The 72089-nt window shown below is 45.2% G+C and overlaps 1 protein-coding gene across 1 annotated transcript; it reads left to right on the top strand.

The window, feature by feature from the left end:
- Positions 1-15308: 15308 nt before the first annotated feature.
- On the top strand, positions 15309-66169 carry ALDH1A3 (aldehyde dehydrogenase 1 family member A3). The gene is made up of 13 exons (XM_077263355.1): positions 15309-15499; positions 17497-17601; positions 28151-28291; positions 28971-29100; positions 38492-38553; positions 40565-40693; positions 40844-40957; positions 43284-43386; positions 45047-45231; positions 50176-50340; positions 52137-52294; positions 61345-61419; positions 63411-66169. The coding sequence occupies exons 1-13, from the start codon at positions 15404-15406 to the stop codon at positions 63481-63483; spliced, it is 1536 nt and encodes a 511-aa protein (XP_077119470.1). The 5' UTR covers positions 15309-15403; the 3' UTR covers positions 63484-66169.
- Positions 66170-72089: the final 5920 nt, after the last annotated feature.

Here is a 72089-nt window from a genome sequence, read left to right as displayed (position 1 = left end):
GAGAGACTGTCAGCCAAATATACAGAGACTTGCAGCAGAGAGGCTGTGTGACTTCCTGCTTTCAGTTTCACTTTGAGAATAGGCTGCAGAGACTTAACCCCGGAGTCTCCAGGAGACAGAGGAGAGACTTCAGGATCTTCAAGCGCTGATGTTGACTGTACCCACGTTGGAATAAGGACCCTCAAGTCAGGACCTCCCTGGATTGATAAGTTACAAGAACATTCGTTAACCGTTGCGATTCCGCTTAACTGTTTACTGTTTTGCTTTATCTCTATTAACCCCCTGTTTATTCCCTGCGAGGAGAATCTTACTCCTCTTAATAAATTCCCCTCAACAGTTGGTCTGTCTGTTCCGTGGTGACATACTCAACCCTGCACCTTATTATCTGTTGTACTCGGTCAGGGGTGGCCGATGCTGCTTAAAGGGGTCCTCTGGGGTGATGTTGTGGCAGCAGGGATGGTATGGTTTCCCACAGGTGAAGCTGGGTCCCCAGGACTTCCTGTGTAGAAGAGACAGGTGGAAGGTAGTGTAGGAATAAACCGAGGACACAGGTTTGCAGTCTCTTTACCTGGTTTACTGATTAATTCAGGCAGCCACAGTCTAGGGTACCAGATCACGGATGCAGATGTGGTCTGGCCGGCTTGGAAGCAGGTTGGGAGTCCCCCTTACCAGGTGGGGTTAGAAGCCTTACATCTAGCGCTGTGGTGTAGTCCCTTGCTGCCTTAGGCCTCTCACAAGGTCCTCATGTTTTCTCTCTGTCCCCCAGGTTGGTAGGACACTACCCGTACAACAGGTAGCTCAAGCCTTTTTTACAGCATCTCTATCACAACCCGGGCTCTATGCGCGACTGTGTCCTCAGGTTTCAATGGTGGACAGGTGACATGCAATCCAGCTGTCCTGCTGGTTTCTGTTGTGAGACGTAGAGTACTTCACAACCCCGGTCTTCCGGCTACCGGTATCTGCGCTCAGTAGGGAGGTAGTTCAGTCGCAGCTAACCCCCAGCTCTTCACTCTCCTACGCTTCTTTCCTCCTTCACACTCTCTACAAACTGTTCCTTTCCTTGCTTTCCAGGAGCTGCAGAACTTGGTCTGCACGGCCCTACACTTTCCTCACAGGAGCTGCAGATCTTCTCGACTGCACGGCCCCTTTCCTCTGTCTCTCACCTCACTCCTCTGTGACAGACTACTTTCCCTCCAGCCAGAATATATATAGGGGAGCCACCCGTAAGCTGGATCAGAGCTCCTCCTTCTGGCCTGGAGTAAGAACATGTTGCATGTTTGTGAATACCCGATAAAGAGATCCCTCATCGCTTCCAAGCATGACATCACTCTCCCCGTGAGGAAAGCAATGCCACTGTAACAAACAGGAACTTGGGATGTTACATATCTATAATATTCATTATGTAAATTAGGGGGAAGGTCACTGAGGGATCAGTGACCTGTCAGAAGCCACACTGGTGAATATCTAATCAGAGCACCACATTAACCCATCCCCCCCCCCAAGCCGCCCCGGAGCACGAGCATATGATTAACTCAAAACTGAAAATAAAGATTAAAAAACAACCACAAGATGGATTTCATCAACCAAAGTATCATTGTAATCAGTATAACGGCGCCAACCTCACACTCTCTGTATGTTACTGAGCACAATCCTGCTGACAGGTTCCGTTTAAACATGGATGTGTGAATAAGGCACCAAGCTGATGGGAGGAGTGCTCTGCTAAAAGCAAAGGAGCATGAGCACAAAAAAACTGACCAGCACCTCTTAACTGAATAAATCAAGGGTGAACAGGTGTAAGCTTCTATGACTGCATTATATTATTCAATGTTTGCATACATCTTAGTGCATACAGAGTGCTGCAGTATTCTTTTGCTTGTAGCTGTTCACTCTTTCTTTATTTTGCTATAAGGTGCTGCTCAGTTTTTTGTAGCATACTTTTGAAGGTGGTGATTGCTACAGTGCTTATGCTTCTTTGGTTTTAGCAATCATTTGGGATTTTAGGATCCAGACTCCAGCAATCAACATTGTGTCACCATTACATATCAGAAGCTTTTTCAAAAGGGGTTGTCATTTCCTTAATTGACTGAACCAGAAAAAAGCACTACAGCAAATAGTCACACCATCCCAAAATAACAATAATGCTGATAGAAATAATAGAAAAAAGTTTTATGGGTACACCTAAACAGATTAAAACACAATTAAAAATAAAAAAAAATGTATCACTCGGGAAACTATTACATAATTTGGTGTACAGAAATATATCACCGAATGCCTAAACTAAACCTATTAACTCATGAGGTAATGTTAATGCCCTGGGTCAAAAAAGACATGGGCAGCCCCATGTAATCAAAAGCAAAACCCCATATGAGGAAAAGAGAGGTAAAATACCCTGCTCAAAGCAACCACCATAGAAAAAAAAGCCCAATCATAAGGTTTAGAGAAAGGAAAGGGTTAAATTACCCGCTATGGCACATGTAAAAGGAGGTACACCTCCTGAATATGGATCCTGGTGAGAAGGACTGTGTCCCACACGTATCGATCCAGCAAGCAGGGCTTCGTCAGGGAAGATCTTCCCTGCTTTTTTCTATGGTGGTTGCTTCGAGCAGGGTATTTTACCCCTTTTTTCTTCATATAGGGTTTTGCTCTTGATTACATTATTAACATTACCTCATGAGCCAATAGGTTTAGTTTAGGCATTCGGTGATATATTTCTGTACACCAAATTATGTAATAGTTTCCTGAGTGATACATGTTTTTTGATTTTTAATTGTGTTTTAATCTTTTTAGGTGTTTTAGGTGAGCCAATGAAGCGATGGCCGGGGGACCACCACGGTGCAGGAAGACTACTGTACACAAGATGAGGTGCAAACAACAAAGGGTAGATTTATTAGAAGGCAAGGAAAGAAGTGAATGAGGAAGATGCAAACGGGTATACAATGCAAAAGACAATTTACAAGAGTTATAAACTTTATCTTTTCCGTAAAATAGCACAGTGCTCCAACTATTACAGACTCAAAATATGTCTAACAAGCCAATGTAAACAATAAACAAGTGATGATGCTACTCTACATATAACCTCCCTGGCCTTTACTAAGTAGGCCACACGGCTCCCGTGTACTGACTGTTGAAGCCTACACTAGGCCCTAACAGGTGCACCAAACAGGAACAAACTCACGGTGATGTTGGAGAATCAACTCCAGTCCCAGGGGGCCCCCAGCAGTCTAATGTGGTGGTGTGCACGGCTTGCTGTCAGCTCTGTGAAATGTGGTCTTCTCCTTGCTTCTGGATCCTAGGGATGCTCCTGGAAACTGTAAATCCCTTTATCTGTATCTTTGTGGCTCTCTTGCAACTATATCAGGACACAGTTCTTCTCTCTTTCAGCTATCAGCACAAAAAGTCTTCTCTGCAGCAGCCTCAGCTCACACATGCTGCTCCAGCTCCACACCTGCACTCTGCACAGACTAGTTCATTACACCGACTATGGCAGGGCAGAAGCAGAACATTCCATCATGCCAGACAAGGGGGTGCAGCCTCTTAAAGTGACAGCGTGTTCCTTACTGTCCATAACAGCACCACCCTCTTACATGCCTCCCTTCTTAATGATGGTCGTCCTCGGCCATCACAGCATCAGGGTCAAAGTGTAATGGAGGAACGTGCAATGCGGAAACAGCACCTATAGAGGAGGCAACAAAGTTGTAAAAACAGACAGAGCACACTGTTCTACATATCGGACTGGTGGAACCCCTTCATTAGACCTCTGGGATCTCCGAAGCTCTTGGCTGTCAGGCAAGGTTTGACAATCTTCCAGAGGAACACTTGTTGCAGGAGACATTGTGAGCTCTTGTCTGGTCTCGTCCTCGCATGGCGGTACTGGTACATCCATGGGATTACCGTCTCTGTGCGGCTGAGGACCTTCTACTGTGTCAGGGACGCTCCACCACTCATCATCGATTTCACCATCAGGAATGACAGATTCAGGAAGTGGAGTAGCGCCTTCAGGTGACAATGGTGTAGAACAGACCTCAGACCGGCAAGGCCGCAGCATATTTCTGTGAAGTACTCTAGAGGCGGATGCCCCAGTCTCAATCTGTACCTTGTAGACAGGGCCGTTAGCATACACTCGCTCGATAACTTTGTACGGCTGTACTTCCCATCTCTCACTTAGTTTTCCCTTGGGGCGTTTCTCTCTGACTAATACTCGGTCTCCAGGTTAGAGCAGTAACTCTTGAGTCGGTTTGCGGCCCGTATGTTCTTTTTCTTGCAGCTGCTGACCCGCCAACCGCCGTATCGTTTGCAATCATTGCCGATGCTCTTTCACCCATGAGGTGACAGTTCGCTCCATCAGCTCCTCTGGCTGTTCCAAATTCAGCTCAATGATCTCTCGTAGAGCTCTTCCAAACAACAGTAGATAGGGGGTATAACCCGTGGTGGAGTGGACCCGATTGTTGTAGGTCCAGACCAATTCCGGCAGATAGTCTGGCCAACACGCCTTCTTATCCTCCTGAAACGTTCTCCGCATTTGAAGTAAGGTTCGGTTGAAGCGTTCACAAGCTCCATTGTCTTGAGGGTGGTAAGGGGTGGTCCAGGACCGCTCGATGCCATACATACGATACAATTCTTCCATCACCTTGCCTTGGAAACACGCGCCTTGGCCGGAGTGGATGCGCTTTGGGCACCCATACACCCGGATGAAGTCTTGACAGATGGCTCGCGCCGCCGATTCCGCAGTCTGATCTCTAGTCGGAGTGACTACTGCGAACTTAGAGAAATGATCAGTCATCACCAAACAGTATTGCAGCCCCCGGGCCGAGTGTCCCATGAGGAGATAGTCGATCATCAAGACTTCTAGCGGTTCCTTAGTTTGTATGGTCTGGATGGGTGCCCTCTGTTCGGTACTCTTAATGAGGTCACATACTCGGCATTGCCGGCAAACCTCTTCCACCACAAACTCCAACCGGGGGCAATACACATACCGCTGTAACCATTGGTAGGTCTTTGTGGGGCCGAAGTGCGCTCCAAATTCGTGGGCTTCTTTAGCTACTTCTTGAGCCATTCTTCCTGGGATGACTGCTTGCCACCTTACTTCCATATCTTTTGGCTGTTGCGTCTTATGATATAGCACTGACTCTCGCACTTCCAGTCTATCCCACTGGTGTAACACACTCCTCATTTCAGAGTCCAGATCATCTCTCTCTTGTTTGCCAGGCTTCCGCTTTTGAGTTACCCACCATTTCATCTGTCTCAGCCCTTCGTCTTCATCCTGAACATGTCCCCATTCCTCGTTGGTTCTCCCCAGGGACCGGGGTAATGCGCAGGCCTCCCTTCTTGACTGGGCCGCAACCATTGGGGTTTAAACTTACGAAAGTCTGGAGTTTCCTCCTCTTCGAGTTGTTCATCAAGATCCCCCACTGGAGTCTCCACAGTCACTCTTGACACCCCATCAGCATTTGCGTTTTCGGTAGCAGAGCGATAGCGGATGGTAAAGTCGAACTTGACTAGGCGAGCCACCCACCGTTGTTCTAAGGCCCCCAATTTAGCATTCTCAAGGTGGGCCAGGGGATTATTGTCTGTTCGAACTTGAATCTTGGTACCTGTCAGGAAGCCTGCAAACTTTTCTGTCATGGCCCACACCAGGGCCAGGAGCTCTAACCGGAAGGAGCTGTAATTGTGAGGGTTTCTTTCACTGACCATCCTGTATCTGAGAAAGTACTGCACCGAGTCCATGAAGGCTACCATCTGTGTACAACAGGAACGGTTGATCGAAGTCTGCGTAGGCCAAAATCGGGGCTGAGGTAAGGGCATTCTTTATAGCCTGTTAGGCCTCGTCTTGTCCCTGTCCCCAGGGGATGCGCTGGGTCTTCGGCACTCCAGCGGTCCCCCTCAGCAACTCATTGAGAGGACCCGCCACCTTCGCGAAGTCCTTAACAAACCGGCGGTAGTACCCAGCGAGTCCCAGGAAGGCCTGGAGTTCTCTCACTGTTCGAGGGACTGGTCACTTCTGGATAGCAGCCACTTTTTCTGGCGAGGGTAGAACTCCATCTTGTGACACTATGTGGCCCCGGTACTCGATCTCTCTCTTGAAGAGGTGGCACTTCTTTGGCTTCACCTTCAGGTTATGAGCCCGCAGTCTTCCGAGTACCTGTCCAAGCCGGGCAAGGTGTTCTTCAAAAGAGGCCGAAAACACAATGATGTCATCCAGATAGATCAGGGTAGCCTCAAAATTTAAGTCTCCCAAACACTTTTCCATCAGCCGTTGAAATGTGCCTGGAGCATTGGAGAGCCTGAAGGGCATCCGGTTAAACTCGAACAGCCCCATAGGGAGGATGAAGGCAGTTTTCTCTTTGTCTTTCTCTGCCACGGCTACTTGCCAGTATCCGCTTGCTAGGTCCAGGGTGGAGAAGTACTTGGCTTTCCCCAACCCTGTCAAGGATTCCTCAATGCGGGGCAACGGATACGAGTCTCGAACAGTGCAGGCATTGAGTTTCCTGTAATCTACACAGAACCGGATGGTCCCATCCTTTTTCCTGACGAGCACTACCGGGGCTGCCCAAGGGCTCTGACTACTCTGCACCACTCCTGAATCCAGCATCTGCCTCAGTAATGTTTTCACCTCTTGATACATCTTGGGCGAGATCTGCCGGTATCGTTCTCGAATTGGACGAGCTTCCCCATTTGGTATCTCATGTGTGATGGCTTCAGTACAGCTGAAATCTTCAGCGTGATGGGCGAATGCGGCCTCATCTTCCCACAGCATAGTTTCTATTACTTGCACATGCTCAGGGCCCAGAGGCTTCACGTCCACTTCCATTTGATCAAGGATGACCCGTCCACTCCACTCCGGGGATGGCGTCTCTTCATCCCCCGCAGCAACTGCTAGGGTCCATCCCGCGCCTTCTTTCAGTGATAAAGACATCTCCTTCTGACTCACCACTTCACCCTTATGTAGGTACACCAGAGCCAGATCTGTCCCTCGTGGCAAGGTGACCTCCCCGGGGCCCACATTCAAAGCTCTTATGGGGACATGTCCTCGCTGGACCACAGCTATCGTACGAGCTATCATGACTTCTTGGTCCACTCCTCCACTTACCACAGACTGAACAACCACTTCCAACCCATCAAGGTTGCGGTGAGTCCCTACTGGAAGGTATACTATAGTTTCTCGCTCGGGAGGTAGGATTACAGGTTCTTTACCAGGAACCCTGATGACCCCTACCATCTGATAAGATGGCACAATCAGTCGTTGAAGGGCTTCTTGAGTAGGCTTATGTGTAGTAGCCTTCTTCCAATATCCAGGTCCCTGTTTGGTAAACATAATCTGATCGAGTTCACGTAGGATGTTCATTCCAAGTACTACAGGCACACCTTCCTTGATAGGCTCAGGGACTAGCAGGATCCCTTTTCTCCCAACTTCTTGCCCACAGATTCAAATATTCATCCACACGACCCCTGTTACCGGGATTGGTTGGCAGCAAACAACCGGATCAATGTCTCTTTTTCTGGCTTGGCCAGGTCCTGGAAATGCTGCTTGAAATACGCTTCTGGCATCGTTGTCACTTGTGACCTGGTATCTATCAGGTAATCCACTAGAACTCCTTCGAATTCAGCACGTAGGATGGGGCTCCCAGCAATCAAGTGTTCGTTATGATATGGAGCGGCCTCTCTCCTCGCCTCCCCCGCAGAGTGCTGCACTACTGCGGGGGTTGGTAGTTTAATGGCGGCTTCCGCTGGCCTTGAGTATAGTTCCGACAGTCTCTGGCAAGGTGCCCCCGTCTTCCACATTCCCAGCATTGAATGCCCCCTCCTCGCCGAGGGGTACCTCGAGCCTGTCCTCGTGCCTCCGATGCCTGATGGGAGGGGGCTTGCTCCCACTGATCCCTTATCGGTCGGGCTGAAGAATGGTTGCATGAATATGGTGGGTCAGACTGTTATAGTTCCCCCACTCTTCGCTCCAGCTGGGTCAGTTTCTCTTGCACGTTGACAAGGGACTGCTGCAAGTCTTGCACCACCTGGACCAGCACCTCCTGATGGTTTGGGTCCCCTCTGGTATTGGCGCCCTGGACACGCCAGACGCATAGCTCTCTTCTTTACTGCGGGCCACTGTTTCCACCAGGATTTGACAAAACGTAAGAGCCGGATCTGCCCGGACCCGTTCTGACAGTGCTCGCCTCAAGGATGTGCTGTGCAGTCCCAGAATGAATTGCTCCCAGAGTATCCGGTCTTTAGAGCCCATTCTGCCAAATCCATCCACCTCCTTTCTCTGCACCTCTGCTAACACTTCTTGCAGTGCTGTTGCATACTGAGAAATTCCTTCTTCTTCCCGCTGTAGCCTAGAGAAACATTTGGCGTGAAGGTGTCCGGCGCTAGCAGTCTCGCCATAGATCTCTTCCAGGAACTTCACTAGCTCCTTTAGGGTACTGCGGGTGAGTTCTGGCTGTAGGCAGACGTTTCTACGGGCTTCTCCCTCTAGGGCAGTTAAAGCAATGTCCGCTTCAAGGTCTGGGCTGATGCTATAAATCTTCAGGGTGCTTTGCAGCCGGGACACCCAGTCGGACAGTGGCATATTGCCGTCAAACTTTGGTAGCACACTAAATATGGTGCCCATAGGGAGTATCCTTGCAGGGGTTCCACCAATGCCCACAGCATCTCCATTAACATTAGCATTCCCGCCATTGCTGTCTGCTGCCTCCATCTTGGTGACAGTACCCTGCTCGCAGCGCCACTTGAAGCGATGGCCGGGGGACCACCACGGTGCAGGAAGACTACTGTACACAAGATGAGGTGCAAACAACAAAGGGTAGATTTATTGGAAGGCAAGGAAAGAAGTGAATGAGGAAGATGCAAAAAGGGGTTTACAATGGCAAAAGACAATTTACAAGAGCAATAAATGTTATCTTTCCCGTAAAATAGCACGGTGCTCCAACTATTACAGACTCAAAATATGTCTAACAAGCAAATGTAAACAATAAACAAGTGATGATGCTACTCTACATATAACCTCCCTGGCCTTTACTAAGTAGGCCACACGGCTCCCGTGTACTGACTATTGAAGCCTACACTAGGCCCTAACAGGTGCACCAAACAGGAACAAACTCACGGTGATGTTGGAGAATCAACTCCATTCCCAGGGGGCCCCCAGCAGTCTAATATGGTGGTGCGCACGGCTTGCTGTCAGCTCTGTGAAACGTGGTCTTCTCCTTGCTTCTGGATCCTAGGGATACTCCTGGAAACTGTAAATCCCTTTCTCTGTATCTTCGTGGCTCTCTTGCAGCTATATCAGGACACAGTTCTTCTCTCTTTCAGCTATCAGCACAAAAAGTATTCTCTACAGCAGCCTCAGCTCACACATGCTGCTCCAGCTCCACACCTGCACTCTGCACAGACTAGTTCATTACACCGACTATGGCAGGGGAGAAGCAGAACATTCCATCACACCAAACAAGGGGGTGCAGCCTCTTAAAGTGACAGCGTGTTCCTTACTGTCCATAACAGCACCACCCTCTTACACCAATAAAACTTTTTTCTATTATTTCTATCAGCATTATTATTATTTTGGAATGGTGTGCATATTTGCGGTAGTGCTTTTTTCTGGTTCAGTCATGATTCTTTACTACTGACATTGCACCCCCAGTTTCTCATATTGGCATTTATAGTGGTGCGCCTGGCTTTTGTTTATCTTAGTCATTTACTTAATTGGCCTAGATTGGTATAAACAAACAAAAGAAACATACTCACCTACTGTACTATTCACCATCACAGGTGTCCACCCCCAAGTGGAGTTCCCTCATGGATTTTTGGTGCTTGACTGATGGCGGATGCCTCGAATACCCGGTGGGATGAGGTGTGGGCCTCAGCTCTTGACTAGCGTCGTCTAGGCTCCTGGTCTTGACCATCAGAGGTCTGGTATCTGGGACTTGACTGGCGTCATCTGAGTTCCGGAGCTTGCCTGGTGCCACCTGGGTTATGCTTCTAGGCGTGCCACAGTCTGTTGGTTCACACTTCCTCTCATGGCCAGACCCTAGCCTCAGTATTTTGCTTGACACACGTCCTGACCACCTCTTCTCTTGGTGCCAAATCCACTTCCATTTTGGCACGCTTACCTTTTATTGCCAGGAACTGCATCATCAAGGTCATCTAACCCGGTGCTCTATCCAAACTTGTCCCTTTTGAAACTCTCCCTTTCCAGTCAGTTCCACATGGCCCCATTTGGACAGTAGATGGCAGTCCTGAAGCACAAATGCCCCACAGCGCTGGGGATTTTTATGCTTTATGTCAGACCCTCTTACAGTAGATGAGCATATCTTTTTTTATTTTACATGATCATATGCCCATTGAGCCACTTACAGCACCCCGCACACCCTACCCCCACTGTAATAGGTAGTCAGGAACCTGGCAAGGGAATGCTGGCAGCGGAGCCAGTCTTGTAGGTGAATATGTTTCTGTAATTAATCCATCGCCCAGGGCCTATTAAAGAGATATTCCAATCTCCAAGATCCTATTCCAATATGTATTAAGTGTAATAATAATAATAATATTAGAAATTACATCCAATTAGAAATGTTATGACCACTCATATAGTGACAATTAGGTAGTTGTTAGTGGTCATAACCATGGATACCTAAGCTACTGCAATGCCCTGCACATGGGGTAAGCGACATAGCGAATCAGATGAACTATACTACATTTCTAATTTTAGATAATTATTATTATTATTATTATTATTACTACACCTACTACATTATGGTATACAATCTTGGAGATGTGAACACCTCTATAAGTTACCTTTTAAATATATAAAGCCACATACCACATTGTTAGCAATACAAAATTCAGTATATGCACTTCCTTAGCTTTCTTATGGCATTTCTATAATAAAAATGATTTAGGAAAAAATTGTTAATCCTGTGAATAGCACTATTTGTATTATTATTTTTTGTTACATTTTTAGCACATTAAAAAATGTAAATGTCTTTCTTTTTAGAGTACATTTATTGCAACACAGTAAGTCTATATGTAAGTTCTTCAGTCTATGCATGACTCAGTGCCCAGCAGGGTTACCATCCATTGGTAAATTCTTGGGCAGTCCACTAAAATTGGAAACTTTTTCTGATCTCAGTCATTGATGTAACCCTGATTTTTTTTCCTTAAAACACTCTAGCACTTTTTTTCTTGCAGTGCTGGAGAGGTGTTTCTAATCTAAGGTCCCTGCACCTAGTCTTAGGCCGGCATCACACTAAGCGTAAGAAAATACGGTCCGTTTTTTACAGACCAAATATGCAGAAATGTTCCCTGAACAGTGATCCATATGTCATCCGTAGGCAGGGTGTGGCTGCGTATTTTGCGCATGTAAAACTCCGTATGTAATCCGTATGGCATCTGTATAGCGAGATTTTCTCGCTTGCAAAATGGACATAGAATGGATCCATGGGTTCAAATATTTGTGAAAACATACAGTCTATATATATATATATATATATATATATATATATATATATATATATATCAGTGAGACATATATATATATTTATATTTAATACAGAGCTAAATAGCTTAAAAGCCGGTAATTCAATTGCCGGCTTTTGCTATCTCCTTACAAAACCCGACAGGATATGAGACATGGTTTACAAACAGTAAACCATCTCATATCCCTTATTTTTTTACATATTCCACATTACTAATGTTAGAAGTGTCCATGTGCGAAATTTGGTGGCTCTAGGTGTTAAAATAAAGGGTTAATTCACAGCAAAAACTGGCGTGGCAGTCATGCTCAGGACAAGGGAGCCACAGCTATGCCGTGCATTGCGGTCTGCGATTGGACCACTTTGTACGGGCATCTGAATGAGCTTTTCGTGAACGAGGGGTGGCGATGCCGCTGGGACTTGCTTTGGACTAGTCAGTCAAGATATAATCTACATCTGGATTTTTAAAGTATATTTTGAAAGAAACACAGCGTTTCCAAGTAAAACATACATGGCTCCAAAAATGCATCTAGTCTTTGATTCACTGCCTCTGATTTGGGTGAAATGAATCTGATGAAAGGCTCCGTTTATGATGCGATAGGACTGTTCCAATGGGTACACCTTAACGTGGTGGGACGGCTTTTATGCTTTTTTCAATCAAAATAGTGTTAACTAAATACCCTGTATTATTTACATGTAATGTTACTATTTACTTGCTGTAGAGTATGTGTTCTTTTTTTTTTTTTTCATTGAGTTTTGTGTATGAAACGGCCACAATATGAATGTGCTCGGGTATGTGCACACGTTGCGGATTTGCCTGCGGATCCGCAGCAGATTGGCCAAATCTGCTGTTCTCGTGGTGCAGAAAATACAGCGCGGAAACGCAGCGTTGTTTTTTCCGCAGCCTGTCAATTCTTTGTGCGGATTCCGCAGCGTTTTACACCTGCTCCTCAATAGGAATCCACAGGTGTAAAACCGCAGGTGGAATCCGCAGTAGATCCGCAGGTAAAACGCACTTCAAAAACGGTGAGGAAAAATCCACACATGAATCCACAACGTGGGCACATAGCCTTACACTTTGCACATATACCAACCAATAGTCCTGCTTAGTTTTTTGGTAATAATTATCTAGGCACAGTATCTTGTCCATATGTGTTATACGCTATCTAATAGTCTCCGAATGTCAATTTCTGGGCTGAGATATGGCACGTAAAATAATTTTTTTCCCAAATGTGAATGACGAAAAACTTTAGATTGGTTGTGTGAAAATGTTGCTATTATAATGACTAATTAACTAGCTAAAGTAAACATATACACACATACAAATACATACATACACACACACATACATACAGTACATAGATACACACATAAATACATACGTAAATATACACATAAAAACATTCAGAAATTTATACACAAATACATACACAAATAAATGCATGCGTACACACAAATAATGCATACACATAAATACATACCTTCCCACATACATACACATACATAATTACATATAAACACATAAATACACACATAATGCTGTATATGTAGACATATCTGGACAAACCCATAAATCTGTACAGATAAATGTCTCCCTGAATAGGTGGCAGATGCTGGTCCTTCTCTGGTGGCTCAGACTTGTCCAGTGATCGCAGCAGCGCACGGAGCAGCACACGGAGCGCACGGAGCAGCGCACAGAGCGCACGGAGCAGCACACAGAGCAGCACGGAGCAGCACACAGAGCAGCACGGAGCAGCACACAGAGCGCATGGAGCAGCGCACAGAGCAGCACACAGAGCGCACAGAGCAGCGCACGGAGCAGCGCACACAGCGCACAGAGCGCACAGATCGCACAGAGCAGCGCACAGAGCACACGGAGCAGCACACAGATCGCACAGAGCAGCACAGAGAGCACGGAGCAGCGCACAGAGCAGCACACAGAGCGCACACAGCAGCACACAGAACGCACACAGCAGTGCACACAGAGCGCACAGAGCAGCGCACAGAGCGCACGGAGCAGCACACAGATCGCACAGAGCAGCACAGAGCGCACGGAGCAGCGCACAGAGCAGCGCACAGAGCGCACGGAGCAGCACACAGAGCAGCACACAGAGCGCACAGAGCAGCACACAGAGCGCACGGAACAGCGCACAGAGCGCACAGATCGCACAGAGCAGCGCACAGAGCACACGGAGCAGCACACAGATCGCACAGAGCAGCACACAGATCGCACAGAGCAGCGCACAGAGCAGCAGAGCGCACACAGCAGCACACAGAACGCACACAGCAGCGCACACAGAGCGCATGGAGCAGCGTACAGAGCGCACGGAGCAGCACACAGATCGCACAGAGCAGCACAGAGCGCACGGAGCAGCGCACAGAGCAGCACAGAGCAGCGCACAGAGCGCACGGAGCAGCACACAGAGCAGCACACAGAGCGCACAGAGCAGCACACAGAGCGCACGGAGCAGCGCACACAGCGCACAGAGCAGCGCACAGAGCACACGGACCAGCACACAGATCGCACTGAGCAGCACAGAGAGCACGGAGCAGCGCACAGAGCAGCACACAGAGCAGCACACAGAGCGCACACAGCAGCGCACAGATTGCACACAGAGCGCACGGAGCAGCACACAGATCGCATGGAGCAGCGCACAGAGAGCACGGAGCAGCACAGAGAGCACGGAGCAGCGCACAGAGCAGCATGGAGCAGCGCACAGAGCGCACACAGCAGCACACAGAACGCACACAGCAGCGCACACAGAGCGCACGGAGCAGCGCACAGAGCGCACGGAGCAGCACACAGATCGCACAGAGCAGCACAGAGCGCACGGAGCAGCGCACAGAGCAGCACAGAGCAGCGCACAGAGCAGCACAGAGCAGCGCACAGAGCGCACGGAGCAGCGCACAGAGCAGCACACAGAGCGCACAGAGCAGCACGGAGCAGCGCACACAGCGCACAGAGCGCACAGAGCAGCGCACAGAGCACACGGACCAGCACACAGATCGCACTGAGCAGCACAGAGAGCACGGAGCAGCGCACAGAGCAGCACACAGAGCAGCACACAGAGCGCACACAGCAGCGCACAGATTGCACACAGAGCGCACGGAGCAGCACACAGATCGCATGGAGCAGCGCACAGAGAGCACGGAGCAGCACAGAGAGCACGGAGCAGCGCACAGAGCAGCATGGAGCAGCGCACAGAGCGCACACAGCAGCACACAGAACGCACACAGCAGCGCACACAGAGCGCACGGAGCAGCGCACAGAGCGCACGGAGCAGCACACAGATCGCACAGAGCAGCACAGAGCGCACGGAGCAGCGCACAGAGCAGCACAGAGCAGCGCACAGAGCAGCACAGAGCAGCGCACAGAGCGCACGGAGCAGCGCACAGAGCAGCACACAGAGCGCACAGAGCAGCACGGAGCAGCGCACAGAGCGCACAGAGCAGCGCACAGAGCACACGGACCAGCACACAGATCGCACTGAGCAGCACAGAGAGCACGGAGCAGCGCACAGAGCAGCACACAGAGCGCACACAGCAGCGCACAGATCGCACACAGAGCGCACGGAGCAGCACACAGATCGCATGGAGCAGCGCACAGAGAGCACGGAGCAGCGCACAGATCGCATGGAGCAGCGCACAGAGAGCACGGAGCAGCGCACAGATCGCATGGAGCAGCGCACAGAGAGCACGGACCAGCGCACAGTCATGTCTCTGCTGTAGGAGTCTTATCACTGTGATAGGAAGCAGTGAGGGGCTGGTGAGGGTGTGGAGGTGCAGCTCCTCCATCCAATCACATCCCTGTCTTCTCCTATGTCAGGATGCCTCTGAACTTGTGTTATTAAAGGGAGAGGAGCCCTGCCACAGTCCGCAGACCAGGAGACCGGCAGCAGCAGCAGCAGCACCAGGGTATAAGGACACCTCCTGCCCTCTCCGCTATCATGACCAGCAATGGCACCATAGAGAATGGACTGTCCGACAAGAAGATCCCAGCGCTGCCCCGACCCATCCCCAACCTGGAGATCCTGCACACCCAGGTAACACCCGGCTCTGCTGCATCAGCACCTGGGGGAAGGAGAGCCGTGCTGCTTGTGCAGTGCAGACAAGGGATTCAGAAACATTTTACTAAACATTTATATTAGTTCCTATCATATGTACATGTATATTTATATCAGTTCAGTGAAACTTGTGACAAATAGGGGACGACAATCTCCTGCTGGTAAACAAAATTTTAGGTTGTTCACCATTGGAAGTCATATATGAAGAAACTCAATCACAAACATAGTGTGTGAGTATATAAATATAAACATATATCATAAACTCTGTTACCTATGTGCTTTTTTACTGTATGAGTACTGAGATGTGACCTGATGTGCTCCTCATAGTATATAGTTGGAGTGTGTGTATATCTGTCTATCTTTCGATCTATCTATATATATATATATATATATATATACACTTTACCAAATGAATAAAAATTATATAATTATATAATAATATATAGCCAGACAGCAAATGGATGGATAGATAGTAGATAGATAATAGATAGATAATAGATAGATAGATAGATAGATAGATAGATAGATAGATAGATAGATAGATCATTTTTCTCAAGCAGACAACACTTGAGGATATGAGGGTCTATATTTTCAATGATAATTGTGACATGTACGAGTATAAGCAAGAAATCAAAATTGCTTTCCAGGATAACTTTCTTCAGATATGATAACCCATGGTAATCATCCTAAAATGTATTTACCAGCACAAGATTGTCTGTCCCCTATTTGTCACTTAAAAGTTTCATTGAATTAATGTAAATGTTTTGTAAAATGTTTCTAAACCCGCACAAATCAGCTTAATCTCAATAACATAAATAAGATGTGGATGGCTCATTATACAATAACAAATAACTGATCATTAGGCTTCGATGTAATGAGAATTGCTGTCAGGACTCTGTATTGCTGATATACTATAAAATATGATGTAAGTGACTATAGCCTGTGTGCAAGATACATCCGGCGATGATACAAAGAACCCAACGTGTTTTTTAATATGTATCTCTAGAGCCGTGCGGATTACCGTATATATATATTTATATTTATGAACTTAGTGTATGTGCTGGTCTGCCTGTCTCTATACGAATAGAGTTATCTGTGTGTGTATATAAATAAATATATATATATATATATAAAATGCAGAATCTTATTGATATAGAACAGGCAGATCAGCACATACACTAATTTCACAATTATACCAATACTCTTAAAACTTGTGTGTGTGCCGATGTGCCTGTTTCTAGATGTATATATATATATATATATATATATATATATATATATATACACACATAATGGAAAATAATGGGCTATAGCGCAGTTCATGGAGCAGACAAGTCACATAGCACAGGATTAGTAGGTAAATGTTACATTGAATACTAAGAGGCAATGGTTTACATATCTGGCAGCTTATTACATGCTCAGCTCTCTATCCAGGCTGTGTCTGCTGCTTCCTATACAGAGTGCTGACTACTGCCGACAACAGCCTACATTATGTTGGTGCTATCACATAATGCTATCGAACATTTTTCGCTTCAGGTAGCGAAACATTTAGGCTCAGACGCGTCATGCGACAGCAATGCTCAGACAAGTCGCGCTAACAAATCACTGTGCAACTTGCTGATGTTAATGTCCTTCACCCGTCAATGTAACGACTGATCGGCATAGACAAGTTTGCCAGTGCAGGTAATTTACAGGTGTTTTCTACTGTCAACTAGATAGCTTGATTTAGAATGATTGCGATATATAGATCTAATCAGGCGGCACTATTTGTCATTGTGCTGTGGGCGATAGGTGACATGCCATCGGCACGATACTGCCTGTGTAATAGGGGTAGAGTATTAGCATTCAGTGCTGTGTGCAGGGCTGCTTCATAGATGTCTGTAGCATATTTATGTATGTGTGACATATTATGTGATTATTACGTCTCTGTGTGCCATATAGTCATATACAGCTGGTATATCTGTTCTTTCATTTAGATATTCCTCAATAATGACTGGCACCAATCAATGAGCGGAACGACATTCCCAGTGTATAACCCGGCCACTGGCAAGAAGATCTGTGATGTGCAGGAGGCAGACAAGGTGAGCGGGGGAACTCAAAACCAGTGTGTTATCATATAAAACCTGCAGGAACCTCCAAAATATGATCTAAAACATCCCCAAGCAAATACAACCCAAACTAAGGCAAAGTTAAGTTACTGCTAGAGTTGCCCAAAAGGACCCAGAAGCCTTACATCTCCTGACAAAGCCCAGTGTTGGTGAAACCCATGCTGATGTTCTTGGGTGCCTGTTATTCCTTCTTTTCATCAGCTTCACCATACTTACATCATGTCATAAAATATAGATGGCCTATCGGGCTATCTGCTTTACATTTCTGTACAATTGCTTTATCAATTTGTATCTGTGACATACTAGGTACCATCTATATACATTGTTTTTATTTCTTCTACCACTTGGACTTATTATACCGTTCCTTGCAATTTGTTACCATCTTTTCAGTTAGCCAATAAAAGGTATCAACCACTGAGGACTCTCGATTCTACATATTTTTTTATACCGTTCCTATATATTACCATCTAATACGGTATATGCTGCATCTTTATTCATGGTCACCAGTATTTTTTCTATCTAGTCCTTATTATTATGTGTTACTTTTGCCCAGAATATTTAACTACCGTATATCATTATTTCTTGAGACACAAATTCCAGTTGTTCATCAATACTACTGTGTAGGCAGGTGCTCTGATTGGTACTATATGGAGACTATACATATTATGACCAGTATTGTTAATGGAGGCCTGATCTTGTCTCTGTATTAGGGGATTTTGCTTACGTGGACCATTATACTATCCCTTCCCCCTATGTATGTCCAATTAGTCTGGTCTCTCTCATAGTATTTATTCTAACCATTTATGGTATTTTGTAATTGTGATATTATGGAATAAATAAATATATATTATATATTGCTGTCCCAGTGTAATATTATGATTACTCATTACTGTTCATGAGGTGCAGTTCTTTATCAGTTCATCTTAAAGGGGTTGTTCGCTTAGGACAATCAAATTTAGACCCTGGCAATCAGACCTGAAAATTAGTATTAAATAATAAGGTAGGATTCAGAACACAATAAAAGTGTTGTCAAATCTACTCAGCAAACCATACCAATACGCATCTGTGACGGGGATAAGCAGCAAAAGAACATCGAAATATTATAAAACCAAATGTTTATTTAAGCCAACATAATAGTAGTGCAATTATAAAATCACAATGGCAATGATGCCTCACAAAAATGTATAGGGGAAGGACTGACATTATAGTCCATGTAAACCAGCCCACCAATGCAGTAACAGTGTACATAGGTAAGATGAGAAAAGGCCCTGAGTTGTCCCACAGCATGTGAGATCCATCCAGGAGGTAAGTATATAGGCTAAGTCCTAACAGAGCATGTTTATAACTACCAGAAGTAAACTCTGGGCTCAATGAAGGGAATGGCTAGGATGTAAAGTGCATTTGCATAGTGGCAGCCAAAGGAGTTTCTCCAGATAAGGTGACAATACTGAAGGAAACAAATAGAAGGGTAAAGAAGATAAAAGTAAAATCACATTACCTAGAAATGTGCAGGGCAATGGTCATGGGCTTGCCATGCATTCCCCAACCCCGACGCGCAATTCGAATCCACTTCCTCAGGGATTTAGATTTATAATATTTCAGTGTTCTTTTGCTGTTTACCCTCCATCATAGATGTGTATCGGTATGGTTTGCTGTGTTGATTTGACTGAAAATTAATATGTTAATTTTCCTGCAAGGGCACCACAGAAGAAACTGCACGTTACACATGTACAATGCTCAATGTCGATAGTTACCTGTGTAATGAAGGATAGGACAAGACCTCTGGAGCAAGACATACTCTTTGCATTCGGATCCTGAAAAGAGGACTGGACCACTCCTCGCTCGTCTCTACTGACTCAGAATTTAGTAATTTGGTAGTAAATAGGGATCCAAGAAGTATCATTTCTCTTTGCAGAGAGTGACATGTTAAGCATGCCGAGATGAGGAGACTTAAAACATATTGGTAATAAATAGGCAAATGTTTGCTTTAAAATTAGACAAATTATATTAATGACATTACAATGCCTAGAATTTAGGCGTCCATCTCAAGCCAAACCTTTCTATGCCTGTTCAGAAATCTATATGTATGACACAATACAGAATAGAACACATTGCATTGTCCATCACATTGATTTCTCTATTCAGATGTGTGTAAAAAGTACTTTATCTACACGTTGGCACTATGTTGTAACACTGCCCTCCAGGGGATCACATACTTCTTTTTAAGTTTCTCCATAGACCAGACCTAACGTATATGTAGAGCAGATGCCTCCAGAGAAGAGGCAATGTATATGGAGACCAGATGTTACCATAGAGGAGATGTGATATACAGATTATGGAAAACCACAGAGCATGCTCTTCTAGCAGCTCAATAGGGCTATACGTAGCTGTGATATACCACTTAAAGGGAAGCTGTCACCAGGTTTTTGCCACTTTATCCAAGAGAAACATAATGTAGGGGCACTGACCCTGATTCTAGCGATTTGTCACTTACTCGGCTGTGTTCTGTAGTTTTTATTAAAATCACTGTTTTATCAACAGGAGAATATCACTGAAGGACTAGTAAACCTGCATGTAATCTTCCATATTCATGAGCTCTGTTTAACACCACCCACACTACTGATTGGCATCTTTCTGCCTATACACAGTGCACACAGAAAGCTGCCAATCAGTGGTGTGAGCGGGGTTATAAATAGCTCAGCATTCAGAGAACTGGTAGTTATGCAGAGAGAAAACAGGGATGTTATAAAAACTGTAGAAAGCAGCCCTATAAGTGACACATCGTTGGAATCAGGGTCTCTCCCCTTACATAATGCTGCTTTTAAGTGGTATAGCAAAAACTCGTTGACAGATTCCTTTTAATATGTGGTACAAGCATTCATGATGTTCACTGTATCTAATCCTGGAAGGTCATGTACGGAGGCCACAGCAGTTTATTAAAAAAGGTGGAGCGGTACCAAGTGTGTTGGTGTCTATGCTGCAGATGGCAAAATGCAACTTTTACTCCTTATACAGTGTCCAGGAATTTGCAGGTGACGATATCCCTTCTAGTGTGAAATAGTGAAGAAGATAATGCAGGTGGTCGGGAGTAAAATGTACCTAAAATTTCATTTTTCATGTTCCATTACTTTAAATAAGTGAACTTTATGACCTCTGTTACACTTTGAAATATCTTTAGTTTTACATGGTTTAATACTTAAACAATCAAGCATCAACAGTATATCCCTGTATTACTATTAATTTCAATAAAAAGTGGATAAGTTGGCATTATTGATCATAGAATCATAAAATGTTAGAGTTTGAAGGGACCTCCAGGGTCACCGTGTCCAACCCCCTGCTCAATGCAGGAGTCACTAAACCATCTCAGACAGATCTCTGTCCAGCCTCTGTTTCAAGACTTCCATTGAAGGAGAACTCACTACCTCTCGTTGCAGCTTGTTCCACTCATTCATCATCCTCACTGTCGAAAAGTTTTTTCTAATATCTATTCTGTATCTTCTCCCTTTCAGTTTCATTCCATTGCTCATCGTGTTTCCATGTGCAAATGAGAATATGGATGATCCCTCTACACTGTGACAGCCCTTCAGATATTTGTAGACAGCTATTAAGTCTCTTCTTAGTTTTCTTTTTGCAAGCTAAACATTCCCAGATCCTTTAACCATTCCTCGTAGGACATACTTTACAGTCCGTTCACCATCCTGCTAGCTATTCTCTGAACTTGCTCCAGTTTTTCAATGTCTTTTTTAAAATGTGGTGCCCAGAACTGGACACAGTATTCCAGATGAGGACTGACCAAGGAGGAGTAGAGGGGGATAATTACTTCCTGTGATCTAGACTCTATGCTTCTCTTATACATCCTAGAACTGTGTTTGCCTTTTTTGCTGCTGCATCACACTGTTGACTCATGTGCAGTCTGTGATCTATTAGTATACCCAAATCTTTTTCACATGTGTTGTTACTTAGTTCTATTCCTCCCATTCTGTAGATGTCATTTTCATTTTTCTTGCCAAGATGTAGAATCTTGCATTTCTCCCTGTTAAATACAATTCTATTAGTCGCTGCCCATTGTTCAAGCGTATCTAGATTCTTCTGAATCCTTTCTCTGTCTTCTCTCATGTTAGCTATCACTCATAGCTCTGCATCGTCTACAATTTTGATTAATTTACATTCAGTTCTCTTATTTAGATCACTTATAAAAATGTTGAAGAACACTGGGGCCAGCACAGAGCCCTGTGGTGTTTCACTTGAAACACAGTTCTATTTGGTTGTGAAACCATTTATTACCACTCTTTACGATTACGAGTACGATATGGTGCTATCTGTATGAATATATACTCCCTTGTGGATCCAGGTATACTGTATATAGCAGAGGAAGTGTCAACTTTTACAAATTATGTAGCAGTAGAGACCACTCTGCCAGAATTGTGGCATGGAGAAGCTTGTGGGAAGAAAGTTTAAGACTTCTGTCTTAGAGAACCTCAGATGAGTAAAGATTTAGAGTAAAAGATCATCCTATCTCCCGGTAATAATGTAATTTCCAACTTTGACCAAAGCTCTACTTCCAACTCATTCTTTGCTATTTATGTAGTCTGGACACATGTGGACCTTATGTTTGTCTCACACATAGTTTGATAACAAGGAAAAGAAGGAATCCAGCACATTAAAGAGAGGTACAAAAAGCGTCTGACGACTTTGAACGTGGTCATCCCTTAAAAACTTGCAAGCCAAAATACAGTGAGGTGGAGCCTGGTCAAAATATAGTGATTCTATCATCTTTGTTTAATGTACTTGTATGTTTTTTTAATAACACAAAGGTACTTTTACCTCTTGGAGAAACATCCGTGCTCTCCAGGGACAGATCAGCTCTCAGTTTTCAATTGCACATGTCAACTGTATTCAGTTCTCTCCTTTTATTCACGATACAAATCAGCACTTGGATGGAGAATCAGCTTAGAGAGGAATACAGACGTCTGCTAACATAGAACAGTTTAGCTTTGTTCATGGTTGCTCATTGCCAAAACACTCTTGAAGAACCGAACTGGAATACCTCTGAGAGCAAGAGTTACAGTAGCCTATCCTACAGACTGTGTGGCATGACCAAATTGGGGTAAACCAGGGGCAGGTTCATAAGTATGTCTATCACTTCTGGGGCTTAAAAGGAACCTGTCACCTAGTTTGAGCAATAATAGATATGGCCACCACCTATCAGGCATGAAAAACAACGTTATTAGTGACAGCGTTGTATTTTGACAGACAGTATTGAGAGTTAGGGTTATTAATTGGGACTAGCCCACAATGGCAGGGGCTAAAGTGCAGGGACAGAGACAGTTTTCTGCCAGGTTAGATAAGGCCCAGTGTGCACCAGAAGAAGACCTATGGTCTGAATAGTGACAAAAGGACAGAATAATGCACCAGAGACAGATTCTGGGACAGGACGCCTAACAGTATGGCCTCAAGTTTACAACTCATAGAGGAAACAGGCCAGGACGGAACAGGGAAACGTGAGATGAAGAGCGTGCCCCAGGCAGTGGTTTCAAGATGCCAGCATGCAAATAAGTTAAGTAATGGCCATAGTGGCAAATTAGCAAACTAGCTCCCCTAAGGAAAAAAGAGGACCTGGAACTGCGGGTTGCAGTACAGGACTTTCACATACTGGACTGTAGTACTGGGCTGGGTTGTAGTGAAGACAGAGAAATTTGTGGCAGAAACAAGTAAGCTTGGAAAAAATAGAGAGAACGTTTGTAAAGATGCTCCGTATTGTAAAGGAAATGTTTGTGAAGTTATGCACTCGCTATCTATTGTACATAGTTCCCACCAAGTTTATGTTCAGTAAAAGACTGTTTATTTTCAAGTGGTGGTCTCCCTCATTGAACTGTTTAATATGTGGTCTTGGCCAACCGAAGTCACCAGCATTATGTGGTCTGTAAGGGTGATGCGCCACCATTGATGAAGCCCACACTTCCAGCCAGGTTCTCTATCTTCATGTAGCATGTCGGGGCATAAGAGACAAGTACCTCACCCACAGCTACCGACCGCTACCTGTAACATTCTTTCTGGGAATGTTGTAGAATGCCATGGGAATGGAGTAGTATTTCTTTAGATTAGTGACTGTTGCGGAAAAATGTTTACTCATGGCCAACTTCATCCCAAATGATGCCAGCCTGTGACTTGTTATGAAAAACTATCATTTGTTTTTAAGTTTGTCTGTCTCTTATGTTTATTTCTACATTATTCATCCAAATTAGTAAAACTTTAATACATTTAGGCAGTGTCGGACTGGCCCACCGGAGGACCTGAGGATTCTCCGGTGGGCCCAGGCACTGACACCTACTGGCATATTGGCCAGCAGCTGCCTAGGGCCCCCACTGCTCCTGGGGCCCCCTAGCCAGTGGAGTGTTGCTAATAGCGGCACACCCAGCTGCTATGGGGCCCCTGAGTCAAGGGGGGCCCTTCTGGTGCCAGAGAGCAGCAGACAGACAGGAGCCTGTCCCCGCTGCTAAAGAGAAATGAATATTCACACTTCCCCACGCCCCCATGGGCATGGAGAGGCGTGAATACCATTTCACTTTAATGGCGGCAGCGTTAGCCGCAGGCTGAGGCTAACACTGCCCGCCGCTGCTGCTGAATGGGGACCCGGAGGTGGGCCCCTAAAGGGCGGCGATCCTTGATTGCGATCCCTGCAGCTTGGGACCAGAGCGGAGCTGCAGGGATCCACGCCATCCTCCTTCCTGCCCGGCACTTCCTGTCTGAATCAGCGCAGCTGGATGATGTCATCATTCAGCGTGGCTGTTTTAGACAGAAAGTTGTCGGGATGTGCTGCAGCTGCTGGGAACGTGCGGAGAGGTGAGTGGGTGCTGTGTGTGTGCCTGCGTGTGTGTGGCTGTATGTGTGTGTCTGTGTGTGTGTGCCTGCGTGTCCGTCTATGCCTGCATGTGTGTCCCTGTCTCCGTGTGTGAAGCTGTGTGAGTGGAGGGAGGCAATGATGATGGTGGTGGGGGAAGCAATGATGATGATGATGCTAGAGGCAATGATGATGGTGGTGGGGGCAATGATGATGGTGGTGGGACAATGATGATGATGATGGTGGTGGGGGAAGCAATGATGATGATGTGCTAGAGGCAATGATGATGGTGGTGGGGGCATGATGATGATGGTGCTGGAGGCAATGATGATGGTGATGGGGCAATGATGATGATGGTGCTGGAGGCAATGATGATGGTGGTCGGGGCAATGATGATGGTGCTGGAGGCAATGATGATGGTGGTGGGGCAATGATGATGGTGGTGGGGCAATGATGATGGTGGTGGGGGCAATGATGATGATGATGGTGGTGGGGGCAATGATGATGATGATGGTGGTGGGGGCAATGATGATGATGATGGTGGTGGGGGCAATGATGATGATGGTGCTGGAGGCAATGGTGATGGTGGTGGGGCAATGATGATGGTGCTGGAGGCAATGATGATGGTGGTGGGGCAGTGATGATGGTGGTGGGGGTAATGATGGTGCTGGAGGCAATGATGATGGTGGTGGGGGCAATGATGGTGCTGGAGGCAATGATGATGGTGCTGGAGGCAATGATGATGGTGGTGGGGGCAATGATGATGATGTTGCTGGAGGCAATGATGATGGTGGTGGGGCAATGATGATGGTGCTGGAGGCAATGATGATGGTGGTGGGGCAATGATGATGGTGGTGGTGGTGGCAATGATGATGATGATGCTGGAGGCAATGATGATGGTGGGGCAATGACGATGGTGCTGGAGGCAATGATGATGGTGGTGGGGGCAATGATGATGGTGGTGGGGGCAATGATGATGGTGCTGGAGGCAATGATGATGGTGGTGGGGGCAATGATGATGGTGCTGGAGGCAATGATGATGGTGGTGGGGGCAATGATGATGGTGCTGGAGGCAATGATGATGGTGGTGGGGCAATGATAATGGTGCTGGAGGCGATGGTGGTGGGGGCAATGATGATGGTGCTGGAGGCAAGGATGATCGTGCTGGAGGCAATGATGGTGGTGGGGGCAATGATGATGGTGGTGGGGCAATGATGATGATGGTGGTGGGGGAAGCAATGATGATGATGGTGCTGGATGCAATGATGATGGTGCTGGAGGCAATGATGATGGTGGGGGGGCAATGATGATGGTGGTGGGGCAATGATGATGATGGTGGTGGGGGAAGCAATGATGATGATGGTGCTGGAGGTAATGATGATGGTGGTGGCGGCAATGATGACGATGGTGCTGGAGGCAATGATGATGGTGGTGGGGGCAATGATGATGGTGGTGGGGCAATGATGATGGTGGTGGGGGCAATGATGATGGTGCTGGAGGCAATGATGATGGTGGTGGGGGCAATGATGACGATGGTGGTGGGGGCAATGATGGTGGTGGGTGAAGCAATGATGGTGGTGGGGGAGGCAATGATGGTGGTGGGGGAGGCAATGATTGTGGTGGTGGGGGAGGCAGTGATGATGATGGTGGTGGGGGAGGCAATGATGATGGTGGTGGGGAAGAAAGCAATGATGGTTGTGGTGGAAAGGACAAAGATGGTAGTGGTGGAAAGGACAATGGTAGTGGGGGAGGAGGTCATGATGGAGGTGGTAATGAGTGCAATGGTGGAGGGGGTGAACAATGATGATGGTGGAGGGGGCTGCATTATACCCTTTCAGGGGGACTGCATTATACCCTATGAGGGGGCTACATTATAATTCTGTGGGGGCTGCATCATACTATATGAGGGGAGCTGCATTATGCCCTATGAGGGGCTACAATATATTCTATGGGGGGCTGCCTTATGAGGGGTTGGCATTATACTCTGAGAGGCTACATTATATTCTGTGGAGGGGCTGCATTATATTATATGTGGGGGCTGCATTATTCTCTCAGGTGGCTACATCATACTATATGAGGGGGCTACAGTATATTCTATGGGGGGCTGCCTTATGAGGGGGTTGCATTATACTCAAGGGGCTACATTATATTTTGTGGAGGGGCTGCATTATACCATATGAGGGAGCTACATTATATTCTATGGGGGGCTGCATTATACTTTATGAGGGGGTTGCATTATATTTTGTGGGGTGCTGTATTATACCCTATGAGGGGGGCTGCATTGTATTCCATGAGGGAGGCTACATTATATTCTATGAGGGAGTTGCATTATATTCTATGAGGGAGCTGCATTATATTCTATGGGGGGCTGCATTATATTCTGTGGGAGGCTGCTTTATATTCTATGAGGGGCTACCCCAACCCCTGCTACATAATTAAAATGTGTACTACCTTATATTATGCCCTGATATTAGCGTGTTTTACTACACAATTGATGGTCTTGAATTTATTTCTATGTAGCTACATTGTGGGCCCCAAGAATTATTTTGTCTGGTGGGCCCAAGGTGCTCCAGTCCGATGCTGCATTTAGGTATTTATGACCTAAGGATCTACACTGAGAAGGAAAAACAAAATGAACCAATTCAGTATTATGTAGTTAGAAACCTTCTCCTCAATGGAAAATATGGATATTCTAATGTCCACAAAAGGTGGAGGTGGCCAGGCAATCACTCCATTATACTTACAGTATGAAGAGGGCCAGATAGTACCTCTCCTCTGCCTCTATGTGGGGTCTGGTTGGCTCCCACCATATTTTTTTGCCCAAGTTCTTACCCCATTCTTAATCCAGCTTATTGTTTAAGGACCTCAAAGAATTGCGTTTAAATGTAAGGCGCATGCGTTTGCAGAGATTAAATTAATTCAATCTCATTGGTATTTGGATTATATTCTATTGGTTTACATTCTAATTTACTTTAAAAAAACATATGTTGTAAAGCCAATTTTTATGGAGGTCAGTGGAACTATTAGCATTTCTGGATTGTAGGAGGAAATATGCAGTCGCCTTCCACCACTATTTGTCTTTTGTTACTACATACAACCACTATATCTACTGACAATGCCATTAATTTCTTAACAATGAAAATGTTATTCAACTTCAAACTTCTACTTATGATTTTTACTGGACACTGTCGTATGGAATAATGAAGTCTCCTATGCTATCCCATGCCCTTTTTTAGGATTTGACAAGCATGCTAGCTCAATGTTCAAAGGACACACTTAGAAAGCATGTTGGGAGCTTTTCCCAGGGTACATGTCAAGTGGAGATCACTAAGTGCAACTTTTAAGGATTATTATGTTTTAAGCAAATAAATCTTATTTTTGTTCTAATATAAAAGGCTATATAATCCAGCACAAGTGTGTATCCTCTGGAAGTTCTCTATGATTGACTGTTAGCAGAATTCATGAAAATTGTCTGGGATTGGTACTAAATGCACAATACTAACTTTTCATTAAAGAAATATTAAAATAGGAATATCTAATTTTAATCATGTGCCTAGCTTCCTTATGTGGTACATTCAAGTATCAACATGAAGCCATGTTGGTGGCTTAGACCCCTTTTGCAATGTGTCATACGAACAACTCTTACTGTAACATTTCCATTTTCTGTGGTATCTTCAATAGGCAGATGTGGACAAAGCGGTGGAAGCCGCAAGAGCGGCGTTCAATAAGGGAACCCCATGGAGAAGACTGGATGCTAGTGGCAGAGGCAAACTTCTTCACAAGCTGGCAGACCTTTTGGAGCGAGACAGAGTTATTCTGGCTGTAAGACCATTCATTATATACTATTTTATTTTGAGTTCTGATTATAGAATTTTACATTATTGTTTATATGCAAATTGTCTCTTCAGAGAGGAAGAGGACTAGAACTCTAGTGCCACCTATTGGAAGTAGCAATCCTAAAAAGTCAATGTCAACCCTTTAACGAACCTTGCCACATGACTTAGGATAAAAGGCAAAACCAGAATCTCAATTTGCAGACACTTTTCACTGATGAGGGTCAGTACCCCGAAACACAGTGTCTGCAGATTGAGATTCTGGTTTGGCTTTTATCCTAAGTCATGTGTCGACATTAACTATTAGGATTGCTACTTCCAATAGGTGGCACTAGAGTTCTAGTCCTCATCCTCTCTGAAGAGACAGTCTGCATATTTCCTAGAGGAGCATTGCGGCTTGAAGTCTCCTCATCTCGGCATGCTTAACATGTCACTCTCCGCAAGGAGAAACAATACTTCTTGAATATTGTTTATAGAATGTTATAAGGCTATGCCATAGATGTATGATAAATGCATCTATCTTGAGAATGGACCACATTGCACACTGCTCTCAGACGAACATGTCCAGCTCCCTCAATTTATTTCTATGATATCTATGAAAATGTCTGACATTGGGCACATGCCTTTATTTATAAACCCCTGCATGTTCAATATCAATTATTTTACAGACTTTAGAAACAATGGACACTGGAAAACCATTTCTACACGCCTTCCTCATCGACCTTGAGGGCTGTATCCGGACCCTACGCTACTTTGCTGGATGGGCTGACAAAATACAGGGAAGAACAATCCCGGTGGGTAAGTTGTTGATTATGCATCACTTTTGTGTTCTCCATGCATAATGAGATGCGTAATGATCTAGAGATCTTCAGATCTTTTTCACTAAGATTAGCAATTTATTACAATATATTTTGACTCCAGTCCAATCCCATTAAAATTTGCAAATTAGCTAGCTTGCCACACAAAGAAGTTGACAAGGATGTGGTCTGTCTCAAACCCTCTACAAAAGGAGTAGGAAAGCCAAGTATCTTTTCCCTATTACTCCAGTGCAAAAAGCCACAACTGTTGACGATAGATGGCTTTACCGCTCCGAAACTTAAGAAAACTCATCTTCCACCTACGCTGCCGCTTCTGTATCAACTGAGAGCCACAACCCATGTCTATCCATCTCTCAAAGGACACAATGGACAATTCAGGGTAAAAATGAGGGATTCCATGGGCAGCGCCAAATTCACGAAAGACAACATGCTGATATTGTTTTCCATGGAATCCCTCATCACTTTTTTTTGTTGAACTATGCATTGTTTTGTGAATCACCGAACCCTGACGGGATATCGAAGGAGGCAGGTTAGGCTGCCAGCCATTGTACATCTTCTGACAAACCCTGATTTTGTTAAGCTCTTAGAATAACATACAAAATTGAGACTGCAATTACACGTGATATTTTGATCACTTGTATATAAGAGGTGTTGCACTTTGAAGCACTTTCTCTTCTTTTTTTAACATATGTGCATCTCCCAAAGGAGGAAAAGGGTTGGAAGATCTTGATGACCACAAATAATCCTCATAGATCTCAAGAGGCACATCAAGTGAACAAACAATTAGACACATTAATAAATAAGAATATGCACAGTGAATATGGTCTGGACAGCCAACAAATTTTAAGAAATTCCTCATATTACCTAAACAGAAAGCCTGAAATAAAGGTAGATGTGCTCAAACTGAGTGAAAGAGAAGTACGTGCAAATGTGCCAAACTCAGTAGGGTTCCCACACCCAGTGAGTTATGGCACCTCTCATTGGGCATCTTTGCATCTTATGCTTCCAAACAACCCAGCACAATGGCTTTCATCCTGGAGGTCTGGTCACTGACGGGTATCTGCATATACCAGAAGCTTCCAACCAGTGTGACTACAGTATTTTCATCTTACATCAATAATAATAATATTCTGTAGCGCTTTACAGTTTAAACATCAACAGTAAAGACCTTAGTTACATAGTTGATGTGATTGAAAAAAGAGTAGCCCAGCAAGTTCATCTGAATGATGGGAAAGGACAAAGAGACGGGATACATGCACAAACACAATGCATAATCCTGTTCACCCAAAAGAGCTAATCTTTCCCTCCTGATCGCAATTGTTGATCCTTTGAACCAAACATTCAGAAAAAACTTTACACATATTTATTTATGTTATTTTCTTCTGAAAAACCATCTAAACCTTTTTTGAAACCATCAACGATACCCACTGTGATCAGCCCCTTAAGTAGACTATTCTACAGATTAATAGTTTTTATGGTAAAGAAGCCCTGTATTATTATTATTATTTGTTTATTTATATAGCGCCAATGATTCCATGGTGCTGTACATGAGAAAGGGTTATATACAAAATACAGATAAAACTTACAGTAGACATACTAACAATGACAGTCTGGTACAGAGGGAAGAGGTCCCTGTCCTTGCAGGCTAACATTCTACAGAATGATGGGGAAGGTGACAGTAGGTTAAGGGTTGCAGTAGCTCCAATGATGCAGACACCAGAAGCTGCCACGTGATAGCCCCTAACGGGACTCCTGCACCTCTCCAGGGATCTGTCCCTTCCTCTCTGTATCTACTGTTAGAAGTAAGGTTTGAGAAAGACCCAGAGGGTCGAAACGTTACCTTGCAACACTGCGGTGATACCTCTAATTTTGGTGTTTTTTCAAAATAATAAAAAAACCACGTGTTTTGCTAACAAGATTCTGAAGACATCTTTCTTGAGTGCGACTGTTGATGTTCATGACTATATTCTGGAGAATCCCTCCATGTTCAGTCTGCACCAGTATTAGCGAGAGTGCACGTCTTGTTCTTCACTACGAGGTGGCAGCGTGGTCATTGCAGATTGTAAACTTTCTTGAAGAAATGGGTTTTCAAGTTCCGTCTGAAGGATCCGAATGTGGGGGATAATTGGATGTGTTGGGGTACAGAAATTCAGGGGATGGGAGATATTTGGGAGAAGTCTTGGAGGCAACTGGTTGAGGAACGAATAAGTGTCGAGGAGAGAAGGAGATCTTAGGAGGACCGGAGATTACGTGACGGAAGATATTGGGAAATTAGTTTGGAAATATACAAAGGAGACAGGTTTTGGATGGCTTTGTAGGTCAGTGGTAGTAGTTTGAACTGGATACACTGGGAGATTTTGAGCCAATGAAGGGATGTGCAGTGGGGAGAAGTGGAGGAATATCGAGGAGAGAGATGAATTAGTCTGGCAGCAGAGTTAAGGATGGACTGGAAAGGTGCGAGAATGTTAGCAGGTAGGCCATAGAGGAGGATGTTGCAGTAGTTTGAAGGACAGGGCAGAGTCAAGGATTACTCCAAGGCAGCGGATTTTCAGTACAGGGGAAAGCGTGATGTCATTTATTTTGATAGATCAGGTAGGGAAGATACGTGAGATGGAGGAAAGATGATGAGTTCAGATTTGTCCATACTGAGCTTGAGGAAGCGAGAGAACAAGAAGGAGTATATGGTTGTATTCTGTACAGCAGAAATGTGAAGTCTGGGCCAGAGAGGTAGATCTGAGGGTCATCAGCGTGTAAATGGTACTGGAAGCCATGGGACTTTATGAGTTGTCCCAGGCCAAGGGTATAGATGGAGAAGAGTAGGTGTCATAGGACAAAGCCTTGAGGAACTCCAAATAGAGAGAGGGCAGGGTGGGCAGGTAGTGTGGGAGTGGGAGACACTAAATGTGCGATTAGAAAGGTATGAGGGCATCCATGATAGGGCAAGATCTTTGATGCCAAATGAAAAGAGGTTGTAAATAAATCATTAGTAATTTTGGTCAGGGCAGTTTCAGTGGAATGTTGGGTACAGAAGCCATATTGTAGACTGTCAAAGAGCAAGTCAGATGAGAGGTGGGAGGAAAGTTTGGTGTGGACATGCTGTTCAAAGAGTTTGGCAGCAAATGGGAGCAGCGATATGGGGCGGTAACTGGACATAGCAGTTGGGTCGATGGATTTTTGAGGAGATGCAAGATTGTAGCATGTTTGAAAGCTGAAGGGAAGGTACCATAAATTAGTGATGGGTTGAAGAGATGGGTTAGGGATGGGATAAGTGTTGGGTTGAGGTTGGGGAGTAGGTGGGATGGGTGATTTGGAGAGGTGATGAGTAAGCTCTCCTTCAGTGATGTTGGAGGGGGAGGCTATTGCGAAAGGCATTGGTCTGCTGTACAAAGCGGTTGTGTTGATGGAATAATAAAGACTTGCCTTGTTTGGTGCATTTTATTTTTGACGTTTGTGGCAAAATCCTCAGTAGAAATAAGGGAGGTCGGAGGGGGCAGCGCTGGGCGGAGGAGGGAGGTAAAAGTGTTGAATAACTGTTTGGGGCTGTAGGATAAGGAAGATACAAGGGTTGTGAAGTAGGTCTGTTTAGCAGAGGGGAGGGCTGATTTGAATACGAGTGTTACTTGTTTGAAAAGTAATCTTGCGAATGTATTTTGATCCAAAGCTGCTCCGCAAACCTGGACCCTTGCCAAAGCTTTTTAGTAACGTTATTGTGCAAGGGTTGTCTATTGATTCGTCACACTCTGCCATGCACAAGAGGGGCGAACGCATCAATAAATGATGTGAGAGTCACATTGTATAAAGCACTGGCACTGTCTGTGTCATGGAGTGAAGATATTGATGCCAGTGGTTGAACAAAGTTAGAGTGTGTGAGTGTCTAATTGTGCAAGGTTTCTGTGGGGATGTGCTAGTTACTGGTCATGGGTGACAGGTGAGGCAGACAAGGATAAGAAACCCAGTAGATTGTGGTCAGATAGGGGGAGAGGAGAGGTTGCGAGGTTAGATAGAGAGCAGAGACGGGTGAAGGTGAAGATGGTCTAATGTATGTCTTTCTGTTTGGGTGGCTGAGGAGGACTACTGAGTAAGTCCAAAAGATGAAGTAAGCAAGAGGAGTTTGGAAGCTGCTGACCGAAAGTTGGAGGGAGAGTAGATATGGACATAGCAGTAGCGTACTGCCAATGGCGGCAGGCCACGTGACTGTTATGTTGCCCCGAGAGGTGAGTGAGTCCGGCGGAGTTTGACAGCAACTGCTGTGCCAGGGGCGGATACCGCATGTGCTCTGGGGGGCCCCTGCAGGGCAGCTAATAATGAGGGCAATCTGGCCTGTTTATCCAGCCCAGAGGCTCCGGGGGGGGGGGCCCTGGCCAGATTGCCCTCATGCGCGGTGGGCAGGGAGAGATCCCTGCAGCTCCGCTGCCTACAAGAGGAAATGGCAGTGATCCATCCAGCTTCCTGCCCGCTCTTCCTGTCTCACACAGCAGTCAGCGGCGTGGCTGGATGACATCATCATTCAGTGCAGCAGCTGCTGTGCCAGTGAGAGGAAGCTGCCGGGGACGGTGCAGGAGAGCGTGCGGAGAGGTGAGAGGTGCTGTCTGCTGTGTGTGTGGGTGTGTACGTGTGTGTGTGTAGAGATGAGTGGTGCTGTGTGTGTGCACGTAGCGCTGCGGGGGAATGTGCAGAGAGGTGAAGGGTGCTGTGTGTGTGTAGGTGGAGGAGAAGGCAATGATGGTGATGGGGAGTAGGTAATGATGGGGTGACGGAGAGGGCAATGATGGGGGTGGTGGGGAAGAAATCAATGATGGGGTGGAAAGGAGGAAATGATGGAGGTGGTGGAATGGGCAATGGTGGTGGTGGTTGAAAGGGCAATAATGGGGTGGTGGGGAGGAGGAAATGATGGAGGCGATGGAATGGGGAATGATGGGGTGGTGGGGAAAAGGCAATGATGGTGGTGGTGGAAAGGGCAATAATAGGGTAGTGGGGGAGAAAGCAATGATGGAAGTGGTGGAATGGGCAGTGATGGGGTGGTGGGGAAAAGGCAATTGTGGTGGTGGAAAGGACAATGATGGTTGTGGTGGTAAAGACAATTATGGGGGTGCTGGGGGAGGAGGAAATGATGGAGGTGGTGGAATGGGCAATGATGAGGTGGTAGGGGAAAAGGCAATGATGGTGGTAGTGGAAAGGACAATGACGGTGGAAAGGGCAATGATGGGGGTGATAGGAGAGGAGGAAATGATGGAGGTGGTGGATTGGGCAATGATGAGGTGGTGGGGAGAAAGCAATGATAGAGGTAGTGGAAAGGGCAATGATGGGGTGCTGGGGGAGAAGGCAATGATGGGGGTGAGGACAATAATGGGATGCGGGTGGAGGACAATGAGGGCTGTGGGGGATTGGGAAGGGAGGAAGAGGGATTTATAATGGATTTAGGAACAGGGGGAGGTGGAGGAAGACGTTATTATCGCTTATTATGTTTAACAGTCCCTTAGTATATAGTGTACTCACTTTTTATGTACAGCACAGTCCCTTAGTATATAGTGTACTCACTTATCTATAGCACAGTCCCTTAGTATATAGTGTACTCACTTATTATGTATGGCACAGTCCCGTAGTATATAGTGTACTTGCTTATTGCGTATAGCGCCATCCCTCAGTATATAGTGTAGTCACTTTTTATGTGCAGCACAGTCCCTTAGTGTATAGTGTACTCACTTATGTATAGCACAGTTCCTTAGTATTTAGTGTACTCACTTATTATGTATAGCAAAGTACCTTAATATATAGTGTACTTGCTTATTACGTATAGCGCCATCCCTCAGTATATTGTGTAGTCACTTTTTATGTACAGCACAGTCCCTAAGTATATAGTGTACTCACTTATTATGTCTAACACAGTCCCTTAGTATATAGTGTACTTACTTATTATGTATAGCACAGTCCCTTAGTATATAGTGTACTCGCTTATTATGTATAGTGCCATCCCTCAGTATATAGTGTAGTCACTTTTTATGTACAGCACAGTCCCTTAGTATATAGTGTACTCACTTATGTATAGCACAGTCCCTTAGTATATAGTGTACTCACTTACTGTTACGAAACTGCAGCACAGAACTAGGAGAGATGGAGGAAAGCTGACCCTGCACTAAGACTAGGCTGAAACCCTACGATGGAGTGGGCGACTCATTCCTTGCGATTAGAGCCACCGACGATCCTAGTCTAAACTCAGTGAAGACCTATAGATAAGGGGAAGGAGGTACCTAAAAGATCTAAGGACTGGGTACAAAAAAACAGATCACCTCCTAATAGGAAACACAGAGAAGGCTGCAGAAACAAACTGAAAACAGAAACAAAAGATAGCAGAACCAGAGATCCCAGAACTGCAAAATATCAAACACAGAAAGCTGTCTAAGCACCTAGCCAGAACTCTAGAGGATTAACACTGTTGTCCAGCAAGGAATGGGAGGCAGGTGCTGGGTAATAAAGGGTGATACAATCACCTGACCAAGACAACCTAGCACCAGGGGAAAAAGACCAGCAGCCAGAAAACCACGATAAGATGGTGGATGGTCAAAACAAAACAGATTCTAACACTTATTATGTATAGCACAGTCCCTTAGTATATAGTGTACTCGCTTATTATGTATAGTGCCATCCCTCAGTATATAGTGTAGTTACTTTTTATGTATAGCACAGTCACCTAGTATATAGTGTACTCAGTTATTATGTCTAACACCATCCTTAGTTACATAGTTTCCACTTTTATCATATATAACACCGTCCCTTATTACATACCATCTTCTCTAGTTATATATGGTTCAGTCCCTTATTATATAGCTTCCTCTGCTGTTATGTACAGTGCTGTCTCTTACATAGAGTATTCTTGTTATTTTTGTTATTCACAGCGCCCTCTTTTATTACATAGTTCGCTCTCTTGTTAGATATAAAATGACTGCTGATGGAGGAGCCAGTGACCAGACAACCAGTTCATCATCTCCTCCATTAGAAAAGAAGCTTTCCCATGCTACATCAGCCATCTATGCATTATATATCTAACAAGTGAGGACGGTATGTAATAAAAACAGGGCTCTATATAATCCAATATGTAAGGGACGGTGTTGTACATAGCAAGAGAGGGCACTGTATAAGGGACAGCAATATACATAATAAAGGAGACTATGGAATATATATACAGTACATGTATGTGTGTGGATATATATACATATATATATATTTATATATATGTAGCTTTGTCGCCATAAAAGGAGGGGGCCCAGACACATTTCTTGCACAGGGGCCCCAAGCTGTCAGTGACCGCCCCTGGGCTGTGCTGTGCCTTTAATTAAACGTGCGCACCGCCGTCACTCTGTTCCTGGCTCCTCCTAACTCCTCCTTTCTAGTCCTGCACTGCTCCCAGTTGAACTCTCTGGCTGGATTTCATAAGGACGCCACGCCTTCTGGCTGACGTAGCTTTCCAGCCAGAGAGATCAGTGTATGCTGAGCCCGTCCGGAAGTAGTTGCACATGTGAGGGCGGCTACCAGCTGTTGGAGACAGAGCGTGAGGAGCTGAGGCTGTGTGGAGACGCAAGACGGGGAGCTGGGCCCGGCGGTGAATTTTTTTTGGGTGGGGCCCCATTAAGACTTTTACTATGGGGCCCAATGATTTCTATGTACGCCCCTGGGACATAGTGCACTTCGAAAGAAGAGAGGATTAAGGGAGGGTAGAGGTGGGATGGAGTTGAAGGTGCAGTGGTAGAAAAGAGAAGGCCCACTCCTCTACCATGTCTGCTACCAGGGCGAGGAGTGTGGGTGAAGTGGAGTCCACCGTAACACAGTGGAACCAGGAAGGCGGTGTCGGGGGGTGTGAGCCATGTTTCAGTGAGGTCCAGTGAGGAATTAAATTTTGCGAGACGTAAAGAGGTCATGAATCACATGGAGCTTGTTGCATATGGAGTGGGCATTGCAGAGTGCAGAGAGGGAGCAGGGGAGTGGGCATCAAAGAAACGGGTTTTATGTAGAAGAGATTGTGGTAGTTCATATTAGGTTGGGAGTGGTAGGAAGCGTAATTAATGTGAAGTATTAGCTGGGAAGGTCCAGGTTTGGGAGATATGTCACCAGCAGTGAGGAGAAGCAGAGAGAGGGAGAGCAGGTGGGAGGAGTGTGGCCGACGTGTTTTATGCATTAGTAGGAGAGATCTGAGGTTGAGGTACAGGTCTACAGATGAGGTTGTTATCATTGCTGTCACCAGTGGGGCTCACAATATAAATTCCCTTCCCGTATGTCTTTGAAGTGTGGGAGGAAACCGGAGAACCCGGAGGAAACCCACGCAAACACAGGGAGAACATACAATATCCTTGCAGATATTGTCCTTGGTGTGATTTGAACCCAGAACCCACTGTTGCACAGATGCAATGCTAGCCACTGAGCCACCATGCTGCCCTCTACTATATTTGATCTTAGCAAAAGGCCCAGAAGTGAGGATGAAACTGAAAGGGAGAAGATACAGATTAGATATTAGAAAAAACTTTTTGACAGTGAGGGTGACCAAAGAGTGGAACAGGCTGCCACGAGAGGTGGTGAGTTCTTCAATGGAAGCCTTCAAACAGAGGCTGGACAGACATCTGTCTGAGATGATTTAGTGAATCCTGCAGTGAGCAGGGGGTTGGACATGATGACCCTGGAGATCCCTTCCAACTCTAACGTTCAATGATTCGATGATAAATAAGCTGCAGGGCAGAACTGCGCACAAACTATAACTTTAGTTATGACGGGCTTGCTGCCTCCACATAGAGCACCATGAAATACTACATTTCTCTTGCATTGATTTCTAAGGAAAATGTGGGGCCAGGCGTGACTTTCTGTTAATAATGCCCGATCACCATGGGTTTCTGTAGCCAAACTGATAGACCCCATAGGATTGCTAAGTTTATGGACACCACATGTCATAGCATGCAAGTTGACAAACATTTCCAGACATTTTGCTCTCTTGATAAATTTGCTATAGCTGATAGTACATCAGTTGTTTGTAATAATAATGAATTCACAGTATAATGACATCAATGGATTTACAGTCATTCTTCTCTCCATAATAACGTTGCTGCATTTTGTTTTAATGTTTTGCCAAGAGATTAAGTATTGTCCCAGTTGTTAGAGGGTAGTACAATCAGAACAAAGGTCCTACTTGTCACTGCTCACTCAATGGAGGAACACTCCCTCTAGCAGTAAGAAACTGAACTACAGGCTTTGTGAAAAAGACGCTTCTACATACTTGATGGCAGCTTTTATCTCCTGCAAAATATTGGCCCACTTTTATCATAAGAGCTGATCCTTTATCATTCAGAGGAGATTTCTTTGTATGGTAATAAATCATTATGTTCTTTCAGATGAAAGTTATCTCTGCTTTACCGTACACGAGCCCATTGGAGTTTGTGGAGCCATCACGCCTGTGAGTATCCATTGCACATACGAACAGCTCTTGGCATCATTGCTCATCATGGTAATATACAGTACTAGATGGCAGCCCGATTCTAAAGAATCGGGAGTCTAGAATCCATATATACTTTATTTATTCAAATGTAAGAATAATTTGGTGGGCGGGGACCCTCGGCCTCCGATTTGGTTGGCGGGGCCCCACGGCCTCCGATTTGGTGGGCGGGGACCCTCGGCCTCCGATTTAGTGGGCGGGGACCCTCGGCCTCCGATTTGGTGGGCGGGGCCCATCGGCCTCCGATGTGGTGGGCGGGGCCCCTCGGCCTCCGATTTGGTGGGCGGGGACCCTCGGCCTCCGATGTGGTGGGCGGGGCCCCTCGGCCTCTGATGTGGTGGGCGGGGCCCCTCGGCCTCCGCTTTGGTGGGCGGGGCCAGGCCCCTCGGCCTCCGCTTTGGTGGGTGGGGCTGCTCGGCCTTCGATTTGGTGGGCGGGGCTCCTCGGCCTCCGATTTGGTTGGCGAAGCCCCTCGGCCTCCAATTTGGTTGGCGGGGCCCCTCGGCCTCCAATTTGGTGGGCGGGGCCCCTCGGCCTCCGATTTGGTGGGCGGGGCCCCTCGGCCTCCGATTTGGTGGGCGGGGACCCTCGGCCTCCGATTTGGTGGGCGGGGACCCTCGGCCTCCGATTTGGTGGGCGGGGACCCTCGGCCTCCGCTTTGGTGGGTGGGGCCCCTCGGCCTCCAATTTGGTGGGCGGGGCCCCTCGGCCTCCGATTTGGATGGCGTGGACCCTCGGCCTCCGATTTGGTGGGCGGGGACCCTCGGCCTCCAATTTGGTGGGCGGGGACCCTCGGCCTCCGATTTGGTGGGCGGGGACCCTCGGCCTCCGATGTGGTGGGCGGGGCCCCTCGGCCTCCGATTTGGAGGGCGGGGACCCCCGGCCTCCGATTTGGTAGGCGGGGCCCCTCGGCCTCCGATTTGGTGGGCGGGGACCCTCGGCCTCCGATTTGGTGGGCGGGGACCCTCGGCCTCCGATTTGGTGGGCGGGGCCCCTCGGCCTCCGATTTGGTGGTCGGGGCCCCTCGGCCTCCGCTTTGGTGGGCGGGGCCGGGCCCCTCGGCCTCCGCTTTGGTGGGCGGGGCCGCTCGGCCTTCGATTTGGTGGGCAGGGCTCCTCGGCCTCCAATTTGGTTGGCGGGGCCCCTCGGCCTCCGATTTGGTTGGCGGGGCCCCTCGGCCTCCGATTTGGTGTGTGCTCTGCCTGGGGCCACTGTGCTCTGCCTGGGGCCCCATATGCTGCCTGGGGCCCCTGTGCTCTGCCTGGGGCCACTGTGCTCTGCCTGGGGCCCCATATGCTGCCTGGGGCCACTGTGCTCTGCCTGGGGCCCCATATGCTGCCTGGGGCCCCTGTGCTCGGCCTGGGCCCCATATGCTGCCTGGGGCCCCTGTGCTCTGCCTGGGGCCCCTGTGCTCTGCCTGGGGCCCCATGTTCTGCCTGGGGCCCCTGTGCTCTGCCTGGGGCCACTGTGCTCTGCCTGGGGCCCCTGTGCTCTGCCTGGGGCCCCTGTGCTCTGCCTGGGGCCCCATATGCTGCCTGGGGCCCCTGTGCTCTGCCTGGGGCCCCTGTGCTCTGCCTGGGGCCCCTGTGTTCTGCCTGGGGCCCCTGTGCTCTGCCTGGGGCCACTGTGCTCTGCCTGGGGCCCCATACGCTGCCTGGGGCCCCTGTGCTCTGCCTGGGGCCCCATATGCTGCCTGGGGCCCCTGTGCTCTGCCTGGGGCCACTGTGCTCTGCCTGGGGCCCCATAGTCTGCCTGGGGCCCCTGTGCTCTGCCTGGGTGTAGGACACTGGTGACGTCACTTATCTCCGGACATTAGCTCCGGACATTAGCTCCGGACATTAGCTCCGGACATTAGCTCCGGACATTAGCTCCGGACAAAGCCACGGAAGTTGGCACAAATTGCAGGAAGTAGTATTCTAGGCAATTATATATTAGATATCAGGCATTGCATCCTAATGTTTCAATCCTCACAGTGGAACTTTCCTCTGTTGATGCTGATTTGGAAAATGGCACCAGCTCTTTGCTGTGGAAACACTTTGGTGGTGAAGCCGGCTGAGCAGACGCCACTGACATCTCTTTATATGGGATCGTTAATTAAAGAGGTAAGTGGATAGGTCTGATCCTCAGTATAAGCTTTGTATAAGACTACACATTGGAAATTTGTAGCATAACTGAAGATTAAATAATGCATATAAGAATAACGTTTTGAAACTTAAAAAAAATTGATATTTTTTTTATCTTTCCCTTTGCAGGCTGGGTTCCCTCCAGGGGTAGTAAATATAGTGCCAGGTTATGGGCCCACCACTGGGTCTGCCATATCTCATCACCATGATATTGACAAAGTCGCATTCACTGGCTCTACAGAAGTAAGTGCGCACTATAAGCCTAAAGTTGAACTGATGTGTTATATGATTTTATGAGTCGACATGTTTGATGCGGAATAAAGATGTTACATATTTTTCTCACCTCAATCCAATGGGTTTTATCTTAAATTCTGGTATTCCTGGAGTTTAGATTGGTGGAAGAGAGAAAAGGCAGCAATAGTCAGTGTTTTGTTTATTAATATTTTGCACTTTATTATGGGGGGCCTGCTGCATCCTGTTGTACATTTGTGTCTGGACATGGTATTGCAAGTATGGCTGCTTTTACTCTCTTTCAGTGATGTTTTTATTGATTTTTAGTCCTTTTTTCAGTGAATTGGAGTTTAGATTGGGATAACCAGAAGAAATAGGTTTCATCCACAAGTTTATATATCTTTTGGTGCAATTCTTTTGTAATTAAATACATGTATTGTAGGCAAAAAAAAAGTCAATACTTAAATTTGGGTTTCATTAAAAATTTAGCACCATTTGCCTTTTACAGCCTCTGTGTTGCATTGTTGGCGGCTGGCTGCAGAATGAGTTAACTGAGAAGCCATCAGTCAGCCTATCATGACAGTCTTACGGGAGTTTGGAGCTCCTACATCTGTTTATTCCTGAGCTGCTCTCAGCTGAATTATGACCAAAGACCACATCAAAACTGAATATGCAGAAAAGCAAAAAAGGTCTGTAAAGGCAAACCATGCAATATTTTTAATGAAACCCAATTGCAAAAATGATTTTTAGCCACAGACATGAATTTACAAAAAACTCTACAAAAGGAACCCCTTTAAGAGATTTACTTGTGATTTAAAGCAAAGTTAGGTGGCAGCTTTTATGTCCTCCAGGGCGAATGCAGATTGTGTATGATTATATTATATACACAATTATATTATATTTTACTGTTACTATTATCATTAGTAAAACATATATTTATACATATGTGGTAAAGAAAATCTGTCATTGAAGGGTTTTTTCTATGAATTATATATATCACCTATCTGCAAATTAGGTAATAAATGTCTGATTGCTGTACAGACTAGATATCCTGACTCCGCAGTCCTTAGTAGTGCCTGCGGGTGCAGAGATAGACCTGACCACAGGCTAGGAGATGGCAACTCTGGCCTAAACTGCCTTAAAGGCTGACGAGTTGCTTCACGTTCCTACAAGAGGAGAAGTGTACTGAGCAAAGGAAAGATGCCAAAGTGAGTAATGTAAATAACAAAATACCAAACAAAGAATAACGCAATTACTGTTAACAAATATACTGCCTACTTCCTGTTGATAAACGGATGATAGATGAAAAGTATAGGAAAGAAACAGCAAAGTTCAAGCCCTTAGCTGGAATCTCAGACTGGCTCCAAACATCAATAGAATGTCAGAACATCCAAAAGAATCTGTCACCAGCAGGAAACGCCAGCAGGGGGGCGGAATATAAAGCTGCACCCAAAAGGTAGGCACACAAACGAAAAGGTTAAGTCTCCTGTGACTCAGAAGAAAGAGAAGCCGACCACAGAACACAATCTCAAAGGATCGAATCTAGGAACATGTCAGTGATGACTACTTGGTAGTAACCAACAGCCCATTTAATAGCACAGTGTACCGACAGACATTTCTTGTTTTTTTAAATTAAAAAAAAAATTTAAATTAAAAATTTTTTTTTTTCAAAAAGTATCTCTCAGTAATTTATGAACAGGCAGACTATTGTATGCAGAATACTGACTCAAACTTACGGAGTCGCTGTCAGAGGTAACATCATGCTGTTGTGGTTGAGACAAGAGATGTGCTGTGTATTTGATAATGCCACCCCTCCCTCACCGCTACTGGAGGCAAAGGAAGCCAATTGTGGCATGCTATTGGTAGTACAATTGCTTGGATGGCTAGTACACATGGGGGAGATGGTGCTTCCACTGTTTTTTTTTCTTTTCCACTACAACATTGATTGTCATTGACAATTTTCCTTTTGCCATACATAATAAAATTCTGAGTAGGTAGGAAAACGTACAGAAAACAAAATTTGGCAGCACCGATATACCATGTATGGTTGTCAAATTTGACTAGTAAAACAGGTGTGCAAAACTAGACGTACACAGTCAAATTATTTTTAAAAAAATTTACGGCACGCACATATTTGTGAGGTAGACAGTTGCAGTTAAATGTCTGGATTTTGGGGAATTTCCTTTTATATTTGTTAAAAACAATTACAAGTTGATAAAACATCATGGATGACTTTCTGTAAAGCTACGGCGCCATCTAGTGATCATTCACACTAATGAACATTATAAGACGTTTTGAAAAATAGACTGTGACCTTATTTGTGTTATTCTGTACCCAGGTTGGAAAGTTGGTCAAAGAAGCAGCGTCTGCAAGCAATCTGAAACGTGTCACTCTGGAACTTGGGGGGAAAAATCCCTGTATTGTTTTTGCAGATGCTGATTGTGAGTACTAATCGAGTGACAAGCTCTCTTATTTTTCACTTTTCATATGAAAAGAAGAATATAAATTCTTATGTTATCAGCAATACTGTTCTAAGACAACTGATTGATGTTTACAGAACCTTTTTTTATGATTTCATCAGGAATGTTTTTCACTCTAAAATATCTCCGCACACAGTTATTCTTCATGCTAGAAAAAAAGCAAACACGGAGTTCTTACTTTTTCCTGCTGCCAACCTCCCTTTCCCTACCGCTGCTGATCCTGAGAATTTGTCTTCTTCATTTTTGGATTGCCTACACACAATAAAATTATCTGCTTACAACATTTACCTGAGTGCTGAGTTTTCCACAACATTTACGTGGGATAAGATCCTACTTGGGCACCTTACACAGGAGAGGCGTAATTACCAATTTTGAACTTTCTACCTATAAACAGTGATCGGGAGACAGTGGTCAGATCAGTCTTCGCCCTACATAGAGATCCTGGTGACGCTCTGCATAGTTTAGGATGTCGGTTCTGGGACAGGTTCTCTTTAAATGGAATGGAAAGTGCATTGATCGGTTACAGTCCCCACTCGCTATTCTGCGAGCGGCTGTAACCACACCCTAGCACTTTGATTGACAGCCAGCTCTGCAGCGCATCAATAAATTTACTCCAGAATTTTGGTGAAAATGTTTTGATGAATTGGGGTTTATATCTGCAGCTAAATATTGTTTTTCAAAATGACAGGTTCCTTTTAAATGTATTTTTTTAATCTGCCGATGGTTTTTCTTATATCACAGTCTGTAATTAAAAAAAAAATTAGAAATCTTTCAGTTTTAGATTCATATTTCCTATTCTTTATAGAAGACTTTTCAGAATTCTCATTAGCATCAGAGGAAGGATTAGAGGTAATACCTCTCTCTATACAGAGCTGATAACACAGGATCCACCAGTCACTATAGGCAATCTCATAGCTCCATCTCTCTTCACAATGACCTAGATGCATCAGTATAAAAGCTGAGTCAGTCTACCTATGTATCTTGATATATGTGGACAATTAGAACTAAACAGTATTGGAGGTTCCATAAATTGACTACAATTCCCAAGTCCAGTAATGAGGATCACTCGCTTACTGTTTGGCTATGAATTATATTTTTTTAAACCCTAAGGCACTTGCTTTTCTTACCTTTAAATGTGCAGTATGTGAAAAAGGCTTTAGGGTATGTGCACACATTGCAGACTGGCCTGAGGAATTTTCCGTACAGAATCGAAATCTCTTGGCAGAAAACGCAGGCCAAAATGCTTGCAGATTTAATGCGGAATTGATGCGGATTTCTTGCAGATTACTTGCGGATTTCCTGCGGATTGTTATGCGTTTTTTGATGTGCGGATTTGCCTTACTCAGTGTATAGTCAATGGGTGCAGAATTGCTGCATTTCCGCACAAAGAATTGATGTGCACAGCAATTCTCAAATTCCCATTGACTATCATTGTTATTGTACTACACTGTGGATTTTATGCAATTCCACGCATCCAAAAACACTGCAGAAACGCATTAAAATCCGCAAAGTGTGCACATAGCCTTAGACTCAAATCAAATGGAGCATTTTAGCATTCTCGAATTGCTGTACAAGTGATTTAACTATGGCTGTGCTAAAAATCCTGTCTTATTGTCTGTAGTGGAACAGGCCGTAGAATGTGCTCATCAAGGCGTCTTCTTTAACCAAGGCCAGTGCTGCACAGCAGCCTCCCGGGTCTACGTAGAAGAATCTGTGTATCCAGAATTTGTCAGGCGGAGTGTGGATTATGCAAAGAGACGACTTCTTGGAGATCCCCTTGACCCTAAAACTGAACAGGGTCCCCAGGTACAGGCATAGAGCAATGATGTGCCTGTATATTCTATTGTGACAAGTTACAATGGCTTTTGGTAATGTGCTGTGTAGTTATTAAAATAACAAGATGTAAATATATGGGCAACTTAAAATGAAAAAAAAAATTACATTATATTATTATTATTATTATTAATAATAATTATTATTAATAATAATTATCTCCAAAGTGTAGATGGATGGCTGGATGAATAGTGATAGTTAGATAGTTATGTGGTACAAAGAATAGATAAATGCATAGATTGATAGATACACGGTGTGCAGAATTATTAGGCAAGTTGTATTTTAGAGGATTATTTTTATTATTGATCAACAACTATGTTCTCAATCAACCCAAAAGACTCATAAATATCAAAGCTTAATATTTTTGGAAGCTGGAGTGGTTTTTTTTTTAGATTTGGCTATCTTAGGAGGATATCTGTTTGTGCAGGTAACTATTACTGTGCAGAATTATTAGGCAACGTAATAAAAAACAAATATATTCCCATCTCACTTGTTTAGAGAGGTGTACTGTTTTCCCTCCCTGTAGATCTCACATTTATTGAGGGGCCACAGGTTCTCTATGAGGTTCAGATCAGGTGAACAAGGGGGCCATGTCATTATTTTTTCTTCTTTGAGACCTTTACTGGCCAGCCACGCTGTGGAGTAGTTGGAGGCATGTGATGGAGCATTGTCCTGCATGAAAATCATGTTTTTATTGAACGATACCGACTTCTTCCTGTACTACTGCTTGAAGAAGTTGTCTTCCAGAAACTGGCAGTAGGTCTGGGAGTCGAGCTTCACTCCATCCTCAACCTGAAAAGGTCCCACAAGTTCATCTTTGATGATACCAGCCCATACCAGTACCCCACCTCCACCTTGCTGGTATCTGAGTTGGAGTGGAGCTCTCTGCCCTTTACTGATCCAGCCTCTGGCCCATCCATCTGGCCCATCAAGAGTCACTCTCATTTCATCAGTCCATAAAACCTTTGAAAAGTCAGTCTTAAGATATTTCTTGGCCCAGTCTTGACGTTTTATCTTATGTTTCTTGTTCAAAGGTGGTCATTTTTCAGCCTTCCTTACCTTGGCCATGTCCCTGACTATCACACACCTTGTGCTTTTTGTTACTCCAGTAACTCCAGCTCTGAAATATGGCAAAACTGGTGGCAAATGGCATCTTGGCAGCTTCACGCTTGATTTTCCTCAGTTCATGGGCAGTTATTTTGCGCCTTTTTTGCCCAACACGCTTCTTGTGACCCTGTTGCCTATTTGCCATGAAATGCTTGATTGTTCGGTGATCACGCTTCAAAAGTTTGTCAATTTCAAGACTGCTGCATCCCTCTGCAAGACATCTCACAATTTTGGACTTTTCAGAGCCCGTCAAATCTCTCTTCTGACCCATTTTGCCAAAGGAAAGGAAGTTGCCTAATGATTAAGCACACCTTATATAAGGTTTTGATGTCATTAGACAACACCCCTCCTCATTACAGAGATGCACATCATCTGATTTACTTAATTGGTAGTTGGCTCTCAAGCCTGAACAGCTTGGAGTAGGACAATATGTATAAAAAGTATCATGTGATCAGAATACAACTTGCCTAATAATTCTGCACACAGTGTAGATTGATAGATAGATAGATAATAGATAAAGAAAGAAAGAAAGAAAGAGAAAGAAAGAGATACAAAGCAAAGAAATATGCGGCACTGTAATAATTTGCAGGCTTCAGGTTCCTGGTCAGTAATCCACAATGTAAAATAAAAAAAAAAAGCAGCAATGCAAAAAAAAAAAAATCAGTGTCAGGCTTTATGAGAATTTCTGCACCTATTTTTTAAATTACGTTAATTGTGATTTTTTTATTGTGTTTTTATGCTGCGTTTTTGTCATGCTTTAAATAAAGCTGCTTTGTTTTTGATCCTTCCTCGTATTTGGCTTTGATATACTTAGGTGCAGATTACATGCATTTTTTTATGCTTTTCCCATCACATAAATGCACAAAAATCACATGTGTATTATTTTCCCTGCATCTAATAATTCCGCTCAGAAAACTCAGAGTATCCACAAGACATATTGACATGCTGCGGATTTGCTGAGTAAAAACGACGCACATTGGGCAGGAGATTTCTATAAATCCCATCCATTATGCTGGAACTCTAAGGCCGGGGTCAGACCTAACGTATCAAAATACGGTCCGTTTTTTATGGCCGAAATACGCAGAAGAGTTCCTGAACAGTGATCTGTATTCAATGCGAGGATGTGATTTTTTATCCAAAAATTATCCATGTGTCATCTGTATGGCATCCGTATGGCATCCGCACGGCGAGATTTCTCGTGGGCTTGCAAAAAGGACATAGAATGGATCCATGGGCTCAAATATTCGTGAAAACATATATACAGTCTCTCTCTCTCTCTCTATGTCAGTGAGACACATATATACAGTATATATATATATATATATATATATTTATATTTAAATTTCATACAGAGCTAGATAGCATAAAAGCCGGTAATTCAATTGCCAGCTTTTGCTATCTCCTTATCAAACCCGACAGGATATGAGACATGGTTTACATACAGTAAACCATTTCATAGCCGTTATATTTTTACATATTCCTCACTAATAATGTTAGTAGTGTGTGTGTGCAAAATTTGGGAGCTCTAGGTGTTAAAATAAAGGGTTGAATCGTGGAAAAAACTGGCGTGGGCTCCCGCGCAATTTTCTCCGCCACAGTGGGAAAGCCAGTGACTGAGGGCAGATATTAATAGCCTAGAGAGGGACCATGGTTATTGTCCCCCCGGCTAAAAACACTTGCCCCCCCAACCCCAGAAAAGGCGCATCTGTAAGATTAGCCTCTCTCTTCCCACTGCCCTGTGGTATTGGCATATGGGGTAATAAGAGGTTAATGTCACCTTGCTAATGTAAGGTGACATTAAGCCTGGTTAATAAGGGAGAAATGTCAATAAGACACCTATCCATTATTAATCCAATAGTAATAAAGGGTTAAAAAACACACACACATTATGAATAAAGTATTTTAATTAAATAAATACACATGGGGTTTTACTATCTTTATTGTACGCTCAATCCAACTGATGACCCTTGTCTTCTGAAAAAAAAAAAGAAAATAAAAAAGCAACAATATCCGATACCTGTCCGCCGTACAGTCATGTCCCACGATGTAAATCCATCTGAAGGGGTTAAATAAATTTACAACCAGGAACCTGCTAATGCAGCCGCCCCTGGCTGTAAAAACTGGGGAATGAATGGAATGCAGCTTCGTTGACTTGTGGTGCTGCGCCCCCTGGTGGCATAAACTCATATGAACTCTAGTGTGAGAAAATATTCAGAAAAATTCCCACGCTAGAGTTCATATGAGTTTGTGCCACCAGGGGGCGCAGCACTGCAAGTCAACGAAGCTGCATTCAATTCATTCCCCAGTTTTTACAGCCAGGGGCGGCTGCATTAGCAGGCTCCTGGTTGTAAATTTATTTGACCCCTTGAGATGGATTTACATTGTGGGACATGACAGGTATGGGATATTGTTGCTTTTTATATTCATTTTTTTTTTCAGAAGGCAAGGGTCATCAGTTGGAATGAGCGTACAATAAAGATATTAAAACCCCATGTGTATTTATTTCATTAAAATACTTTATTCATAATGTGTGTTTTTTTAACCCTTTATTACTATTGGATTAATAATGGATAGGTGTCTTATTGACAACTCTCCATTATTAACCTGGCTTAATGTCACCTTACATTAGCAAGGTGACATTAACCCCTTATTACCCCATATTCCACCGCTACTCGGTAGTGGGAGGAGAGTGGCTAAGTGCCAGAATAGGCGCATCTTCAAGATGTGCCTTTTCTGGGGTGGCTGGGGGCAGATGTTTTTTTAGCCAGGGGAGCCAATAACCATGGTCCCTCTCTAAGCTATTAATATCTGACCTCAGTCACTGGCTTTCCCACTCTGGTGGAGAAAATTGCACGGGAGCCTACGCCAGTTTTTTCTCTGTCAGGTTTGGTAAGGAGATAGCAAAAGCCGGCAATTGAATTACCGGCTTTTCTGCTACAGTATCTAGCTCTGTATGAAATATAAATACATATATATGTGTGTGTCAATGACATACATATATATATATATATATATATATATATATATATATATATATATATATATACCTATACTGTGTAGACATTCATTTTATTCTATTCTAACCTGTCAGTGTGATTTTACTGTACACCGCATTGAATTGCCGGCTTTTCTATAGAACACCAGTGCGTATTTCGCGCAAGTCACACGCATGGCCCGTGTGTAATCCGTATTTTTCTTGCCCCATAGACTTTCATTGGCTGATTTTTTGCGCAATACGCTGACAAACGCAGTATGCTGCGATTTTCCCAGCCCGTAAAATATAGCCTAGAAATATACGGCTGATGGAAGCTGCCCCATAGAGAAACATTGGTCCGTGTGCAATGCGTTGTTTCTTCCCCTCTCCCTCATCCGTATTCCTCTCTAGTGTGACGCCGGCCTAAGGCCACATTCACACTGGCAGTATTTGGTCAGTATTATGCATCAGTATTTGTAAGCCCAAACCAGGAGTGGGTGAGAAATGCAGAAGTGGTGACGTCTTTCTATTATACGTTTCCTCTGATTATTCCACTCCTGGTTTTGGCTTACAAATACTGATGTAAAATACTGACCAAATACTGAACGTGTGAACATGGCTTAAGACGCTGCGTTTTTGACTCAGCAAAAATACACAGCATCAGATATGCACCAAGAGCTCATGGTGGGAACGTAGCCTAAAAAGGACTTCATTTAGCTCAAATTTGACATTTGAGTCGAGACAACACAAATTCTTTTCAAAGATAGATAGGTAGAGAGATTACATTCTTATTTCCTAACTTGTGACGTGATCACATCTGTTTCTATCATCCTCAGATTGATGAAGAACAATTCAATAAGGTGCTGGAATTTATACAGAGTGGAAAGGATCAAGGCGCAAAATTAGAGTGTGGCGGCTCGGCTGTTGGGGAGCGGGGATTTTTTATTAAACCTACTGTATTCTCTGAAGTAACCGATGACATGAGAATAGCAAAAGAAGAGGTAATGTCATCTAATGTTTATCCGACAATAATGAAAATAGCCTTAGTTGGTGTCAATTAACGGCCCAATGATCATACATGCCCATATTATCCCAGCAGAAGACCTTGCCAGCCTCCTTTATTACTGATTATAAAGCGTCTACTGTAATAACAACAGTCTCATTCTGCAGGGTCGGCTTCTTAGTTACCAAATTTATTGTGCAGGGAGAGGGTGGAGGTGAGCTGTGACGACAGCTATTATAAATGCTGGATCTGATGTTATCTACTGTATATATATAGTTGATACCTGTCATTGTAATCCTGCGTGTCATAGTAATGAGATGAAAAGGCTGAAAAGTGATCTCTACAGAACAGAGAAATGTCAGCTTTTTATGAGTCTCACTATATAATCAGTTGCGGGTGCACTGACTGTGCAAAATAAGTGACGTTATCTTTATTTTGCAGGCCCACATGCCAAATTTCCAAATTTAATTTGTTTTAATGGCTTGTTTTTTTGCAGTGGTTGATACCAAATGTGTGTAGCCTTTTTAATTATTTATTTTTAACTATGAAGAAAGATTGTTAAAGGGAATCTGTCACCTACTTTTTCGTATATAAGCTGCGGCCACCGCCTTTAGGGGCTTATCTACAGCAATCTGTAATGCTGTAAATAAGCCCCCAATGTAACCTGAAAGATAAGAAAAGCAAGTTAGATTATACCCACCCAGGGGCGGTCCCGGTGCGGTCCGGTCCGATGGGCGTCGTGGTCCGGGTCCAGCTTCATACGATGACGTCCTCTTCTTGTCTTCCTGCCGCGGCTCCTGCACAGGTGTACTTCATCTGCTCTGTTGAGGGCAGAGCAAAGTACTGCAGTGCGCAGGCGCCGGGAAAGGTCAGAGTTGCCCAGAGCCTGCGCACTGCAGTACTTTACGCTGCTCTCAACAGGGCAAATCAATACGCCTGTGCAGGAGCCGCGACACGAAGCAAGGAATAGGACGTCATCGCATGAAGATGGGAGGCGCCGGACCCGGACCGCATCGCCCATCGGACCGGACCGCCCCCCCCAGGTGAGTATAATCTAACTTGTTTTTCTTATCTTTCAGGTTACATCGGGGGCTTATCTACAGCATTACAGAATGCTGTAGATAAACCCCTGATGGCGGTGGCCGAAGCTTATATACGAAAAAGTAGGTTACATATTCCCTTTAATGAGGGAAAAAAGCAGCTATATACAGTTTTCATTTTTTGTTCAAAACGTACAAAAAAATATTTAACATTTTTTTCTATCCAACTATGGGTTTTCACAATGCATAAGACATTGCAATACTTGTAGACTGAAATGACTTCTGCCCTTCATTTAAAGATGCCAGACATGGGGTCAGATATTAGACGCATGTGGACATAGAACCCAATTATCATGTTAAATGGGTATCCCAATCTCCAATATCATACCCCAATATGTAGTAGGTGTAATAATAAATATAGCAAATATCTCCAATTAGACATGTAGTATAGTTCTTCTGATTCACTATGCCGTTTACCCCATGTGCAGGGCATTGCAGTAGCTTAGATATCCATGGTTACTAACAACTAACACCTGTCACTATGTGAGTGGCTGTAACCATGGATACCTAAGCTACTGCAATGCCCTGCACATGGGGTAAGCGACATAGATAATTTCTCTAGATACTAATAAATCAAGCAGTTGCGCAATTAAATGAAATGATTAGCAGATCAAGACCAGTATTAATCCAATTCTGCTCCCTGGAACAGTGTGAGGTAAACTCATCTAATCATTGATGTCTGTGATTACTGCAGATTTTTGGACCTGTTCAGTCCATCCTAAAGTTCAAAAACATCGAGGAAGTGATAAAGAGAGCAAATAATACAGAATATGGACTGACGGCCGCTGTGTTCACAGAAAGCCTGGACAAAGCACTCGGCGTTGCCTCGGCGCTGCAATCTGGAACAGTATGGTGTGTTTGGGATATTTCACACATTAGATATATAATGTTCCCTATTTTGGTTTAATGATCTTTACTATAATGTGTCAACCCATAATTAGGGCTCATCCAGACATTCGCTCAACATGATCCGAGCACGGACTGGCCGCGGGACTCCTGACACCTTCATATAATTCTATGAGGCTCCGGTCAGGAGACCCGCGGCCGGTCTGTGCATTGCAGTCTGTGCTTGGACTGTATTGCATGGACCTCTGCGTGAGCCTGTAAGAGGGTGGTGCTGGTATGGATAATAAGAAACACGCTGTCACTTTAAGAGGCTGCATCCCCTTGTCTGATGTGATGGTATGTTCTACTGTTCTCCCCTACTCTTGTTTTTGCTTTGAACTGGTCGGTGCTGTGAAGAGTGGGTGGAGCTGAGCAGCGAGAGGAAGAAGTGCTTTGAGAGGGAACAGAGAGAACTGTGAGCTGTTCTGCCTGCAAGGAAGAATCGTTGGCTGCAAGAAAGACTACACAGCTTGAGACGAACTGCGATTGTTAAATAGACTTTCCCGGTTACAGCAAAGGGTGGCTGTTCTGCGCTGGTTGGTGAAGCCACGAAGATACTGAAAAGGGGACTTACGGTTTCCAGGAGCAAAGAAAGACCACGCTTTACAGAGCCGACAGGAATCCGTGCGCACCACCGTTTAGGACTTCGGGGGCCCCCTGGCACTGGACCTGTGTCCCCAACATCACCGTGAGTCTGTTCCTGTCTGGTGCACTAGTTAGGGCCTAGTACAGGCTTCAGTAGTTAGAGCACGGTAGCCGTGCGGCCTGCGTAGTGAAGGCCAGGGAGAATATATGCAGAGTAGCAACGATATATGTTTTATTGTGTAAAGTTGCTTGTGAGATAGATTCTGAGTTTGCAATTGCTTAAGCACTGTGCTATTTACAGACAAATTGACTCATGTGCATTATCTTTTGTTATTGTAAACCCCTGTTTGCACCTTCCTTGTCCTTTCCATTTCCTGTTTCCCAAGAAATCTAACCTTTGTTGTTTGCACCTCATCTTGTGTACAGTAGTCTTCCTGCACCGTGGTGGTCCCCCGGCCATCGCTTCAAGTGGCGCTGCGAGCAGGGTACTGTCATCAAGATGGAGGCAGCTGACAGCAATGGCGGGAATGTTAACATTAATGGGGATGCTGTGGGCATTGGTGGAACCCCTGCAAGGACACTCCCTATGGGCACCATATTTAGTGTGCTCCCAAAGTTTGATGGCAAGAATATGCCACTGTCCGACTGGGTGTCCCGGCTGCAATGCACCCTGAAGATTTATAACATAAGCTCAGACCTCGAAGTGGACATTGCTTTAACTGCCCTAGATGGGGAAGCCCGCAGAAATGTCTGCCTACAACCAGAACTCACCCGCAGTACCCTGAAGGAGCTAGTGAAGTTCCTGGAAGAGATCTACGGCGAGACTGCTAGCGCGGGGCATCTTCGCGCCAAATTTTTCTCTAGGCTGCAGCGGGAAGAAGAAGGAATTTCTCAGTATGCAACAGCACTGCAAGAAGTGTTCGAAGAGGTGCAGAGAAAGGAGGCAGATGGATTTGGCAGCATGGGCTCTAAAGACCGGATACTCCGGGAGCAATTCATTTTGGGACTACACAGCACATCCTTGAGGCAAGCACTGTCAGAACGGGTCCGGGCAGATCCAGCCCTTACGTTTCGTCAAGTCCTGGCGGAAACAGTGGCCCGAAGTAAAGAAGAAAGCTATGCGTCTGGATTGATGCGTGTCCAGGGCACCAATTCCAGAGGGGACTCAAACCATCAAGAAGTGCTGGTCCAGGTAGTGCAAGACTTGCAGCGGTCCCTTGTTAACGTGCAAGAGAAACTGACACAGATGGAGCGGAGAGTGGGGGAACTACAAGTGACTGACCCACCATACTCATGCAATCATCCTTCGGCCCGATCGACAAGGGATCAGTGGGAACAAGCCCCCTCCCGTCAGGCATCGGAGGCACGAGGACAGGCTCGAAGTACTCCTCGGCGAGGGGGAGGCATTCAATGCTGGGAGTGTGGAGGACGGTGGCACCTTGCCAGAGACTGTCGGAACTATACCCAGGGCCAGTGGAGGCCGCCGTTAAACTACCAACCCCCGCGGTAGTGCGGCACTCTGCGGGGGAGGCGAGAAGAGAGGCCGCCCCATATCATAATGAGCACTTGATTGCTGGGAGCCCCATCCTACGGGCTGAATTTGAAGGAATTCTGGTGGATTGCCTGGTAGATACCGGGTCCCAAGTGACAACGATGTCAGAAGCGTACTTCAAGCAACATTTCCAGAACCTGGCCAAGCCAGAAAAAGAGACATTGATTCGCTTGTTTGCTGCCAACCAACAGCCGATTCCGGTCACAGGGGTCGTGTGGATGAATATTCGAATTTGTGGACAAGCAGTTGGAAGAAAAGGGATCCTACTAGTCCCTGAGCCTGTCAAGAAAGATGTGCCTGTAGTACTGGGAATGAATATCCTACGCGAACTCGATCAGATTATGTTTACCAAACGGGGACCTGGATATTGGAAGAAGGCTACCCCACATGAGCCTACTCAAGAAGCCCTTCAACGACTGATCCGCGTCTGTGGGACGCAGAAGAGTGTGCCATCTTATCAGACGGTAGGGGTCATCCGGGCTCCTGGGAAAGAACCTGTAATCCTACCTCCCGAGCAAGAAACTATAGTGTACCTTCCAGTGGGGACTCACCGCAACCTTGATGGGTTGGAAGTGGTTGTTCAGCCTGTGGTAGGCGGAGGAGTGGATCAAGAAGTCATGATAGCTCGTACGATAGCTGTGGTCCAGCGAGGACATGTCCCCATAAGAGCTTTGAATGTGAGCCCCAGGGAGGTCGCCTTGCCACGAGGGACAGATCTGGCCCTGGTGTACCTGCATAAGGGTGAAGTGGTGAGTCAGAAGGAGATGTCCTTATCACTGAAAGAAGGCGTGGGGTGGACCCTAGCAGTTGCTGCGGAAGACGAAGAGACACCATCCCCGGAGTGGAGTGGATGGGTCATCCTTGAGCAAATGGAAGTGGATGTGAAGGCTATGGGCCCTGAGCGTGTGCAAGCGATAGAAACTATGCTGTGGAAGAATCAGGCCGCATTCGCCCGTCATGCCGAAGATTTCGGCTGTACTGAAGCCATCACGCATGAGATCCCGACTGGGGAAGCTCGTCCAATTCGAGAACGATACCGACAGATCCCGCCCAAAATGTACCAAGAGGTGAAAACATTACTGAGGCAGATGCTGGATTCCGGAGTGGTGCAGAGTAGTCAGAGCCCTTGGGCAGCCCCGGTGGTGCTCGTCAAGAAAAAGGACGGGACCATCCGGTTCTGTGTAGATTACAGAAAACTCAATGCCTGCACTGTTCGAGACTCGTATCCGTTGCCCCGCATCGAAGAATCCTTGACAGCGTTGGGGAAAGCCAAGTACTTCTCCACCCTGGACCTAGCAAGCGGATATTGGCAAGTAGCCGTGGCAGAGAAAGACAGAGAGAAAACTGCCTTCATCCTCCCTATGGGACTGGTCGAGTTTAACCGGATGCCCTTCGGGCTCTCCAATGCTCCAGGCACCTTTCAACGGCTGATGGAAAAGTGTTTGGGAGATTTAAATTTCGAGGCTACCCTGATCTATCTGGATGACATCATTGTGTTTTCATCCTCTTTCGAAGACCACCTTGCCCGGCTTGGACAGGTACTCGGAAGATTGCGTGCTCATAACCTGAAGTTGAAGCCAAAGAAATGCCACCTCTTCAAGAGGGAGATCGAGTACCTAGGTCACATTGTGTCACAAGATGGAGTTCTACCCTCGCCAGAAAAAGTGGCTGCTATCCAGAAGTGGCCAGTCCCTCAAACAGTGAGAGAACTCCAGGCCTTCCTGGGACTCGCGGGGTACTACCGTCGGTTTGTTAAAGACTTCGCGAAGGTGGCCGGTCCTCTCAATGAGTTGCTGAGGGGGACCGCTGGAGTGCCGAAGACCCAGCGCATCCCCTGGGCACAGGGACAACACGAGGCCTTCCAGGCTATAAAGAATGCCCTTACTTCGGCCCCGATTTTGGCCTACGCAGACTTCGATCAACCGTTCCTGTTGTACACCGATGGTAGCCTACATGGACTCGGTGCAGTACTTTCTCAGATACAGGATGGACATGAGAGAGTCATCGGGTATGCTAGCAGGTCCCTGCGAGACAGCGAAAGAAACCCTCACAATTACAGCTCCTTCCGGTTAGAGCTCCTGGCTCTGGTGTGGGCCATGACAGAAAAGTTTGCAGGCTTCCTGACAGGTACAAAAATTCAAGTTCAAACAGACAATAATCCCCTGGCCCACCTTGAGAATGCTAAACTGGGGGCCTTAGAACAACGGTGGATGGCTCGCCTGGCCAAGTTCGACTTTACTATCCGCTATCGCTCTGCTACCGAAAACGCAAATGCGGATGGGCTGTCCAGAGTGCCTGTGGAGACTCCAGTGGGGGATCTTGACGAACAACTCGAAGAGGAGGAAACCCCAGACTTTAATAAGTTCAAGCCCCCAATGGTTGTGGCCCAGTCAAGAAGGGAGGCCTGCGCATTACCTCGGTCCCTGGGAAGAACCAATGAAGAATGGGGGCACATTCAGGATGAAGACGAAGGGCTGAGACAGATGAAATGGTGGGTAACGCAAAAGCGGAAGCCTGTCAAACAAGAGAGAGATAATCTGGACTCTGAAACGAGGAGTGTGTTGCACCAGTGGGATAGACTGGAAGTGCGAGAGTCAGTACTATATCGTAAGAAACAACAGCCAAAAGGTATGGAAGTAAGGTGGCAAGTGGTCATCCCAGGAAGAATGGCTCCAGAAATAGCTAAAGAAGCCCATGAATTTGGAGCGCACTTTGGCTCCACAAAGACCTACCAATGGTTGCAGCGGCATGTCTATTGTCCTCGGTTGGAGCTTGTGGTGGAAGAGGTTTGCCGGCAGTGTCGAGTATGTGACCTCATTAAGAGTACTGAACAGAGGGCACCCATCCAGACCATACAAACTAAGGAGCCATTGGAAGTCTTGATGATCGACTATCTCCTCGTGGGACACTCGGCCCGGGGGCCGCAATATTGTTTGGTGATGACCGATCATTTTTCTAAGTTCGCAGTAGTAACTCCGACTAGAGACCAGACTGCGGAATCGGCGGCGCGAGCCATCTGCCAAGACTTCATCCGGGTGTATGGGTGCCCAAAGCGCATCCACTCCGACCAAGGCGCGTGTTTCCAAGGCAAGGTGATGGAAGAATTGTATCGCATGTATGGCATCGAGTGGTCCCGGACCACCCCTTACCATCCTCAAGGCAATGGAGCTTGCGAATGCTTTAACAGAACCTTGCTTCAGATGCTGAGAACATTGGAGGAGGATAAGAAGGTGTGTTAGCCAGACTATCTGCCGGAATTGGTCTGGACCTACAACAATCGGGTCCACTCCACCACGGGTTATACCCCCTATCTACTGTTGTTTGGAAGAGCTGGACGAGAGATCATTGAGCTGAATCTGGAACAGCCAGAGGAGCTGATGGAGCGAAATGTCACCTCATGGGTGAAAGAGCATCGGCAACGTTTGCAAACGATACGGCGGTTGGCGGGTCAGCAACTGCAAGGAAAAGAACATACGGCCCGCAAACCGACTCAAGAGTTACCGCTTCAACCTGGAGACCGGGTATTGGTCAGAGAGAGACACCCTAAGGGAAAACTAAGTGAGAGATGGGAAGTACAGCTGTACAAGGTTATCGAGCGAGTGTATGCTAACGGCCCTGTCTACAAGGTACAGATTGAAGATGGGTCATCCACCCCTAGAGTACTTCACAGAAATATGCTGCGGCCTTGCCGGTCTGAGGTCTGTTCTGTGCCATTGTTGCCTGGAGGTGCCACTCCACTTCCTGAATCTGTCATGCCTGATGTCCAAATCGAGGATGAGTGGTGGACCGTCCCTGACACAGTAGGGGGTCCTCAGCCGCCCCGAGGCAGTAATCTCATGGATGTACCAGTACCGCCATGTGAGGATGAGACCAGACAAGAGCGCACCATGTCCCCTGCAACAAGTGTTACTCCGGAAGATAGTCAAGCCTTGCCTGACAGCCAAGAGCTTCGGAGATCCCAGAGGTCTAATGCAGGGGTTCCACCAGTCCGATATGTAGAACAGTGTGCTCTGTCTGTTTATATACCTTTGTTGCCTCCTCCATTACACTTTTACCCTGAAGCTGTGATGGCCGAGGACGACCATCATTAAGAAGGGAGGCATGTAAGAGGGTGGTGCTGGTATGGATAATAAGAAACACGCTGTTACTTTAAGAGGCTGCATCCCCTTGTCTGATGTGATGGTATGTTCTACTGTTCTCCCCTACTCTTGTTTTTGCTTTGAACTGGTCGGTGCTGTGGAGAGTGGGTGGAGCTGAGCAGCGAGAGGAAGAAGTGTTTTGAGAGGGAACAGAGAGAACTGTGAGCTGTTCTGCCTGCAAGGAAGAATCGTTGGCTGCAAGAAAGACTACACAGCTTGAGACGAACTGCGATTGTTAAATAGACTTTCCCGGTTACAGCAAAGGGTGGCTGTTCTGCGCTGGTTGGTGAAACCACGAAGATACTGAAAAGGGGACTTACGGTTTCCAGGAGCAAAGAAAGACCACGCTTTACAGAGCCGACAGGAATCCGTGCGCACCACCGTTTAGGACTTCGGGGGCCCCCTGGGACTGGACCTGTGTCCCCAACATCACCGTGAGTCTGTTCCTGTCTGGTGCACTAGTTAGGGCCTAGTACAGGCTTCAGTAGTTAGAGCACGGTAGCCGTGTGGCCTGCGTAGTGAAGGCCAGGGAGAATATATGCAGAGTAGCAACGATATATGTTTTATTGTGTAAAGTTGCTTGTGAGATAGGTTCTGAGTTTGCAATTGCTTAAGCACTGTGCTATTTACAGACAAATTGACTCATGTGCATTATCTTTTGTTATTGTAAACCCCTGTTTGCACCTTCCTTGTCCTCTCCATTTCCTGTTTCCCAATAAATCTAACCTTTGTTGTTTGCACCTCATCTTGTGTACAGTAGTCTTCCTGCACCGTGGTGGTCCCCCGGCCATCGCTTCAAGCCCTTAGTCTTGTGATCCATGTAAAATGATCTTTTAAGTTCTGCTCTTACTATAGTCATAGCGGAGAGACAATATCAAAGATTGGTTTTTATTCTAACGTCCACACATCATTTTTTTTTCAATGTTTTTGGAGAGGATCCTGTTTGGAGAACACCTGAAAAATCACTCAAAAAACGCCTGAATGAAATACTCGTTCTAAATATTTCCATGTAAACGCAACTTTCTGTTTATATGTTCACGTTTTTCAGCACCGTTTACGGTAACTTCTTCTGGTTTCCAAAGATGCCAAGTGGTTAAAAGGAGTGTCTTAACCATTCTTCAGGCATTTTCCACTGTGAAGCCGCTCCATACTTCATAACAGAATTCAATGGGAAGGCTACAAAGATGCCCAGAAGATGCCTGGGTGTCTTTTTGAGCATTTTGTAAGCATTTTCACTGCAAAATGAGCCAGTGTTTTCTTCATTACTTTTTACATAAAAAATGGCCTAAAATCATCCCAAAAATCACTATTAGGCTGGGATCACACATACGCGAGATACGGCCGAGTCTCGCAGGTGAAAACAAAGCTCTGGCGCAGGCACTCCGGAGCAGAGCGTGCAGCTCCATGTATTGCTGTGCGGCTGCACGCTCCGCTCCGGAGTGCCGGCGCCAGAGCTGGGTTTTCACCTGCGAGACTCTCGCGTATATCTCGCGTATGTGTGATCCCGGCCTAAGGGTTCGCTCATACTAGCGTATAGATCATATCATAGTATTATTAGTATTATAAATCAGATTGCACTCGGACCAATGTTATTCAATGAAACAGATGAGTGCAGATCTGCAGTTTTTCTCAGCTGTATTCGGCATCAGAAAAACCGGAATAGTGCGAGGAAAAAAAAAATTGCATGCCATACAGACCATCAGTATAACATCTGATTTTTACGAGATTTTACAATTCTGTAGCATTGGAAACTGTAAATTGTTCTGTAAAAGATTAATAGTTGCGGAGTAAAAAAAAATGGATTGTATACAGATGATAAATGAGAAACAATTGGCCCACTCTCCTGGATGAGAATTTATCTTTTTATACACTAGTATAAGCAAACCCTAAGAATGATTAAAAAAGAAAACCTTTACAGATAACACCAATGAAAAATCAAAATGCTTAGTTTTCTACCTGAACATAAAATTGTGTGAACATACCCTAATGAACATGGCCAGTTTATGTATTAGATAAAAGCCTATTTTTTCATTGGTCACTTGTAATGAATACTACATTTTGGCTGCTGTAAAGGTATGTTCCCATGGTCAGGAACCAGCAGCGCTTTGGACACAGTACATGTCTGCTCCATCCAAAGTGCTGCCGGCTTTTGAACGCAGGTGTTTCCGCATGTGTTCATTGAACTGTGCGGAATCACCGTGCCCAATACATTGTACGGGAACATTTATCTTGCGGAGACTGAGTGTCTCCGCAAGATAGATTGACATGCTGCGGTCTGGAAAGATGCGCCGCATGTCAGTCTCCGCAGGCAAGCCGCGGGTGGCGGTGCACACATAGTGGAGATGGGATTTCTTCAAATCCAGTCCACTATGCTGTAACATCTGGCCGCTGCGGGTTGGATGCTGCGCATGTACACAACGCCAACCCGCAGCATTTACTGACCGTGGGAACATACCCTTACTGATATCACCGCTTCCAGTTGTTGATTGCTCTGTTGTCTTTATTCCTGATGAGACAAAGCATTTAAGGGTAAATTAGTAGATTGTAGACAAGTTAAGTCAAACTTTATTTTCTGTTTTACCTACTGGGGTTTAATCTTTTTATACCTGGATAGTGGTCGATTTGGTTTAAATGATCCATTTTAGCCAACAAAAGTATCAAAGTTATATACTACAGCCAAGAAAACATCAAGACCTTTCCTCCTACATGCCTCCTAACCTAACTTTTATCTTGCGTTGCAGGATTAATTGTTACAATGCCCTCCATGCACAGACCCCATTTGGAGGCTTCAAGATGTCAGGAAATGGCAGAGAACTGTAAGTTAAGCTGTTGAGTCTATGAGAGAATAATGATTTGCCAGGGTCCAAGCCGCACGGGAGACTGGTCTGACAGGAGGGTCCACGGCAGCTTATCCCGTCCTCGCCCTCTGGGAGTGATAGGTCTACCCCTGCTTGCAAGAAAAAAGGAGAGACCAATCACTCCATGGCAGCGGGCGTGGAGAAGCTGCCGGGGACCCACCTGTCCGACTAGTCTCCCGTGCGGCTCGGGCCTTAGTAGCTATTAAACTATGTTTTTCTCTGAAACGCCACAGCAATTTAGATTTAAATATTGATACATGCTGTTTGTGGATTGGGCAGCATATATCAGATGTCAGGTTCCTCTTAAAAGATATCCATCATAGTGATAAATCTTGGAAAGGGACAGTTTCTATATTTATGCTTTCATTTCATCCAGAATATTTTAACACTTATATGACATCCCACGTTCATTTTGAACTTTTATGCTATTAAGGGATTCAAGCAGAGAAGTCCACTAAAGGAAAACAAACTGAGATTAGTAGCATACAGTGTATGTCAGTTCTGTGTATTCAGGGCCGGCATTAGGGGTAGGCAAACTAGACATTTGCCTAGGGCCCCCACTTCCCAGGGCGTCTACAGCAAAAATTAGATTGATAATGTCAATCCGATGCTGAGACAACTTAAGGACCTTCTATGATATAGCAGTCATGTGATCGTGATGTCACCACAGGTCTTGTACTCAGGGGGATTTTAGGACCTATAGTGACATCATGATCATGTGATCAGTCACATGTCCGTGATGTTGCCAAAGGCCCTGTACTGTGGGGGTGTTTAGAAGAACTGAAGAAGAGGGGACTGGTAAGTATTCTATTGTGTGTGCATAATATAAATATATATATATATATATACATGTGCATGCTTGTGTCTGTATGTATGTATTTACGGTACTTGTATGTATGTATGTATATGCATGTGTCTGTATTAGAGATGGTCGAACAGGAATAGTAAAGTTCAGTGTCTGTACCCAAACACCTACTGTTCGGGCATGGACATCGAACATGGACTTCACCAGAAGTCCGTGTTACTGTTCGGGTTTGACCCAATGAATACCAGGTGTTTGTCGCGTTGTCATGTGCATGACAGCACAGCAAACATTGCTTCTGATCGGCGGTAAAATCATTATTGCCGGTCAGACAGCAGAGATTCCCATGCTTTCAAATTACATTGTGAGCCCACAGGTGTGATCGGAGGTAAAAAGTTTACCTATGGTCACTGTAGTTGGCTGATGGGATTACTGCTCCCATCAGCCGACACCTGCTGCCGCTAATAACAGTAAGAGCTGACTATAGGATTAGTAATGAATAGGTATATTATAGACACCTCTCTATTACTAAGCCGTGGGCTTGATGTCACCAGACAATACAAAGGTGACATTAACCTAACAAATATGCCACTGCTACAGGACAAGTCGGAAGAGCTGGGTAAAGCACCAGAATTGGTGCTTCTAATAGGTGCGCCTTTTCTAGGTGGCTGCGGGCTGCTATTTTTAGGCTGTTGGGGCCCAATATCCATGGCCCTTTACCAGTCTGAGAATACCAGCCCCATGCTGTCTGCTTCAGCTTGGCTGGTTGTCAAAAATGAAGGGACCCTATGTCATTTTTTAAAAAATTATTTATTTAAATAATTAAAAAGAAAACAGTGTGGGGACCCCTCTTTTCTTGATAACCAGCTTTGAAGTAAAACAGTCTGTGGTAGCATACATGGTCCCTGATGGTTGAGATGATCCTGGTACATATTTTACATCAGGACCAAGGAGCTGCGATCTGTACATCAATGAGATAATATATGCGGTTGTGTAGTGACAAGTATAACTGAATTGATGGTTAGCAAATTTTGGAAAGAGACGTTGCCAGTGCTCATTGATTTACTTGTTCATAGTTGTGAATGCCCATATAGTCATCAATAGTCAAGCTGCACAATATTCTATCTAACAACGGTTTTCCTTGTAGTGGTGAATATGCCCTGGCAGAATACACAGAAGTTAAGACTGTGACCATCAAATTATCCCCGAAGACACTGTGAAGAGAACAGAGAAGAATGACATGGAGGGAGTACATCATCTTGCTCAAGCTAGACACAAATCTATAAAAACTTGTTAATAAGAGAATCTCTTTGTTATCATGAAACATTCCAGAAATGTCTTCTGCACCAATCTCACCCCTGACAATGGAGGGATTTTATACCTGTGATTCAGTAGAGGGTACAACGGTGTCTTATATTCCCTGTTTTACCTATATTACATGGATGAAAATATGTGGTCAGGGCATATGCCATCTGAGCGCATCATCATAAATGGGCGCAGCTGAGGAAAACAGGGAGTAGGGATCACGTAACTTCATCCTGAAGCTTACCTGTTACTTACTGATCTCTGCCATGACTTCCTACTGATTTACGATAGATAAAATATTGGAAATGTAGATTTAGCTCTATTTTGCAAAGATCATCTAGAAAAGGAGTTTGGATGTGATATTTGTCTGAAATAGTCCCCCACTAAGACGTTTCCAAAACTCTCATTTAGTTCACGTAAGGATAACCACTTCTCCATTGATGGTCATGACCTCTTTTTTGGGATGATTTTGATTGGTAATCCCAAAATGCATCAGCCCAGCATTAACCATAGTTTTATGACCTTTTAGATAAAAGTGATTATTGAAACTACCCTTTTGGACTTTACTTGAGAATATAAAAAAGAACGCCCAAAGCTCTTCAAGATCATCCTATCATCAGAGTGCTCATAATTTAATTATTGCCAAGTGTGGCGGTGACTGCTCATCTACACATGGGCACACTTAAAAAATATTTCTACAGACTGTACTGTAATGGCATTAGCTAAAGAGTGAAATTGCTGACAGCTTCACTTTTTTAAAGGTTTTTCAAGGAGGTGTGGCTCATATGGTAATTATGCAAAGACACACCCCGTAAGATCATGTGAGCCACGCCCTCTTAGTAAAAACCATAAAAATAGCACTAAATAAAAAGGCTAGTGATGAGCGAATTTACTCGTTACTTGAGATTTCTCGAGCATGCTCGGGGGTCCTCCGAGTATTTTTTAGTGCTCGGAGATTTCGTTTTCCTCACCTCAGCTGAATGATTCACATCTCTTAGCCACCTTGATTACATGTGGGGATTCCCTAGTAACCAGGAAACCACCGCATGTACTTATGCTGGCTAACAGATGTAAATCATTCAGCTGTGGCGCTAAAAACTAAAACTCCGAGCACTAAAAATACTCAGAGGACCCCGGAGTGTGCTCGGGAAATCTCGAGTAACGAGTATATTCGCTCATCACTAAAAAAAGCTCATAACATTGGATTGTATGGAGGATTTTAAAAAAGTGAATCACTCAGAACAGTAGGTACTGTATAATATTAGCGCACAAACTGATCACTTTTGACCTGGTGACAGGACCTCTTTACGGTAACTTCATCCTCTTCCACCACACAGAATTGGCCAGTTCAAGGAGGATTTTTAAGAGAATATGAGTCTTAACAGAGATACTGTGCATGCATTGCTTAATGTCATGTGTTTAGTTTCATAATTAGCTTGTGTATGGCATAACGGGGGTTTCCACTGCTCTAATATTGATGACTTAGCCATACAAATGAATAGCAAACAGGCTCCAAAGCCACTCATGGCCAGTACCCATTGCATGTATGGACCTGTGCCACTTTGGGTGATAGTGGTCCAGCCAAGAGCGTATAGGTACTGTAGGTACCCAGAGGCGGTACGGTCGTTTTAGGATTCTGGCTTCCCTTTGTTTTATGCGCTTGTTTATTCATCTGACTATTCGCAATGTATATTATAATTTATATCGATCTGACTCTAATCTCGATAACTTTCAACAAAGGTAAGAATATCTATAAAGAAGACTCCATCCAATGTATAATTAAAGGGACCAATAAGTCAATATACAAGTTTTGTGAATGATAAATCCTTATTACTAACTCAATAAAAAATTGACCAGAAGGAACACATTGTAACCTGAATATAAAAAGCAAATCATATATAGATTCTGTAAGGTTACAGGGGAGAGATTTTACAGAGTGTCCACCTTAGGGCTCCTGTGTTACCCATCCTATTTTATAATGTATATATAGTAGGGGCACAAAAAGTAAAAAACCTACATACTACTGTACAGTGACTGTAATGGGTGATTGCTCGATCACTCAAAATTTTACACAAATGGTCTCATGTTTAAAAATTGCATTCCTTTTCCTCAGCACTAAAAGTACCGTATGCAACTTTCAGGTCTACATTCGGGGAAACATACCCCTTTACAATCATCTGGGATCCAATGTTTTTTAGAAACACTTAGTACATGTTCCCCCATTGTGGAAATGCTGCCTTTTTTCTATTTTGCATGCATTTTTTTTTATTCTATTGAATGAGTGAAAAATGCTGCAAAAAATAACCTGCTGCAGAATTAAAGCAGTTTCAAATCTACAAGGAAAAAATAAGCCACTTTGCATGAGACTTGAAGAATCTAGTTCCCTTTTTTTCGACAGTAAAATGCAGAGTTTTTTGAAAAAAAAAACAAAAGCTGGAAAATTAAGCAAGAATGCGACGTCGGAACATAGCCAAATTGAGTGTTTTTGGTGCTTTTTTTCCTCTATAGATTTTTATGAGGAGCTAGATGAAAAACATTTAAAAAACACAATTGTATTTTACTGCACTAAAAAAAGCATAAAGAACACATCAAATATGTAGCAAAAAACATAAAACAAAAGAGAAAAAAAACTGCAGCAAATGCACAATAATCAGAACAAATTGTTATTGAGCATTTTGGGACAGACAATTGCAGAAAAAAAGCGGAGTTGGGACATGAACTACACACAACAGCTTTAGGAAAATAGGGCATATTAGTTGCATATCGATGGGAAATCATCAAACACAGTATAAGCATTGCGGTTTTTCTTAGTAGTGTCATCTTCTCTTTTGGTACATTTTTGCGGCTAGTTATTCCAAAACGCAGCGTGCTGGAAGTGTGACTATTTCTTCATACATATTTTCATAGACTTTTTTTAAAGAATTGAAAAAACATGTTAAAATGTATGAATAAAAAGCCACTAAAGATACATGAATTTTACTTACAATCTAAGGCAAGTTTCACATGTTCAGTATTTGATCAGTATTTTACATCAGTATTTGTAAGCCAAAACCAGGAGTGGGTGATAAATACAGAAGTGGTGACGTCTTTCTATCATACTTTTCATATTTTTCTGATTGTTCCACCCATGGTTTTGGCCTACAAATACTGATGTAAAATACTGATGTAAAATACTGACCAAATAATGTGTGAACATGGTCTCAAGGAAACCTAAAAGTTAATGCACATTTGGAGAATTTGATGCAGAATTTCCGCAGCGTATCAGATTGTGTTACAGAGGAAGTCTGCAATGAATACCACACAAAGAATTGGTAGATTTTAAAATGATCACTTTACGTGCGTAAAATATATGCAACGTGTAGATCATTAACCAACCTGGTATTGTATTATGTTCCCAATTTTCCGCATGCAAACACATGCAGATAATCTTTACCAAACCTGCATAGTTCATTTTGACCCTATTATGAGATTTTAGATCCTGTGCTGGTAGAACCTTCCCAAAGTGAAGATATAAAAGAAATAGGTGCATATTGCCCACTCAGCATGTGTTTTCCATATCTAAATCTCACCCTTTAATTCACTAAACCACTGCTTGTCATACCCTCCAGAGTCTACTGATATTATCCATAGTAGCGCCCAAAGCTGTCGACTTATCTCCACTGTTATCAGCATGCTGAATCATCCAGACTGTGGAGACCTGGGTGTCGTAACCAGTGCCTTCCCCCCTCCCATCAATCCCGTAATGAAACACACTCAGTCCTAGGTGGGTTGAACAGGTCGGTCACAGTTTATTAATTAAATAAGCTGAGAAGGGCAATTACATATCGTAACGGCCGCTCGCGCCGAGCTCCTGTCCGTGATCGACAGGGGAATTGGACCAACGAGCGACTACGACCTTTGCCCTCCTCCGCTTCTTCCGCTGTGACTTAATAAAGGTTACCAGAGTTAGTTATATCACATACCCTATACATTTTTTTTTTTTTTACGTAAAATATTACAATAGTCTTTACCACTTTACATCATCCCGCTGTTTAGTATCATCTTTAGCCTTTAAAAAAGGGAGGGAGGGTGGGACAATGCTTCCAGGTGTCCGCCGGGAGGAAAGAGAAAGTTCCCGGCCGGACACCTGGATTTAACCCCTGTAGGCGTGGCCGTAGGACCCCTCCCCTCCAGTGACCACTGGCCGGCTGGGGGTCTTCCAATTAGTGCATCACTAAAAGGGGAGTGATGCTAGGGGGGAACTGGCACTGACATCCTTTTCGTGCTGCTCTATCTAGGTGCTCCCCAGTCAGAGACGCGCACCTTATACAGTACCGCGTCTGCCAGACTGTGGAGACCTGGGTGTCGTAACCAGTGCCTTCCCCCCTCCCATCAATCCCGTAATGAAACACACTCAGTCCTAGGTGGGTTGAACAGGTCGGTCACAGTTTATTAATTAAATAAGCTGAGAAGGGCAATTACATATCGTAACGGCCGCTCGCGCCGAGCTCCTGTCCGTGATCGACAGGGGAATTGGACCAACGAGCAACTACGACCTTTGCCCTCCTCCGCTTCTTCTTGTTCAACCCCGTCCTGTAAACCAGACAGAAAAATATCGAGGCCAATGTCCGTTAGGTGAACACCGTCCGGTCTTAATTGTGGCGTGTTTTTCTTTTGTAGGTATTGGTGATGAATCACGATACCGCCTCTTCCTCTCACATATTTTCCGATCCGAGCATTGAATTTCACCCTTGTCCGCTCAATGGCTCTTTTATCTCTTGCACCTCGCCATTCGGCCCGTGGTGTTATCTCCGACCACACCAGTATCATGTTCCTGAACAGACTGCTGAACCGTTCCGTATCCGTTATTACCCATTTGTACAACTCGGCCACCTTTTGTTTGCCCAGGTCATTGCCACCCGCGTGTAACACCAATATCACCGGGCGTTCCACCAACCTTGCTATGCCCACCATCTCCTTGAACACCTTTTTCCACTGGAGGCCTCTGATACCCCTCCAGTTAACTTTTATTCCCGGGATGTAGAGATTTGTTCCTCCTGGCCGCAGTTTGGCCCTCTTTTCAGCCCAGTGTACGTAGGAATCTCCTACCACCCAAACTTCAACCCCTGTAAGAGACAATACATGTTAATTAAGCAAGTCGGGTCTTATGTATCTGGCGAAGCATGCGGACTTCCAACGACCCATTCTCTGCACTTCAGCCTCTGACACTCCTGCCCTAGCTGCCTCTGTGGCCGCCCCTATCCGGAACGAATGTGTTCCGTACTCCTTTGGATTTGCGCCGGTTTTAACCCCTGTAGGCGTGGCCGTAGGACCCCTCCCCTCCAGTGACCACTGGCCGGCTGGGGGTCTTCCAATTAGTGCATCACTAAAAGGGGAGTGATGCTAGGGGGGAACTGGCACTGACATCCTTTTCGTGCTGCTCTATCTAGGTGCTCCCCAGTCAGAGACGCGCACCTTATACAGTACCGCGTCTGCCATGAGTCCTGGCTACATCACTGTCACTGTTCTGCTTTTTGAGAGACTATTGAGAGCAGATCTAAAAGAGAAAGTAAGAATAAAGGTTTTGTTCTTGGTTTTTCATTATAACCAGAGAAGATATACCCGACCCCTGGACATATCGCCAGCAGACATATAAACACCACCAGCAATATTACAAAATATCCACAAATGTCGTCAATATGTTAATCCTGAGTACAGAATATTTTATATTGTGATAAGATAGTCTGTATTCTGCATTTTTTTTCAATGAACCAGTAAAATATAAAGATGATATATTTATGGAATAGAATACAATTAATCATCTATGTTTTTGTATTTTCATAGTGCAAAATAAATACTATATAATGTTTCAACAATTCAGCTTCATGTTTTCTCTATAGCATCTCCGGAATCAGGGCTCAAAGTAAACGCATTTGGGTACTATGTAGTTTAATTTATGTTTGGTGGGTGTACTTAAAGTGGTTGTCCAGGACTTTTTTTTTCCTATGGGCCTAAAAACTAACAGGCAGATAATTGCTAACAAAGGCAACTGCCTGCATGTTCAACTGGGCGATGGTGCACAACGGTCACCAACCACTCCAGCAAATCAGCTGCTCCAAATCAACAGAGCAGCTATTCTTCTTCTTGGCTGCTCTGTCGATGGGGTGTGACTGGCGACTTAATGTCATGCTGATTTAAAGCCAGCTCCCCACAGTTTGGCAGTGGGGAGTCTGCTGTCAATCAGCATGACGTCGCCAGTCAAGCTCCATTAACAGAGCAGTGAGGAAAAGAAGCTGCTGCACTGTTGATGTCATGTCAATGAAGCCGTTGAATCCCCATCAGGAGTGGTCTGCAACAGCTCTGTGCCGATAGAAGTTGGTGGAGCGCCCCCACACTGCCGCAGGGCCGAGGGGTACCCGGAGCCGGGCCTCTAGGTCTCAGTCCTGGGGTTGTCACGGTGGCTAGACCCGGTCCGTGGCCCTGTCTGTCAGTGGGGGACGTCCGGTGCAATAAGTGGTGTAGTAACGGTGTAGCGGTGCAGTTGTGGGGTGCAGGTCGCGGTAAATAACGAGGACACCAGGTTGCAGTCTCTTTACCTCTTTACTGAAGCTCTCTGGGTCCTCAGTCCAGAATACGGCTCACCAGGCTGCGCAAGTCCGGCCGGTCCAATGGCACTTCCAGAGCTCTCCTTGCAGGTGGAAATCGGTGCCTTCCTTCTAGCGCTATGTGTTGCAGTCCTTCCCTGCTGTGCTTACGGAAAGTACCCCACAACTGTTGTGTCTGTTTCTCGTGTTCCCTCACAACAACTTAATTCGCAATGATCTTTCTCGTCCCTCCAGATACTATGGTAGGAACGCACCCGTATGACGGGGAGGCTCGGAGATCTTCCGGGACTCTATCTGCGCCCCTCTCCTGTTGGTACCCCCCTTTGCCTTCCTGGGTGATGCGTGAGACAGTCCGCCTAAAGCTAACTGCCCTGCCGTAGGTCTGAGGTATGGCTTGAAACTCTTTACCTCCTCGGCGTTCCGGCCACCGGTAGTGCGCCTCAGTAAGGTGCTGCCTCTTTCAGCACAACCCTCACTGGTATCTCCTTTCGCTTGACTTCGTTTCTCACTCAGCACAATCTATCTCGCTTCTAGTCCTTTCTTGAGTCCCGCCGCTTCCAGGAGCCTGCGCGGACCCGTTACGTTCTTTCAATGCCAAGCCTCTGCCAGGATCCCACCCCTGGCAGAGACCCTACAGTCTCTCCCTTCACAACACCCCCTGCCACAGGGTGTTGCTCCGTTCAATCCCGTCAGCGTTCTCTTTAACTTCCTGCCTGACCCCCAGTTTACCCACTATGGTGGGGAGTGGCCTAATGAATAGCACCCTTAGCTCCCCCCGGAGGCCCAGCTGTGAAATGTATTGGTGACTGTGATACCTGCTCAGAGAACTCCTTCAGTGCCATCGAACGCACCATGGCCCCCCTTAGTGGCTGAGCCATGATACTGCAATGACCAGGACTCTGGGGCGCTGCACTCCCCCCTGGTTAAACACAGTACTCCGGGACTGGGAAGAAAAACAACAATACAGGTTAGCAAAAAGACATACAATTTTGTTGAGTGCAAATAACAGTAAGTATACTTAAGTAGGCTTCCCTTTATGGGAGGTGAGGACACTTTTAACGTTACAAACATAATCAACATTATAAATTACAGAGCATAAATAACTTCTGTTACCCAACCGGGTATTCTACTTAATGCAATTTTTGGAACAATAACTTAACATTGCCTTTAAGAAACTCACACTCTTAGTCTATCAAAGGCCTTCCTATAATCACATTATAAGGCATTTCAACTTTACATTCTCCTTCTTGTGAACCTGCAGGACCGCCTGTCCCTACGGCACCAGACCTACTGCCTCTCCTTTCTTTTACAGGACCGCCCTGTTCAGCCAGGGCCTACTGCCTTTCGCTACTATACACAGTATAGACATAACATTCCTTTCATTTAAAGAACTCTGAGCCCGCTCTACTCGGCTCCTTTAAGGACTCACTCTCTAACCCCTACGGGTTCACTCTCTGTCCTTAGTAACAAAGTAACTTTTCAATGGGGACGCGGGGTTTACCTTCTATCCTCACCTTCATTATTACTTCTTTTACTTTCAACTATGCAGGCTTCTACATCTACCCCTACGGGCTCTCTGCATCTTTCCTGTCTTCAAAACATTATTCAAATTTCACATTTTAACAAATTCAACACATATAACTCGGCATGTAAAACAGTTACATTTCTTTTCAAGGCATCATTATGGCATTACTGTTCTGCAACAGTATCTCTCTCAAGTTCAGTTTCTCACATCCCCTTTAAGAGGAGACCAAGTCTTTCTAAGGTAGCTCGTCTCCTCAGCCTACTGGCCCATGCAAAGGTTCCGGCATGGTATCTTCGCAAAGTGTCTTTAACTAGAACCGGTAGGAAAGGTATCTTCACAAAGTGTCTTTGGCTCAAACAAATAGGGCAAATATCTTCGCAAAGTGTCTTTGGCTAAAACTAGTAGGGAGCAC

Source organism: Ranitomeya variabilis, chromosome 5 (assembly GCF_051348905.1).
Source record: "Ranitomeya variabilis isolate aRanVar5 chromosome 5, aRanVar5.hap1, whole genome shotgun sequence".
Taxonomy (NCBI): Eukaryota; Metazoa; Chordata; class Amphibia; order Anura; family Dendrobatidae; genus Ranitomeya; species Ranitomeya variabilis.
The sequence above is the reverse complement of the archived record's forward strand: the minus strand, read 5'-3'. Positions and strand labels throughout refer to the sequence as shown.

Coding starts and splice junctions, on each gene's coding strand:
- ALDH1A3 (XM_077263355.1), top strand. CDS start 15,404: ATGACCAGCAATGGCACCATAGAGAATGGACTGTCCGACAAGAAGATC. Junction 15,500..17,496: donor TGGAGATCCTGCACACCCAG/GTAACACCCGGC, acceptor TCTTTCATTTAG/ATATTCCTCAATAATGACTG. Junction 50,341..52,136: donor TGAGAATAGCAAAAGAAGAG/GTAATGTCATCT, acceptor TGATTACTGCAG/ATTTTTGGACCTGTTCAGTC.